Source organism: Pristiophorus japonicus, chromosome 15 (genome assembly GCF_044704955.1).
Source record: "Pristiophorus japonicus isolate sPriJap1 chromosome 15, sPriJap1.hap1, whole genome shotgun sequence".
Classification (NCBI taxonomy): Eukaryota; Metazoa; Chordata; class Chondrichthyes; family Pristiophoridae; genus Pristiophorus; species Pristiophorus japonicus.
This window is the reverse complement of record NC_091991.1, coordinates 89289071-89361159: the sequence shown is the minus strand read 5'-3', so window position 1 is coordinate 89361159 and position 72089 is coordinate 89289071. Positions and strand designations below refer to the sequence as shown.

Sequence of the window (72089 nt, the reverse complement as noted above, 5' to 3'; positions counted from 1 at the left end):
GGAATCATGCCGACCGTACGGAACCACATTGTTCGTATGGAACCACACTGACCGTACGGAACCATACACTGACCGTACGGAACCACACACTGACCGTATGGAACCATACTGACCGTACGGAACCACACACTGACTGTATGGAACCACGCCGACCGTACGGAATTACACACCGACTGTATGGAATCACACTGACCGTACGGAACCACACAGTGACCGTATGGAACCACACACTGACCGTACGGAACCACACCGACCGTACGGAACCACACTAACCGTACGGAATCATGCCGACCGTATGGAACCACATTGTTCGTATGGAACCACACTGACTGTACGGAACCATACACTGACCGTACGGTACCACACACTGACCGTATGGAACCATATCGACCGTACAGAACCATACTGACCGTACGGAACCACACCGACCGTACGGAACCACGCCAACCGTACGGAACCACATTGACCGTACGGAACCACACTGACCGTACGGAACCACACCGACCGTATGGAACCACACAGTGACCGTACAGAACCACACTGACCATACGGAACCACACTGACCGTACGGAACCACGCCGACTGTATGGAACCACATTGTCCGTACGGAACCACACTGACCGTACGGAACCACACACTGACCGTACGGAACCACACACTGACCATACAGAACGACGCCGACCGTACGGAACCACGCCGATCGTACGGAACCACACACTGACCGTACGGAACCACACACTGACCGTACGGAACCATGCGGACTGTATCGAACCACACACTGACCGTACGGAACCACACAGTGACTGTATGAAACCACACCGACCGTACAGAACCACAGTGACCGCACGGAACGACGCCGCCCATACGGAACCACGCTGACCGTACGGAACCACACACTGACCGTATGGAACCACACTGACCGTACGGAACCACACTGACCGTACGGAACCACACACTGACCGTACGGAACCACACACTGACCATACAGAACGACGCCGACCGTACGGAACCACGCCGATCGTACGGAACCACACACTGACCGTACGGAACCACACACTGACCGTACGGAACCATGCGGACTGTATCGAACCACACACTGACCGTACGGAACCACACAGTGACTGTATGAAACCACACCGACCGTACAGAACCACAGTGACCGCACGGAACGACGCCGCCCATACGGAACCACGCTGACCGTACGGAACCACACACTGACCGTATGGAACCACACTGACCGTATGGAACCGCACACTGACCGTATGGAACCACACTGACCGTACGGAACCACACACTGACCGTATGGAACCACACCGACCGTACGGAACCACACCGACCGTACGGAACCACACCGACTGTACAGCACCACACACCGACCGTACGGAACCACACAGACTGTACAGAACCACACACTGACCGTATGAAACCACACTGACCGTACGGAATCAGACCGACTGTATGGAACCACACAGTGACCGTGCGGAACCACACACTGACCGTACGGAACCACACACTGACCGTATGGAATCACACACCGACCGTACAGAACGACGCCGACCATACGAAACCACATTGTCCGTACGGAACCACATTGACCGTACGGAACCACACACTGACCGTATGGAATCACACACTGACCGTACGGAACCACACCGACTGTACGGAACCACGCCGACCGTACGGGACCACACACTGACCGTACGGAACCACACTAACCATACACACCGACCGTACAAAACGACGCCGATTGTACGGAACCACACCGACCGTACGGAACCACACCGACCGTACAGCACCACACACCGACCGTACGGAACCACACAGACCGTACAGGACCACACACTGACCGCACGGAACCACGCCGACCGTACGGAACCACACACTGACCGTAGGGAACCACACTAACCATACACACCGACCGTACAGAACGACGGCGATCGTACGGAACCACACCGACCGTAGGGAACCACACCGACCGTAGGGAACCACACCGACCGTACAGCACCACACACCGACCGTACGGAACCACACACTGACCGTATGGAACCACACCGACCATACAGCACCACACACCGACCGTACGGAACCACACAGACCGTACAGGACCACACACTGACTGTACAGAACCACACCGACCGTACGGAACCATACCGACCGTAGGGAACCACACCGACCGTAGGGAACCACACTGACCGTACGGAACCACACACTGACGTACGGAACCACGTCGACCGTACGGAACCACGCCGACTCTACGGAACCACACACTGACCATACGGACCCACACACTGACCGTACGGAACCACACACTGACCGTACGGAACCACACCGACCGTAAGGAACTACACACTGACCGTACAGCACCACACACTGAACACACGGAACCACACTGACCGTGCGGAACCACGCCGACCGTATCGAACGACACACTGACCGTATGGAACCATAGTGACCGTACGGAACCACGCACTGAACGTACGGAACCACACTGATCGTACGGAACCACACAGAATGTTCAGAACCACACACTGACCGTACGGAATCAGACCAACTGTATGGAACCACACAGTGACCGTACGGAACCACACACTGACCATATGGAACCACACACTGACCGTACGTAACCACTCACTGACCGTATGGAACCACACACCGACCGTACAGAACGACGCCGACCGTACGAAACCACATTGTCCGTACGGAACCACACTGACCGTACGGAACCACACACTGACCGTATGGAACCACACTGACCGTACGGAACCACACACTGACCGTACGGAACCACACCGACTGTACGGAACCACTCCGACCGTACGGAACCACACACTGACCGTACGGAACCACACACTGACCGTACGGAACCACACCGAACATACAGAAGCACACTGACCGTACGGAATCACACACTGACCGTACGGAACCACGCCGACCGTACGGAACCACGCCAACCGTACGGAACCACATTGTCCGTACGGAACCACACTGACCGTACGGAACCACACACTGACCGTATGGAACCACACCGACCGTACAGAACCCCACTGACCGTACGGAACCACACTGACCATACAGAACGACGCCGACCGTACGGAACCACACCGACCGTACGGAACCCGTACGGAACCAGACACTGACCGTACGGAACCATGCCGACCGTATCGAACCACACACTGACCGTACGGAACCACACAGTGACTGTATGAAACCACACCGACCGTACAGAACCACACACTGACCGTACGGAACCACAGTGACCGCACGGAACGACGCCGCCCATACGGAACCACGCTGACCGTACGGAACCACACACTGACCGTACGGAACCACACCGACCGTACGGAACCACACCGACCGTACGGAACCACTCACTGACCATACGGATCCACACACTGACCGTACGGAACCACACACTGACCGTACGGAACCACACCGACCGTACGGAACCACACACTGAACGTACGGAACCACACCGACCGTAGGGAACCACTCACTGACCATACGGATCCACACACTGACCGTACGGATCCACACACTGACCGTACGGAACCACACACTGACCGTACGGAACCACACCGACCGTAGGGAACCACACCGACCATACGGAACCACACAGAACGTTCAGAACCACACACTGACCGTACGGAATCAGGCCAACTGTATGGAACCACACAGTTACCGTACGGAACCACACACTGACCATATGGAACCACACACTGACCGTACGTAACCACTCACTGACCGTATGGAATCACACACCGACCGTACAGAACGACGCCGACCATACGAAACCACATTGTCCGTACGGAACCACACTGACCGTACGGAACCACACACTGACCGTATGGAACCACACTGACCGTACGGAACCACACACTGACCGTATGGAACCACACTGACCGTACGGAACCACACCGACTGTACGGAACCACTCCGACCGTACGGAACCACACACTGACCGTACGGAACCACACACTGACCGTACGGAACCACACCGAACATACAGAAGCACACTGACCGTACGGAATCACACACTGACCGTACGGAACCACGCCGACCGTACGGAACCACATTGTCCGTACGGAACCACACTGACCGTACAGCACCACACACTGACCGTATGGAACCACACCGACCGTACAGAACCACACTGACCGTACGGAACCACACTGACCATACAGAACGACGCCGACCGTACGGAACCACACCGACCGTACGGAACCCGTACGGAACCAGACACTGACCGTACGGAACCATGCCGACCGTATCGAACCACACACTGACCGTACGGAACCACACAGTGACTGTATGAAACCACACCGACCGTACAGAACCACACACTGACCGTACGGAACCACAGTGACCGCACGGAACGACGCCGCCCATACGGAACCACGCTGACCGTACGGAACCACACACTGACCGTACGGAACCACACCGACTATACGGAACCACACCGACCGTACGGAACCACTCACTGACCATACGGATCCACACACTGACCGTACGGAACCACACACTGACCGTACGGAACCACACCGACCGTACGGAACCACACACTGAACGTACGGAACCACACCGACCGTAGGGAACCACACCGACCGTACGGAACCACACACTGACCATATGGAACCACACACTGACCGTACGTAACCACTCACTGACCGTATGGAATCACACACCGACCGTACAGAACGACGCCGACCATACGAAACCACATTGTCCGTACGGAACCACACTGACCGTACGGAACCACACACTGACCGTATGGAACCACACTGACCGTACGGAACAACACACTGACCGTATGGAACCACACTGACCGTACGGAACCACACCGACTGTACGGAACCACACTGACCGTACGGAACCACACCGACTGTACGGAACCACATACTGACCGTACGGAACCACATACTGACCGTACGGAACCACGCCGACCGTAGGGAACCACGCCGACCGTACGGAACCACACACTGACCGTACGGAACCACACTAACCATACGCACCGACCGTACAGAACGACGCGGATCGTACGGAACCACACCGACCGTACGGAACCACACCGACCGTACGGAACCACACACTGACCGTACGGAACCACACCGACCGTAGGGAACCACACCGACTGTACAGCACCACACATCAACCGTACGGAACCACACAGACTGTACAGAACCACACACTGACCGTATGAAACCACACTGACCGTACGGAATCAGACCGACTGTATGGAACCACACAGTGACCGTGCGGAACCACACACTGACCGTACGGGACCACACACTGACCGTATGGAATCACACACCGACCGTACAGAACGACGCCGACCATACGAAACCACATTGTCCGTACGGAACCACATTGACCGTACGGAACCACACACTGACCGTATGGAACCACACACTGACCGTACAGAACCACACCGACTGTACGGAACCACGCCGACGGTACGGGACCACACACTGACCGTACGGAACCACACTAACCATACACACCGACCGTACAGAACGACGCCGATTGTACGGAACCACACCGACCGTACGGAACCACACCGACCGTACAGCACCACACACCGACCGTACGGAACCACACAGACCGTACAGGACCACACACTGACCGCACGGAACCACGCCGACCGTACGGAACCACACACTGACCGTACGGAACCACACTAACCATACACACCGACCGTACAGAACGACGGCGATCGTACGGAACCACACCGACCGTACGGAACCACACCAACCGTAGGGAACCACACCGACCGTACAGCACCACACACCGACCGTACGGAACCACACAGACCGTACAGGACCACACACTGACTGTACAGAACCACACCGACCGTACGGAACCATACCGACCGTAGGGAACCACACCGACCGTAGGGAACCACACTGACCGTACGGAACCACACACTGACCGTACGGAACCACGTCGACCGTACGGAACAACGCCGACTCTACGGAACCACACACTGACCATACAGACCCACACACTGACCGTACGGAACCACACACTGACCGTACGGAACCACACCGACCGTAAGGAACTACACACTGACCGTACAGCACCACACACTGAACACACGGAACCACACTGACCGTGCGGAACCACGCCGACCGTATCGAACGACACACTGACCATATGGAACCATAGTGACCGTACGGAACCACGCTGACCGTACGGAACCACAGTGACCGTACGGAATCAGGCCAACCGTACGGAACCACACACTGACCATACGGAACCACACCAACTATACGTAACCACACTGACCATACGGAACCACACACTGACCATACGGAACCACGTCGACCGTACGGAACCACACTGACCGTACGGAACCACACCGACCATACAGCACCACACACGGACCATACGGAACCACACAGACCGTACAGAACCACACACTGACCGTACGGAACCACACTGACCGTACGGAATCAGGCTGACTGTGTGGAACCACACACTGACTGTACGGAACCACACACTGACCGTATGGAGCCACACACCGACAGTACAGAACGATGCCGATCATACGAAACCACATTGTCTGTACGGAACCACACTGACCGTACAGAACCACACCGACCGTACGGAACCACACTGACCATACGGAACCACACTGACCGTACGGAACCACACACTGACCGTACGGAACCACACCGACCGTAGAGCACCACACACCGACCGTACGGAACCACACAGACTGTACGGAACCACGCCGATCGTACGGAACCACGCCGACCGTACGGAACCACGCCGATCGTACGGAACCACACCGACCGTACGGAACCACACCGACCGTATCAAACCACACACTGACCGTACGGAACCACACCGACCGTACGGAACTACGCCGACCGTACGGAAGCACACGTTGACCGTACATAACCACACTGACCTTATGGAACCACATCGACCATACGGAACCACACACCGACTGTACAGCACCACACACTGACCACACAGAACCACACCGACCGTACGGAACTATGCCGACCGTATCGAACCACACACTGACCGTTCAGAACCACATCGACCGTACGGAACCACACTGATCGTACGGAACCACACACAGACTGTATGGAACCACACCGACCATACAGAAGCACACTGACCGTACGGAAGCACGCTGACCGTACGGAATCAGGCCGACCGGACGGTACCACACACTGACCATATGGAACCACACCAACTGTACGGAACCACACCGACCGTAGGGAACCACACCGTCCGTACAGAACCACACACTGACCGTACGGAACCACACTGACCGTACAGAACCACACACTGACCGTACGGAACCACACCGACCGTACAGAACCACACTGACCGTACGGAACCACACTGACCATACAGAACGACGCCGACCGTACGGAACCACACCGACCGTACGGAACCACACACTGACCGTACGGAACCATGCCGACCGTATCGAACCACACACTGACCGTACGGAACCACACAGTGACTGTACGAAACCACACCGACCGTATCGAACCACACACTGACCGTACGGAACCACACTGACCGCACGGAACGACGCCGCCCATACGGAACCACGCTGACCGTACGGAACCACACACTGACCGTACGGAACCACACCGACCATACGGAACCACACCGACCATACGGAACTACTCACTGACCATACGGATCCACACACTGACCGCACGGAACCACACACTGACCGTACGGAACCACACCGACCGTACGGAACCACACACTGAACGTACGGAACCACACCGACCGTAGGGAACCACACCGACCATACGGAACCACATCGACCGTACGGAACCACTCACTGACCATACGGATCCACACACTGACCGTACGGAACCACACACTGACCGTACGGAACCACTCACTGACCATACGGATCCACACACTGACCGTACGGAACCACACACTGACCGTACGGAACCACACCGACCGTACGGAACCACACACTGAACGTACGGAACCACACCGACCGTACGGAACCACACAGTGACCATACGGAACCACACACTGACCATATGGAACCACACACTGACCGTACGTAACCACTCACTGACCGTATGGAACCACACACCGACCGTACAGAACGACGCCGACCATACGAAACCACATTGTCCGTACGGAACCACACTGACCGTACGGAACCACACACTGACCGTATGGAACCATACTGACCGTACGGAACCACACACTGACCGTATGGAACCACACTGACCGTACGGAACCACACCGACTGTACGGAACCACGCCGACCGTACGGAACCACACACTGACCGTACGGAACCACACCGACTGTACGGAACCACGCCGACCGTACGGAACCACACACCGACCGTACGGAACCACATACTGACCGTACGGAACCACATTGTCCGTACGGAACCACACCGACCGTACGGAACCACACACTGACCGTACGGAACCACACCAACCGTACAGAACCACACTGACCGTACGGAACCACACACTGACCGTACAGAACCACACACTGACCGTACGGAACCACACCGATCTTACGGAACCACGCCGATCATACAGAACCACACCGACAATACACACCGACCGTACGGAACGACGCCGACCGTACGGAACCACACTGACCGTACAGAACCAAACTGACCATACGGAACCACACACTGACCGTACGGAACCACACCAAACATACAGAAGCACACTGACCGTACGGAATCACACACTGACCGTACGGAACCACGCCGACCGTACGGAATTACACACCGACCGTACGGAACCACACCGACCGTACGGAATTACACACCGACTGTACGGAACAAAGCCGACCGTACGGAACCACGCCGACCGTACAGAACCACACACCGACCATACGGAACCACGCCGACCGTACGGAACCACACACCGACCATACGGAACCACACCGACCGTACGGAACCACACCGATCGTACGGAACCACACAGTGACCGTATGGAACCACACACTGACCGTACGGAACCACACCGACCGTACAGAACCACACCGACCATACGGAACGACGCCGACCGTACGGAACCACACCGATCGTACGGAACCACACAGTGACAGTATGGAACCACACACTGACCGTACGGAACCACACCGACCGTACAGAACCACACCGACCGTACGGAACCACACACTAACCGTACGGAACCACACCAACCGTACAGCACCACACACTGACCGTACAGAACCACACACTGACCGTACGGAACCACACTGACCGTACGGAAAGAGGCCGACTGTACGGAACCACACAGTGACCGTACGGAACCACACACTGACCGTATGGAACCACACTGACCATGTACACCGACCATACAGAACGACGCCGACCATACGGAACCACACTAACCGTACGGAATCATGCCGACCGTACGGAACCACATTGTTCGTATGGAACCACACTGACCGTACGGAACCATACACTGACCGTACGGAACCACACACTGACCGTATGGAACCACATCGACCGTATGGAACCATACTGACCGTACGGAACCACACACTGACTGTATGGAACCACGCCGACCGTACGAAATTACACACCGACTGTATGGAATCACACTGACCGTATGGAACCACACAGTGACCGTATGGAACCACACACTGACCGTACGGAACCACACCGACCGTACGGAACCACACACTGACCGTACGGAACCACACTGACCGTACGGAATGAGGCCGACTGTACGGAACCACACAGTGACCGTACGGAACCACACACTGACCGTATGGAACCACACTGACCATACACACCGACCATACAGAACGACGCCGACCATACGGAACCACACTAACCGTACGGAATCATGCCGACCGTACGGAACCACATTGTTCGTATGGAACCACACTGACTGTACGGAACCATACACTGACCGTACGGAACCACACACTGACCGTATGGAACCACATCGACCGTACAGAACCATACTGACCGTACGGAACCACACACTGACTGTATGGATCCACGCCGACCGTACGGAATTACACACCGACTGTATGGAATCACACTGACCGTACGGAACCACACAGTGACCGTATGGAACCACACACTGACCGTACGGAACCACACCGACCGTACGGAACCACGCCGACCGTATGGAACCACATTGACCGTACGGAACCACACCGACCGTACGGAACCACACCGACCGTACGGAACCACACAGTGACCGTACAGAACCACACTGACCATACGGAACCACACTCACCGTACGGAACCATGCCGACTGTATGGAACCACATTGTCCGTACGGAACCACACTGACCGTACGGAACCACACACTGACCGTATGGAACCACACTGACCGTACAGAACGACGCCGACCGTACGGAACCACACTGACCGTACGGAACCACACCGACCGTACGGAACCACACACTGACCGTACGGAACCATGCCGACCGTATCGAACAACACAGTGACTGTATGAAACCACACCGACCGTACAGAGCCACGCACTGACCGTACGGAACCACACTGACCGCACGGAACGACGCCGCCCATACGGAACCACGCTGACCGTACGGACCCACACACTGACCGTACGGAACCACACCGACCATACGGAACCACACCGACCGTACGGAACCACTCACTGACCATACGGATCCACACACTGACCGTACGGAACCACACACTGACCGTACGGAACCACACCGACCGTACGGAACCACACACTGAACGTACGGAACCACACCGACCGTAGGGAACCACACCGACCGTACGGAACCACACAGACCGTTCAGAACCACACACTGACCGTACGGAATCAGGCCGACTGTATGGAACCACACAGTGACCGTACGGAACCACACACTGACCATATGGAACCACATACTGACCGTACGTAACCACTCACTGACCGTATGGAATCACACACCGACCGTACAGAACGACGCCGACCATACGAAACCACATTGTCCGTACGGAACCACACTGACCGTACGGAACCACACACTGACCGTATGGAACCACACTGACCATACGGAACCACACACTGACCGTATGGAACCACACTGACCGTACGGAACCACACCGACTGTACGGAACCACGCCGACCGTACGGAACCACACACTGACCGTACGGAACCACATACTGACCGTACGGAACCACGCCGACCGTAGGGAACCACGCCGACCGTACGGAACCACACACTGACCGTACGGAACCACACTAACCATACGCACCGACCGTACAGAACGACGCGGATCGTACGGAACCACACCGACCGTACGGAACCACACCGACCGTACGGAACCACACACTGACCGTACGGAACCACACCGACCGTAGGGAACCACACCGACTGTACAGCACCACACACCGACCGTACGGAACCACACAGACTGTACAGAACCACACACTGACCGTATGAAACCACACTGACCGTACGGAATCAGACCGACTGTATGGAACCACACAGTGACCGTGTGGAACCACACACTGACCGTACGGAACCACACACTGACCGTACGGAACCATACACTGACCGTATGGAATCACACACCGACCGTACAGAACGACGCCGACCATACGAAACCACATTGTCCGTACGGAACCACATTGACCGTACGGAACCACACACTGACCGTACGGAACCACACACTGACCGTACGGAACCACACCGACTGTACGGAACCACGCCGACCGTACGGGACCACACACTGACCGTACGGAACCACACTAACCATACACACCGACCGTACAGAACGACGCCGATTGTACGGAACCACACCGACCGTACGGAACCACACCGACCGTACAGCACCACACACCGACCGTACGGAACGACGGCGATCGTACGGAACCACACCGACCGTACGGAACCACACCGATTGTACAGCACCACACACCGACCGTACGGAACCACACACTGACCGTATGGAACCACACCGACCGTACAGCACCACACACCGACCGTACGGAACCACACAGACCGTACAGGACCACACACTGACTGTACAGAACCACACCGACCGTACGGAACCATACCGACCGTAGGGAACAACACCGACCGTAGGGAACCACACTGACCGTACGGAACCACACACTGACCGTACGGAACCACGTCGACCATACGGAACCATGCCGACTCTACGGAACCACACACTGACCATACGGACCCACACACTGACCGTACGGAACCACACACTGACCGTACGGAACCACACCGACCGTAAGGAACTACACACTGACCGTACAGCACCACACACTGAACACACGGAACCACACTGACCGTGCGGAACCACGCCGACCGTATCGAACGACACACTGACCGTATGGAACCATAGTGACCGTACGGAACTACGCTGACCGTACGGAACCACAGTGACCGTACGGAATCAGGCCGACCGTACGGAACCACACACTGACCAAACGGAACCACACCAACTGTACGTAACCACACTGACCGTACGGAACCACACACTGACCATACGGAACCACGTCGACCGTACGGAACCACACTGACCGTACGGAACCACACCGACCATACAGCACGACACACGGACCATACGGAACCACACAGACCGTACAGAACCACACACTGACCGTACGGAACCACACTGACCGTACGGAATCAGGCCGACTGTGTGGAACCACACACTGACTGTACGAAACCACACACTGACCGTATGGAACCACACACCGACAGTACAGAACGATGCCGACCATACGAAACCACATTGTCCGTACGGAACCACACCGACCGTACGGAACCACACTGACCGTACGGAACCACACATTGACCGTACGGAACCACACCGACCGTACAGCACCACACACCGACCGTACGGAACCACACAGACCGTACGGAACCACACCGATCGTACGGAACCACGCCGACCGTACGGAACCACGCCGACCGTACGGAACCACGCCGACCGTACGGAACCACACACTGACCGTACGGAACCACACTAACCATACGCACCGACCGTACAGAACGACGCGGATCGTACGGAACCACACCGACCGTACGGAACCACACCGACCGTACGGAACCACACACTGACCGTACGGAACCACACCGACCGTAGGGAACCACACCGACTGTACAGCACCACACACCGACCGTACGGAACCACACAGACTGTACAGAACCACACACTGACCGTATGAAACCACACTGACCGTACGGAATCAGACCGACTGTATGGAACCACACAGTGACCGTGTGGAACCACACACTGACCGTACGGAACCACACACTGACCGTACGGAACCATACACTGACCGTATGGAATCACACACCGACCGTACAGAACGACGCCGACCATACGAAACCACATTGTCCGTACGGAACCACATTGACCGTACGGAACCACACACTGACCGTACGGAACCACACACTGACCGTACGGAACCACACCGACTGTACGGAACCACGCCGACCGTACGGGACCACACACTGACCGTACGGAACCACACTAACCATACACACCGACCGTACAGAACGACGCCGATTGTACGGAACCACACCGACCGTACGGAACCACACCGACCGTACAGCACCACACACCGACCGTACGGAACCACGCCGACCGTACGGAACCACACACTGACCGTACGGAACCACACTAACCATACACACCGACCGTACAGAACGACGGCGATCGTACGGAACCACACCGACCGTACGGAACCACACCGACCGTACGGAACCACACCGACCGTACGGAACCACACCGATTGTACAGCACCACACACCGACCGTACGGAACCACACACTGACCGTATGGAACCACACCGACCGTACAGCACCACACACCGACCGTACGGAACCACACAGACCATACAGGACCACACACTGACTGTACAGAACCACACCGACCGTACGGAACCATACCGACCGTAGGGAACAACACCGACCGTAGGGAACCACACTGACCGTACGGAACCACACACTGACCGTACGGAACCACGTCGACCATACGGAACCACGCCGACTCTACGGAACCACACACTGACCATACGGACCCACACACTGACCGTACGGAACCACACACTGACCGTACGGAACCACACCGACCGTAAGGAACTACACACTGACCGTACAGCACCACACACTGAACACACGGAACCACACTGACCGTGCGGAACCACGCCGACCGTATCGAACGACACACTGACCGTATGGAACCATAGTGACCGTACGGAACTACGCTGACCGTACGGAACCACAGTGACCGTACGGAATCAGGCCGACCGTACGGAACCACACACTGACCAAACGGAACCACACCAACTGTACGTAACCACACTGACCGTACGGAACCACACACTGACCATACGGAACCACGTCGACCGTACGGAACCACACTGACCGTACGGAACCACACCGACCATACAGCACGACACACGGACCATACGGAACCACACAGACCGTACAGAACCACACACTGACCGTACGGAACCACACTGACCGTACGGAATCAGGCCGACTGTGTGGAACCACACACTGACTGTACGAAACCACACACTGACCGTATGGAACCACACACCGACAGTACAGAACGATGCCGACCATACGAAACCACATTGTCCGTACGGAACCACACCGACCGTACGGAACCACACTGACCGTACGGAACCACACATTGACCGTACGGAACCACACCGACCGTACAGCACCACACACCGACCGTACGGAACCACACAGACCGTACGGAACCACACCGATCGTACGGAACCACGCCGACCGTACGGAACCACGCCGACCGTACGGAACCACGCCGACCGTACGGAACCACGCTGACCGTACGGAAGCACACGTTGACCGTACATAACCACACTGACCTTATGGAACCACATCGACCATACGGAACCACACACCGACTGTACAGCACCACACACTGACCACACGGAACCATACCGACCGTACGGAACTATGCCGACCGTATCGAACCACACACTGACCGTTCAGAACCACATCGACCGTACGGAACCACACTGATCGTACGGAACCACACACTGACTGTATGGAACCACACCGACCATACAGAAGCACACTGACCGTACGGAACCACGCTGACCGTACGGAATCAGGCCGACCGGACGGTACCACACACTGACCATATGGAACCACACCAACTGTACGGAACCACGCCGACCGTATGGAACCACATTGACCGTACGGAACCACACTGACCGTACGGAACCACACCGACCGTACGGAACCACACAGTGACCGTACAGAACCACACTGACCATACGGAACCACACTCACCGTACGGAACCACGCCGACTGTATGGAACCACATTTTCCGTACGGAACCACACTGACCGTACGGAACCACACACTGACCGTATGGAACCACACTGACCGTACAGAACGACGCCGACCGTACGGAACCACACTGACCGTACGGAACCACACCGACCGTACGGAACCACACACTGACCGTACGGAACCATGCCGACCGTATCGAACCACACAGTGACTGTATGAAACCACACCGACCGTACAGAGCCACACACTGACCGTACGGAACCACACTGACCGCACGGAACGACACCGCCCATACGGAACCACGCTGACCGTACGGAACCACACACTGACCGTACGGAACCACACCGACCATACGGAACCACACCGACCGTACGGAACCACTCACTGACCATACGGATCCACACACTGACCGTACGGAACCACACACTGACCGTACGGAACCACACCGACCGTACGGAACCACACACTGAACGTACGGAACCACACCGACCGTAGGGAACCACACAGAACGTTCAGAACCACACACTGACCGTACGGAATCAGGCCAACTGTATGGAACCACACAGTGACCGTACGGAACCACACACTGACCATATGGAACCACACACTGACCGTACGTAACCACTCACTGACCGTATGGAATCACACACCGACCGTACAGAACGACGCCGACCATACGAAACCACATTGTCCGTACGGAACCACACTGACCGTACGGAACCACACACTGACCGTATGGAACCACACTGACCATACGGAACCACACACTGACCGTATGGAACCACACTGACCGTACGGAACCACACCGACTGTACGGAACCACGCCGACCGTACGGAACCACACACTGACCGTACGGAACCGCATACTGACCGTACGGAACCACGCCGACTGTAGGGAACCACGCCGACCGTACGGAACCACACACTGACCGTACGGAACCACACTAACCATACGCACCGACCGTACAGAACGATGCGGATCGTACGGAACCACACCGACCGTACGGAACCACACCGACCGTACGGAACCACACCGACCGTAGGGAACCACACCGACTGTACAGCACCACACACCGACCGTACGGAACCACACTGACCGTACGGAACCACACCGACCGTAGGGAACCACACCGACTGTACAGCACCACACACCGACCGTACGGAACCACACACTGACCGTATGAAACCACACTGACCGTACGGAATCAGACCGACTGTATGGAACCACACAGTGACCGTGTGGAACCACACACTGACCGTACGGAACCACACACTGACCGTACGGAACCATACACTGACCGTATGGAATCACACACCGACCGTACAGAACGACGCCGACCATACGAAACCACATTGTCCGTACGGAACCACATTGACCGTACGGAACCACACACTGACCGTACGGAACCACACACTGACCGTACGGAACCACACCGACTGTACGGAACCACGCCGACCGTACGGGACCACACACTGACCGTACGGAACCACACTAACCATACACACCGACCGTACAGAACGACGCCGATTGTACGGAACCACACCGACCGTACGGAACCACACCGACCGTACATCACCACACACCGACCGTACGGAACCACACAGACCGTACAGGACCACACACTGACCGTACGGAACCACGCCGACCGTACGGAACCACACACTGACCGTACGGAACCACACTAACCATACACACCGACCGTACAGAACGACGGCGATCGTACGGAACCACACCGACCGTACGGAACCACACCGACCGTAGGGAACCACACCGATTGTACAGCACCACACACCGACCGTACGGAACCACACACTGACCGTATGGAACCACACCGACCGTACAGCACCACACACCGACCGTACGGAACCACACAGACCGTACAGGACCACACACTGACTGTACAGAACCACACCGACCGTACGGAACCATACCGACCGTAGGGAACAACACCGACCGTAGGGAACCACACTGACCGTACGGAACCACACACTGACCGTACGGAACCACGTCGACCATACGGAACCACGCCGACTCTACGGAACCACACACTGACCATACGGACTCACACACTGACCGTACGGAACCACACACTGACCGTACGGAACCACACCGACCGTAAGGAACTACACACTGACCGTACAGCACCACACACTGAACACACGGAACCACACTGACCGTGCGGAACCACGCCGACCATATCGAACGACACACTGACCGTATGGAACCATAGTGACCGTACGGAACTACGCTGACCGTACGGAACCACAGTGACCGTACGGAATCAGGCCGACCGTACGGAACCACACACTGACCAAACGGAACCACACCAACTGTACGTAACCACACTGACCGTACGGAACCACACACTGACCATACGGAACCACGTCGACCGTACGGAACCACACTGACCGTACGGAACCACACCGACCATACAGCACGACACACGGACCATACGGAACCACACAGACCGTACAGAACCACACACTGACCGTACGGAACCACACTGACCGTACGGAATCAGGCCGACTGTGTGGAACCACACACTGACTGTACGAAACCACACACTGACCGTATGGAACCACACACCGACAGTACAGAACGATGCCGACCATACGAAACCACATTGTCCGTACGGAACCACACCGACCGTACGGAACCACACTGACCGTACGGAACCACACATTGACCGTACGGAACCACACCGACCGTACAGCACCACACACCGACCGTACGGAACCACACAGACCGTACGGAACCACGCCGACCGTACGGAACCACGCCGATCGTACGGAACCACACCGACCGTACGGAACCACGCTGACCGTACGGAAGCACACGTTGACCGTACATAACCACACTGACCTTATGGAACCACATCGACCATACGGAACCACACACCGACTGTACAGCACCACACACTGACCACACGGAACCATACCGACCGTACGGAACTATGCCGACCGTATCGAACCACACACTGACCGTTCAGAACCACATCGACCGTACGGAACCACACTGATCGTACGGAACCACACACTGACTGTATGGAACCACACCGACCATACAGAAGCACACTGACCGTACGGAACCACGCTGACCGTACGGAATCAGGCCGACCGGACGGTACCACACACTGACCATATGGAACCACACCAACTGTACGGAACCACACCGACCGTAGGGAACCACACTGTCCGTACAGCACCACACACCGACCGTACGGAACCACACACTGACCGTACGGAACCACACCGACCGTACGGAACCACGCCGACCATACGGAACCACACTGACAGTACGGAACCACACCGACCGTACGGAACCACACAGTGACCGTACAGAACCACACTGACCATACGGAACCACACTGACCGTACGGAACCACGCCGACTGTATGGAACCACATTGTCCGTACGGAACCACACTGACCGTACGGAACCACACACTGACCGTAGGGAACCACACCGACCGTACAGAACTACACTGACCGTACGGAACCACACTGACCATACAGAACGACGCCGGCCGTACGGAACCACACCGACCGTACGGAACCATGCTGACCGTATCGAACCACACACTGACCGTATCGAACCACACACTGACCGTACGGAACCACACAGTGACTGTACGAAACCACACCGACCGTACAGAACCACACACTGACCGTACGGAACCACACCGACCATACGGAACCACACTGACCGTACGGAACCACTCACTGACCATACGGATCCACACACTGACCGTACGGAACCACACACTGACCGTACGGAACCACACCGACCGTACGGAACCACACACTGAACGTACGAACCACACCGACCGTAGGGAACCACACCGACCGTACGGAACCACACAGACCGTTCAGAACCACACACTGACCGTACGGAATCAGGCCAACTGTATGGAACCACACAGTGACCGTACGGAACCACACACTGACCATATGGAACCACACACTGACCGTACGTAACCACTCACTGACCGTATGGAACCACACACCGACCGTACAGAACGACGCCGACCATACGAAACCACATTGTCCGTACGGAACCACACTGACCGTATGGAACCACACCGACTGTACGGAACCACGCCGACCGTACGGAACCACACACTGACCGTACGGAACCACGCCGACCGTACGGAACCACACCGACCGTACGGAACCACGCCGACCGTACGGAACCACACACTGACCGTACGGAACCACATACTGACCGTACGGAACCACGCCGACCGTAGGGAACCACGCCGACCGTACGGAACCACACACTGACCGTACGGAACCACACTAACCATACGCACCGACCGTACAGAACGACGCGGATCGTACGGAACCACACCGACCGTACGGAACCACACCGACCGTACGGAACCACACACTGACCGTACGGAACCACACCGACCGTAGGGAACCACAACGACTGTACAGCACCACACACCGACCGTACGGAACCACACAGACTGTACAGAACCACACACTGACCGTACGAAACCACACTGACCGTACGGAATCAGACCGACTGTATGGAACCACACAGTGACCGTACGGAACCACACACTGACCGTATGGAATCACACACCGACCGTACAGAACGACGCCGACCATACGAAACCACATTGTCCGTACGGAACCACATTGACCGTACGGAACCACACACTGACCGTATGGAACCACACTAACCATACACACCGACCGTACAGAACGACGCCGATTGTACGGAACCACACCGACCGTACGGAACCACACCGACCGTACAGCACCACACACCGACCGTACGGTACCACACAGACCGTACAGGACCACACACTGACCGTACGGAACCACACTAACCATACACACCGACCGTACAGAACGACGGCGATCGTACGGAACCACACCGACCGTACGGAACCACACCGACCGTAGGGAAACACACCGACCGTACAGCACCACACACCGACCGTACGGAACCACACACTGACCGTATGGAGCCACACCGACCGTACAGCACCACACACCGACCGTACGGAACCACACACTGACCGTATGGAGCCACACCGACCGTACAGCACCACACACCGACCATACGGAACCACACAGACCGTACAGGACCACACACTGACTGTACAGAACCACACCGACCGTACGGAACCATACCGACCGTAGGGAACCACACCGACCGTAGGGAACCACACTGACCGTACGGAACCACACACTGACCGGACGGAACCACGTCGACCGTACGGAACCACGCCGACTCTACGGAACCACACACTGACCGTACGGAACCACACACTGACCGTACGGAACCACACCGACCGTACAGAACCCCATCGACCGTACGGAACCACGCCGACTCTACGGAACCACACACTGACCATACGGACCCACACACTGACCGTACGGAACCACACCGACCGTAAGGAACTACACACTGACCGTACAGCACCACACACTGAACACACGGAACCACACTGACCGTGCGGAACCACGCCGACCTTATCGAACGGCACACTGACCGTACGGAACCACACACTGACCGTACGGAACCACACCGACCGTACGGAACCACACCGACCGTAGGGAAACACACCGACCGTACAGCACCACACACCGACCGTACGGAACCACACACTGACCGTATGGAGCCACACCGACCGTACAGCACCACACACCGACCGTACGGAACCACACACTGACCGTATGGAGCCACACCGACCGTACAGCACCACACACCGACCATACGGAACCACACAGACCGTACAGGACCACACACTGACTGTACAGAACCACACCGACCGTACGGAACCATACCGACCGTAGGGAACCACACCGACCGTAGGGAACCACACTGACCGTACGGAACCACACACTGACCGGACGGAACCACGTCGACCGTACGGAACCACGCCGACTCTACGGAACCACACACTGACCGTACGGAACCACACACTGACCGTACGGAACCACACCGACCGTACAGAACCCCATCGACCGTACGGAACCACGCCGACTCTACGGAACCACACACTGACCATACGGACCCACACACTGACCGTACGGAACCACACCGACCGTAAGGAACTACACACTGACCGTACAGCACCACACACTGAACACACGGAACCACACTGACCGTGCGGAACCACGCCGACCTTATCGAACGGCACACTGACCGTACGGAACCACACACTGACCGTACGGAACCACACCGACTGTACGGAACCACGCTGACCGTACGGAACCACAGTGACCGTACGGAATCAGGCCGACCGTACGGAACCACACACTGACCATACGGAACCACACCAACTGTACGTAACCACACTGACCGTACGGAACCACGCACTGACCATACGGAACCACGTCGACCGTACGGAACCACACTGACCGTACGGAACCACACCGACCATACAGCACCACACACTGACCGTACGGAACCACACTGACCGTACGGAATCAGGGCGACTGTGTGGAACCACACACTGACTGTACGGAACCACACACTGACCGTATGGAACCACACACCGACAGTACAGAACGATGCCGACCATACGAAACCACATTGTCCATACGGAACCACACCGACCGTACGGAACCACACCGACCGTACGGAACCACACTGACCGTACGGAACCACACACTGACCGTACGGAACCACACTGACCGTACAGCACCACACACCGACCGTACGGAACCACACAGACCGTACGGAACCACACCGATCGTACGGAACCACGCCGACCGTACGGAACCACACCGATCGTACGGAACCACACCGACCGTACAGAACCACACCGACCGTATCGAACCACACACTGACCGTACGGAACCACACCGACCGTACGGAACCACGCCGACCGTACGGAAGCACACGTTGACCGTACATAACCACACTGACCTTACGGAACCACATCGACCATACGGAACCACACACCGACTGTACAGCACCACACACTGACCACACGGAACCACACCGACCGTACGGAACTATGCCGACCGTATCGAACCACACACTGACCGTTCAGAACCACATCGACCGTACGGAACCACACTGATCGTACGGAACCACACACTGACTGTATGGAACCACACTGACCATACAGAAGCACACTGACCGTACGGAACCACGCTGACCGTACGGAATCAGGCCGACCGGACGGTACCACACACTGACCATATGGAACCACACCAACTGTACGGAACCACACCGACCGTAGGGAACCACACCGTCCGTACAGCACCACACACCGACCGTACGGAACCACACTGACCGTACAGAACCACACACTGACCGTACGGAACCAGGCCGACTGTTTTTGGCTAAGATCAAGTGTAGTATCTGTTCTTGGCTAAGATCATGCGTAACTGACCTGACAGGGGAGTAACCATGACCCAAAAGTGGTTCTCCCTGGATCAGGAAGGTGGTTCTCCTATCCTTTTTGGAAATAGGAGGTGGGTGGGGTGGCTTGACCCATCCACCTCCACGGAGGTGTGTGGGGGGCCTGACCCATCCACCTCCATGGCACGAACCTGGTATTGCAGTATTTCCAGGAATGGGGCAGTGGCTCTAGGCCTTTTGGCTAAGAGCATTGGCGCAGAGTGATCCTTGATGTGTGCAAGGTGACCTCTGGCGTTTGTGATTTGACAAAGAATTGGAAAGATTGGCTACGAATTTAAAATTAAAAAAAAACCAGGCCGACTATATGCAACCACACACTGAATGTACGGAACCACACACTGACCGTATGGAACCACACACTGGTCGTACGGAACCACTCACTGACCGTATGGAACCACACACCGACCGTACAGAACGACGCCGACCATACAGAACCACATTGTCCGTACGGAACCACACCGAACGTACGGAACCACACCGACCATACAGCACCACAGACGGAACCACACAGATCGTACAGAACCACACACTGACTGTACGGAACCACACACTGACCGTATGGAAACACACCGACAGTACAGAACGATGCCGACCATACGAAACCACATTGTCCGTACGGAACCACACCGACCGTACGGAACCACACTGACCATACGGAACCACACCGACCGTACGGAGCCACACACTGACCGTACGGAACCACACCGACCGTACAGCACCACACACCGACCGTACGGAACCACACAGACCGTACGGAACCACACCGATCGTACGGAACCATGCCGATTGTACGGAACCACGCCGACCGTACGGAACCACACCGATCGTACGGAACCACACCGATCGTACGGAACCACACCGACCGTATGGAACCATGTCAACCGTATCGATCCACACACTGACCTTACGGAACCACATCGACCATACGGAACCACACACCGACTGTACAGCACCACACACTGACCACACGGAACCACACCGACCGTACGGAACTATGCCGACCGTATCGAACCACACACTGACCGTTCGGAACCACATCGACCGTACGGAACCACACTGATCGTACGGAACCACACACTGACTGTATGGAACCACACCGACCATACAGAAGCACACTAACCGTACGGAACCACGCTGACCGTACGGAATCAGGCCGACCGGACGGTACCACACACTGACCATATGGAACCACACCAACTGTACGGAACCACACCGACCGTAGGGAACCACACCGTCCGTACGGAACCATACTGACCGTACAGAACCACACACTGACCGTACGGAACCAGGCCGACTGTTTTTGGCTAAGATCAAGTGTAGTATCTGTTCTTGGCTAAGATCATGCGTAACTGACCTGACAGGGGAGTAACCATGACCCAAAAGTGGTTCTCCCTGGATCAGGAAGGTGGTTCCCCTATGCTTTTTGGAAATAGGAGGTGGGTGGGGTGGCTTGACCCATCCACCTCCACGGAGGAGTGTGGGGGGCCTGACCCATCCACCTCCATGGCACGAACCTGGTATTGCAGTACTTCCAGGAACGGGGCAGTGGCTCTAGGCCTTTTGGCTAAGAGCATTGGCACAGAGTGATCCTTGATGTGTGCAAGGTGACCTCTGGCGTTTGTGATTTGACAAAGAATTGGAAAGATTGGCTACGAATTTAAAATAAAAAAAAAACCAGGCCGACGAGATGTAACCACACACTGAACGTACGGAACCACACACTGACCGTATGGAACCACACACTGGTCGTACGGAACCACTCACTGACCGTATGGAACCACACACCGATCGTACAGAATGACGCCGACCATACAGAACCACATTGTCCGTACGGAACCACACTGACTGTACGGAACCACACACTGACCATACGGAACCACGTCGACCGTACGGAACCACACTGACCGTACGGAACCACACCGAACGTACGGAACCACACCGACCATACAGCACCACACACGGACCAGACAGAACCACACAGACCGTACAGAACCACACACTGACCGTACGGAACCACACTGACCGTACGGAATCAGGCCGACTGTGTGGAACTACACACTGACTGTACGGAACCACACACTGATCGTATGGAAACACACCGACAGTACAGAACGATGCCGACCATACGAAACCACATTGTCCGTACGGAACCACATCGACCATACGGAACCACACACCGACTGTACAGCACCACACACTGACCACACGGAACCATACCGACCGTACGGAACTATGCCGACCGTATCGAACCACACACTGACCGTTCAGAACCACATCGACCGTACGGAACCACACTGATCGTACGGAACCACACACTGACTGTATGGAACCACACCGACCATACAGAAGCACACTGACCGTACGGAACCACGCTGACCGTACGGAACCACACACTGACCGTATGGAACCACACTGACCATACGGAACCACACACTGACCGTATGGAACCACACTGACCGTACGGAACCACACCGACTGTACGGAACCACACACTGACCGTACGGAACCACATACTGACCGTACGGAACCACGCCGACCGTAGGGAACCACGCCGACCGTACGGAACCACACACTGACCGTACGGAACCACACCGACCATAGGGAACCACACCGACTGTACAGCACCACACACTGACCGTACGGAACCACACAGACTGTACAGAACCACACACTGACCGTATGAAACCACACTGACCGTACGGAATCAGACCGACTGTATGGAACCACACAGTGACCGTGTGGAACCACACACTGACCGTACGGAACCACACCGATTGTACAGCACCACACACCGACCGTACGGAACCACACACTGACCGTATGGAACCACACCGACCGTACAGCACCACACACCGACCGTACGGAACCACACAGACCGTACAGGACCACACACTGACTGTACAGAACCACACCGACCGTACGGAACCATACCGACCGTAGGGAACAACACCGACCGTAGGGAACCACACTGACCGTACGGAACCACACACTGACCGTACGGAACCACGTCGACCATACGGAACCACGCCGACTCTACGGAACCACACACTGACCATACGGACCCACACACTGACCGTACGGAACCACACACTGACCGTACGGAACCACACCGACCGTAAGGAACTACACACTGACCGTACAGCACCACACACTGAACACACGGAACCACACTGACCGTGCGGAACCACGCCGACCGTATCGAACGACACACTGACCGTATGGAACCATAGTGACCGTACGGAACTACGCTGACCGTACGGAACCACAGTGACCGTACGGAATCAGGCCGACCGTACGGAACCACACACTGACCAAACGGAACCACACCAACTGTACGTAACCACACTGACCGTACGGAACCACACACGGACCATACGGAACCACGTCGACCGTACGGAACCACACTGACCGTACGGAACCACACCGACCATACAGCACGACACACGGACCATACGGAACCACACAGACCGTACAGAACCACACACTGACCGTACGGAACCACACTGACCGTACGGAATCAGGCCGACTGTGTGGAACCACACACTGACTGTACGAAACCACACACTGACCGTATGGAACCACACACCGACAGTACAGAACGATGCCGACCATACGAAACCACATTGTCCGTACGGAACCACACCGACCGTACGGAACCACACTGACCGTACGGAACCACACACTGATCGTATGGAAACACACCGACAGTACAGAACGATGCCGACCATACGAAACCACATTGTCCGTACGGAACCACATCGACCATACGGAACCACACACCGACTGTACAGCACCACACACTGACCACACGGAACCATACCGACCGTACGGAACTATGCCGACCGTATCGAACCAGAAAACTGACCGTTCAGAACCACATCGACCGTACGGAACCACACTGATCGTACGGAACCACACACTGACTGTATGGAACCACACCGACCATACAGAAGCACACTGACCGTACGGAACCACGCTGACCGTACGGAACCACACACTGACCGTATGGAACCACACTGACCATACGGAACCACACACTGACCGTATGGAACCACACTGACCGTACGGAACCACACCGACTGTACGGAACCACACACTGACCGTACGGAACCACATACTGACCGTACGGAACCACGCCGACCGTAGGGAACCACGCCGACCGTACGGAACCACACACTGACCGTACGGAACCACACCGACCGTAGGGAACCACACCGACTGTACAGCACCACACACCGACCGTACGGAACCACACAGACTGTACAGAACCACACACTGACCGTATGAAACCACACTGACCGTACGGAATCAGACCGACTGTATGGAACCACACAGTGACCGTGTGGAACCACACACTGACCGTACGGAACCACACCGATTGTACAGCACCACACACCGACCGTACGGAACCACACACTGACCGTATGGAACCACACCGACCGTACAGCACCACACACCGACCGTACGGAACCACACAGACCGTACAGGACCACACACTGACTGTACAGAACCACACCGACCGTACGGAACCATACCGACCGTAGGGAACAACACCGACCGTAGGGAACCACACTGACCGTACGGAACCACACACTGACCGTACGGAACCACGTCGACCATACGGAACCACGCCGACTCTACGGAACCACACACTGACCATACGGACCCACACACTGACCGTACGGAACCACACACTGACCGTACGGAACCACACCGACCGTAAGGAACTACACACTGACCGTACAGCACCACACACTGAACACACGGAACCACACTGACCGTGCGGAACCACGCCGACCGTATCGAACGACACACTGACCGTATGGAACCATAGTGACCGTACGGAACTACGCTGACCGTACGGAACCACAGTGACCGTACGGAATCAGGCCGACCGTACGGAACCACACACTGACCAAACGGAACCACACCAACTGTACGTAACCACACTGACCGTACGGAACCACACACGGACCATACGGAACCACGTCGACCGTACGGAACCACACTGACCGTACGGAACCACACCGACCATACAGCACGACACACGGACCATACGGAACCACACAGACCGTACAGAACCACACACTGACCGTACGGAACCACACTGACCGTACGGAATCAGGCCGACTGTGTGGAACCACACACTGACTGTACGAAACCACACACTGACCGTATGGAACCACACACCGACAGTACAGAACGATGCCGACCATACGAAACCACATTGTCCGTACGGAACCACACCGACCGTACGGAACCACACTGACCGTACGGAACCACACATTGACCGTACGGAACCACACCGACCGTACAGCACCACACACCGACCGTACGGAACCACACAGACCGTACGGAACCACACCGATCGTACGGAACCATGCCGATCGTACGGAACCACGCCGACCGTACGGAACCACGCCGATCGTACGGAACCACACCGACCGTACGGAACCACGCTGACCGTACGGAAGCACACGTTGACCGTACATAACCACACTGACCTTATGGAACCACATCGACCATACGGAACCACACACCGACTGTACAGCACCACACACTGACCACACGGAACCATACCGACCGTACGGAACTATGCCGACCGTATCGAACCACACACTGACCGTTCAGAACCACATCGACCGTACGGAACCACACTGATCGTACGGAACCACACACTGACTGTATGGAACCACACCGACCATACAGAAGCACACTGACCGTACGGAACCACACTGACCGTACGGAATCAGGCCGACCGGACGGTACCACACACTGACCATATGGAACCACACCAACTGTACGGAACCACACCGACCGTAGGGAACCACACTGTCCGTACAGCACCACACACCGACCGTACGGAACCACACTGACCGTACAGAACCACACACTGACCGTACGGAACCACACCGACCGTACGGAACCACGCCGACCATACGGAACCACACTGACAGTACGGAACCACACCGACCGTACGGAACCACACAGTGACCGTACAGAACCACACTGACCATACGGAACCACACTGACCGTACGGAACCACGCCGACTGTATGGAACCACATTGTCCGTACGGAACCACACTGACCGTACGGAACCACACACTGACCGTAGGGAACCACACCGACCGTACAGAACTACACTGACCGTACGGAACCACACTGACCATACAGAACGACGCCGGCCGTACGGAACCACACCGACCGTACGGAACCATGCTGACCGTATCGAACCACACACTGACCGTATCGAACCACACACTGACCGTACGGAACCACACAGTGACTGTACGAAACCACACCGACCGTACAGAACCACACACTGACCGTACGGAACCACACCGACCATACGGAACCACACTGACCGTACGGAACCACTCACTGACCATACGGATCCACACACTGACCGTACGGAACCACACACTGACCGTACGGAACCACACCGACCGTACGGAACCACACACTGAACGTACGAACCACACCGACCGTAGGGAACCACACCGACCGTACGGAACCACACAGACCGTTCAGAACCACACACTGACCGTACGGAATCAGGCCAACTGTATGGAACCACACACTGACCATATGGAACCACACACTGACCGTACGTAACCACTCACTGACCGTATGGAACCACACACCGACCGTACAGAACGACGCCGACCATACGAAACCACATTGTCCGTACGGAACCACACTGACCGTATGGAACCACACCGACTGTACGGAACCACGCCGACCGTACGGAACCACACACTGACCGTACGGAACCACGCCGACCGTACGGAACCACACCGACCGTACGGAACCACGCCGACCGTACGGAACCACACACTGACCGTACGGAACCACATACTGACCGTACGGAACCACGCCGACCGTAGGGAACCACGCCGACCGTACGGAACCACACACTGACCGTACGGAACCACACTAACCATACGCACCGACCGTACAGAACGACGCGGATCGTACGGAACCACACCGACCGTACGGAACCACACCGACCGTACGGAACCACACACTGACCGTACGGAACCACACCGACCGTAGGGAACCACAACGACTGTACAGCACCACACACCGACCGTACGGAACCACACAGACTGTACAGAACCACACACTGACCGTACGAAACCACACTGACCGTACGGAATCAGACCGACTGTATGGAACCACACAGTGACCGTACGGAACCACACACTGACCGTATGGAATCACACACCGACCGTACAGAACGACGCCGACCATACGAAACCACATTGTCCGTACGGAACCACATTGACCGTACGGAACCACACACTGACCGTATGGAACCACACACTGACCGTACCGAACCACACCGACTGTACGGAACCACGCCGACCGTACAGGAACACACTGACCGTACGGAACCACACTAACCATACACACCGACCGTACAGAACGACGCCGATTGTACGGAACCACACCGACCGTACGGAACCACACCGACCGTACAGCACCACACACCGACCGTACGGTACCACACAGACCGTACAGGACCACACACTGACCGTACGGAACCACACTAACCATACACACCGACCGTACAGAACGACGGCGATCGTACGGAACCACACCGACCGTACGGAACCACACCGACCGTAGGGAAACACACCGACCGTACAGCACCACACACCGACCGTACGGAACCACACACTGACCGTATGGAGCCACACCGACCGTACAGCACCACACACCGACCGTACGGAACCACACACTGACCGTATGGAGCCACACCGACCGTACAGCACCACACACCGACCATACGGAACCACACAGACCGTACAGGACCACACACTGACTGTACAGAACCACACCGACCGTACGGAACCATACCGACCGTAGGGAACCACACCGACCGTAGGGAACCACACTGACCGTACGGAACCACACACTGACCGGACGGAACCACGTCGACCGTACGGAACCACGCCGACTCTACGGAACCACACACTGACCGTACGGAACCACACACTGACCGTACGGAACCACACCGACCGTACAGAACCCCATCGACCGTACGGAACCACGCCGACTCTACGGAACCACACACTGACCATACGGACCCACACACTGACCGTACGGAACCACACCGACCGTAAGGAACTACACACTGACCGTACAGCACCACACACTGAACACACGGAACCACACTGACCGTGCGGAACCACGCCGACCTTATCGAACGGCACACTGACCGTACGGAACCACACACTGACCGTACGGAACCACACCGACTGTACGGAACCACGCTGACCGTACGGAACCACAGTGACCGTACGGAATCAGGCCGACCGTACGGAACCACACACTGACCATACGGAACCACACCAACTGTACGTAACCACACTGACCGTACGGAACCACGCACTGACCATACGGAACCACGTCGACCGTACGGAACCACACTGACCGTACGGAACCACACCGACCATACAGCACCACACACTGACCGTACGGAACCACACTGACCGTACGGAATCAGGGCGACTGTGTGGAACCACACACTGACTGTACGGAACCACACACTGACCGTATGGAACCACACACCGACAGTACAGAACGATGCCGACCATACGAAACCACATTGTCCATACGGAACCACACCGACCGTACGGAACCACACCGACCGTACGGAACCACACTGACCGTACGGAACCACACACTGACCGTACGGAACCACACTGACCGTACAGCACCACACACCGACCGTACGGAACCACACAGACCGTACGGAACCACACCGATCGTACGGAACCACGCCGACCGTACGGAACCACACCGATCGTACGGAACCACACCGACCGTACAGAACCACACCGACCGTATCGAACCACACACTGACCGTACGGAACCACACCGACCGTACGGAACCACGCCGACCGTACGGAAGCACACGTTGACCGTACATAACCACACTGACCTTACGGAACCACATCGACCATACGGAACCACACACCGACTGTACAGCACCACACACTGACCACACGGAACCACACCGACCGTACGGAACTATGCCGACCGTATCGAACCACACACTGACCGTTCAGAACCACATCGACCGTACGGAACCACACTGATCGTACGGAACCACACACTGACTGTATGGAACCACACTGACCATACAGAAGCACACTGACCGTACGGAACCACGCTGACCGTACGGAATCAGGCCGACCGGACGGTACCACACACTGACCATATGGAACCACACCAACTGTACGGAACCACACCGACCGTAGGGAACCACACCGTCCGTACAGCACCACACACCGACCGTACGGAACCACACTGACCGTACAGAACCACACACTGACCGTACGGAACCAGGCCGACTGTTTTTGGCTAAGATCAAGTGTAGTATCTGTTCTTGGCTAAGATCATGCGTAACTGACCTGACAGGGGAGTAACCATGACCCAAAAGTGGTTCTCCCTGGATCAGGAAGGTGGTTCTCCTATCCTTTTTGGAAATAGGAGGTGGGTGGGGTGGCTTGACCCATCCACCTCCACGGAGGTGTGTGGGGGGCCTGACCCATCCACCTCCATGGCACGAACCTGGTATTGCAGTATTTCCAGGAATGGGGCAGTGGCTCTAGGCCTTTTGGCTAAGAGCATTGGCGCAGAGTGATCCTTGATGTGTGCAAGGTGACCTCTGGCGTTTGTGATTTGACAAAGAATTGGAAAGATTGGCTACGAATTTAAAATTAAAAAAAAACCAGGCCGACTATATGCAACCACACACTGAATGTACGGAACCACACACTGACCGTATGGAACCACACACTGGTCGTACGGAACCACTCACTGACCGTATGGAACCACACACCGACCGTACAGAACGACGCCGACCATACAGAACCACATTGTCCGTACGGAACCACACCGAACGTACGGAACCACACCGACCATACAGCACCACAGACGGAACCACACAGATCGTACAGAACCACACACTGACTGTACGGAACCACACACTGACCGTATGGAAACACACCGACAGTACAGAACGATGCCGACCATACGAAACCACATTGTCCGTACGGAACCACACCGACCGTACGGAACCACACTGACCATACGGAACCACACCGACCGTACGGAGCCACACACTGACCGTACGGAACCACACCGACCGTACAGCACCACACACCGACCGTACGGAACCACACAGACCGTACGGAACCACACCGATCGTACGGAACCATGCCGATCGTACGGAACCACGCCGACCGTACGGAACCACACCGATCGTACGGAACCACACCGATCGTACGGAACCACACCGACCGTATGGAACCATGTCAACCGTATCGATCCACACACTGACCTTACGGAACCACATCGACCATACGGAACCACACACCGACTGTACAGCACCACACACTGACCACACGGAACCACACCGACCGTACGGAACTATGCCGACCGTATCGAACCACACACTGACCGTTCGGAACCACATCGACCGTACGGAACCACACTGATCGTACGGAACCACACACTGACTGTATGGAACCACACCGACCATACAGAAGCACACTAACCGTACGGAACCACGCTGACCGTACGGAATCAGGCCGACCGGATGGTACCACACACTGACCATATGGAACCACACCAACTGTACGGAACCACACCGACCGTAGGGAACCACACCGTCCGTACGGAACCATACTGACCGTACAGAACCACACACTGACCGTACGGAACCAGGCCGACTGTTTTTGGCTAAGATCAAGTGTAGTATCTGTTCTTGGCTAAGATCATGCGTAACTGACCTGACAGGGGAGTAACCATGACCCAAAAGTGGTTCTCCCTGGATCAGGAAGGTGGTTCCCCTATGCTTTTTGGAAATAGGAGGTGGGTGGGGTGGCTTGACCCATCCACCTCCACGGAGGAGTGTGGGGGGCCTGACCCATCCACCTCCATGGCACGAACCTGGTATTGCAGTACTTCCAGGAACGGGGCAGTGGCTCTAGGCCTTTTGGCTAAGAGCATTGGCACAGAGTGATCCTTGATGTGTGCAAGGTGACCTCTGGCGTTTGTGATTTGACAAAGAATTGGAAAGATTGGCTACGAATTTAAAATAAAAAAAAAACCAGGCCGACGAGATGTAACCACACACTGAACGTACGGAACCACACACTGACCGTATGGAACCACACACTGGTCGTACGGAACCACTCACTGACCGTATGGAACCACACACCGATCGTACAGAATGACGCCGACCATACAGAACCACATTGTCCGTACGGAACCACACTGACTGTACGGAACCACACACTGACCATACGGAACCACGTCGACCGTACGGAACCACACTGACCGTACGGAACCACACCGAACGTACGGAACCACACCGACCATACAGCACCACACACGGACCAGACAGAACCACACAGACCGTACAGAACCACACACTGACCGTACGGAACCACACTGACCGTACGGAATCAGGCCGACTGTGTGGAACTACACACTGACTGTACGGAACCACACACTGATCGTATGGAAACACACCGACAGTACAGAACGATGCCGACCATACGAAACCACATTGTCCGTACGGAACCACATCGACCATACGGAACCACACACCGACTGTACAGCACCACACACTGACCACACGGAACCATACCGACCGTACGGAACTATGCCGACCGTATCGAACCACACACTGACCGTTCAGAACCACATCGACCGTACGGAACCACACTGATCGTACGGAACCACACACTGACTGTATGGAACCACACCGACCATACAGAAGCACACTGACCGTACGGAACCACGCTGACCGTACGGAACCACACACTGACCGTATGGAACCACACTGACCATACGGAACCACACACTGACCGTATGGAACCACACTGACCGTACGGAACCACACCGACTGTACGGAACCACACACTGACCGTACGGAACCACATACTGACCGTACGGAACCACGCCGACCGTAGGGAACCACGCCGACCGTACGGAACCACACACTGACCGTACGGAACCACACCGACCATAGGGAACCACACCGACTGTACAGCACCACACACTGACCGTACGGAACCACACAGACTGTACAGAACCACACACTGACCGTATGAAACCACACTGACCGTACGGAATCAGACCGACTGTATGGAACCACACAGTGACCGTGTGGAACCACACACTGACCGTACGGAACCACACCGATTGTACAGCACCACACACCGACCGTACGGAACCACACACTGACCGTATGGAACCACACCGACCGTACAGCACCACACACCGACCGTACGGAACCACACAGACCGTACAGGACCACACACTGACTGTACAGAACCACACCGACCGTACGGAACCATACCGACCGTAGGGAACAACACCGACCGTAGGGAACCACACTGACCGTACGGAACCACACACTGACCGTACGGAACCACGTCGACCATACGGAACCACGCCGACTCTACGGAACCACACACTGACCATACGGACCCACACACTGACCGTACGGAACCACACACTGACCGTACGGAACCACACCGACCGTAAGGAACTACACACTGACCGTACAGCACCACACACTGAACACACGGAACCACACTGACCGTGCGGAACCACGCCGACCGTATCGAACGACACACTGACCGTATGGAACCATAGTGACCGTACGGAACTACGCTGACCGTACGGAACCACAGTGACCGTACGGAATCAGGCCGACCGTACGGAACCACACACTGACCAAACGGAACCACACCAACTGTACGTAACCACACTGACCGTACGGAACCACACACGGACCATACGGAACCACGTCGACCGTACGGAACCACACTGACCGTACGGAACCACACCGACCATACAGCACGACACACGGACCATACGGAACCACACAGACCGTACAGAACCACACACTGACCGTACGGAACCACACTGACCGTACGGAATCAGGCCGACTGTGTGGAACCACACACTGACTGTACGAAACCACACACTGACCGTATGGAACCACACACCGACAGTACAGAACGATGCCGACCATACGAAACCACATTGTCCGTACGGAACCACACCGACCGTACGGAACCACACTGACCGTACGGAACCACACACTGATCGTATGGAAACACACCGACAGTACAGAACGATGCCGACCATACGAAACCACATTGTCCGTACGGAACCACATCGACCATACGGAACCACACACCGACTGTACAGCACCACACACTGACCACACGGAACCATACCGACCGTACGGAACTATGCCGACCGTATCGAACCAGAAAACTGACCGTTCAGAACCACATCGACCGTACGGAACCACACTGATCGTACGGAACCACACACTGACTGTATGGAACCACACCGACCATACAGAAGCACACTGACCGTACGGAACCACGCTGACCGTACGGAACCACACACTGACCGTATGGAACCACACTGACCATACGGAACCACACACTGACCGTATGGAACCACACTGACCGTACGGAACCACACCGACTGTACGGAACCACACACTGACCGTACGGAACCACATACTGACCGTACGGAACCACGCCGACCGTAGGGAACCACGCCGACCGTACGGAACCACACACTGACCGTACGGAACCACACCGACCGTAGGGAACCACACCGACTGTACAGCACCACACACCGACCGTACGGAACCACACAGACTGTACAGAACCACACACTGACCGTATGAAACCACACTGACCGTACGGAATCAGACCGACTGTATGGAACCACACAGTGACCGTGTGGAACCACACACTGACCGTACGGAACCACACCGATTGTACAGCACCACACACCGACCGTACGGAACCACACACTGACCGTATGGAACCACACCGACCGTACAGCACCACACACCGACCGTACGGAACCACACAGACCGTACAGGACCACACACTGACTGTACAGAACCACACCGACCGTACGGAACCATACCGACCGTAGGGAACAACACCGACCGTAGGGAACCACACTGACCGTACGGAACCACACACTGACCGTACGGAACCACGTCGACCATACGGAACCACGCCGACTCTACGGAACCACACACTGACCATACGGACCCACACACTGACCGTACGGAACCACACACTGACCGTACGGAACCACACCGACCGTAAGGAACTACACACTGACCGTACAGCACCACACACTGAACACACGGAACCACACTGACCGTGCGGAACCACGCCGACCGTATCGAACGACACACTGACCGTATGGAACCATAGTGACCGTACGGAACTACGCTGACCGTACGGAACCACAGTGACCGTACGGAATCAGGCCGACCGTACGGAACCACACACTGACCAAACGGAACCACACCAACTGTACGTAACCACACTGACCGTACGGAACCACACACGGACCATACGGAACCACGTCGACCGTACGGAACCACACTGACCGTACGGAACCACACCGACCATACAGCACGACACACGGACCATACGGAACCACACAGACCGTACAGAACCACACACTGACCGTACGGAACCACACTGACCGTACGGAATCAGGCCGACTGTGTGGAACCACACACTGACTGTACGAAACCACACACTGACCGTATGGAACCACACACCGACAGTACAGAACGATGCCGACCATACGAAACCACATTGTCCGTACGGAACCACACCGACCGTACGGAACCACACTGACCGTACGGAACCACACATTGACCGTACGGAACCACACCGACCGTACAGCACCACACACCGACCGTACGGAACCACACAGACCGTACGGAACCACACCGATCGTACGGAACCATGCCGATCGTACGGAACCACGCCGACCGTACGGAACCACGCCGATCGTACGGAACCACACCGACCGTACGGAACCACGCCGATCGTACGGAACCACGCCGACCGTACGGAACCACGCTGACCGTACGGAAGCACACGTTGACCGTACATAACCACACTGACCTTATGGAACCACATCGACCATACGGAACCACACACCGACTGTACAGCACCACACACTGACCACACGGAACCATACCGACCGTACGGAACTATGCCGACCGTATCGAACCACACACTGACCGTTCAGAACCACATCGACCGTACGGAACCACACTGATCGTACGGAACCACACCGACCATACAGAAGCACACTGACCGTACGGAACCACGCTGACCGTACGGAATCAGGCCGACCGGACGGTACCACACACTGACCATATGGAACCACACCAACTGTACGGAACCACACCGACCGTAGGGAACCACACTGTCCGTACAGCACCACACACCGACCGTACGGAACCACACTGACCGTACAGAACCACACACTGACCGTACGGAACCACACCGACCGTACGGAACCACGCCGACCATACGGAACCACACTGACAGTACGGAACCACACCGACCGTACGGAACCACACAGTGACCGTACAGAACCACACTGACCATACGGAACCACACTGACCGTACGGAACCACCCCGACTGTATGGAACCACATTGTCCGTACGGAACCACACTGACCGTACGGAACCACACACTGACCGTAGGGAACCACACACTGACCGTAGGGAACCACACCGACCGTACAGAACTACACTGACTGTACGGAACCACACTGACCATACAGAACGACGCCGGCGGTACGGAACCACACCGACCGTACGGAACCATGCTGACCGTATCGAACCACACACCGACTGTACGAAACCACACCGACCGTACAGAACCACACACTGACCGTACGGAACCACACCGACCATACGGAACCACACTGACCGTACGGAACCACTCACTGACCATACGGATCCAAACACTGACCGTACGGAACCACACACTGACCGTACGGAACCACACCGACCGTACGGAACCACACACTGAACGTACGAACCACACCGACCGTAGGGAACCACACCGACCGTACGGAACCACACAGACCGTTCAGAACCACACACTGACCGTACGGAATCAGGCCAACTGTATGGAACCACACAGTGACCGTACGGAACCACACACTGACCATATGGAACCACACACTGACCGTACGTAACCACTCACTGACCGTATGGAACCACACACCGACCGTACAGAACGACGCCGACCATACGAAACCACATTATCCGTACGGAACCACACTGACCGTATGGAACCACACCGACTGTACGGAACCACGCCGACCGTACGGAACCACACACTGACCGTACGGAACCACGCCGACCGTACGGAACCACACCGACTGTTACGGAACCACGCCGACCGTACGGAACCACACACTGACCGTACGGAACCACATACTGACCATACGGAACCACGCCGACCGTAGGGAACCACGCCGACCGTACGGAACCACACTAACCATACGCACCGACCGTACAGAACGACGCGGATCGTGCGGAACCACACCGACCGTACGGAACCACACCGACCGTACGGAACCACACACTGACCGTACGGAACCACACCGACCGTAGGGAACCACACCGACTGTACAGCACCACACACCGACCGTACGGAACCACACAGACTGTACAGAACCACACACTGACCGTACGAAACCACACTGACCGTACGGAATCAGACCGACTGTATGGAACCACACAGTGACCGTACGGAACCACACACTGACTGTACGGAACCACACACTGACCGTATGGAATCACACACCGACCGTACAGAACGACGCCGACCATACGAAACCACATTGTCCGTACGGAACCACATTGACCGTACGGAACCACACACTGACCGTATGGAACCACACACTGACCGTACCGAACCACACCGACTGTACGGAACCACGCCGACCATACAGGAACACACTGACCGTACGGAACCACACTAACCATACACACCGACCGTACAGAACGACGCCGATTGTACGGAACCACACCGACCGTACGGAACCACACCGACCGTACAGCACCACACACCGACCGTACGGAACCACACTAACCATACACACCGACCGTACAGAACGACGCCGATTGTACGGAACCACACTGACCGTACGGAACCACGCCGACCGTACAGGACAACACACTGACCGTACGGAACCACACTAACCATACACACCGACCGTACAGAACGACGGCGATCGTACGGAACCACACCGACCGTACGGAACCACACCGACCGCAGGGAACCACACCGACCGTACGGAACCACACACTGACCGTATGGAGCCACACCGACCGTACAGCACCACACACCGACCGTACGGAACCACACACTGACCGTATGGAGCCACACCGACCGTACAGCACCACACACCGACCATACGGAACCACACAGACCGTACAGGACCACACACTGACTGTACAGAACCACACCGACCGTACGGAACCATACCGACCGTAGGGAACCACACCGACCGTAGGGAACCACACTGACCGTACGGAACCACACACTGACCGGACGGAACCACGTCGACCGTACGGAACCACGCCGACTCTACGGAACCACACACTGACCATACGGACCCACACACTGACCGTACGGAACCACACACTGACCGTACGGAACCACACCGACCGTACGGAACCACGCCGACTCTACGGAACCACACACTGACCATACGGACCCACACACTGACCGTACGGAACCACACCGACCGTAAGGAACTACACACTGACCGTACAGCACCACACACTGAACACACGGAACCACACTGACCGTGCGGAACCACGCCGACCTTATCGAACGGCACACTGACCGTACGGAACCACACACTGACCGTACGGAACCACACCGACTGTACGGAACCACGCTGACCGTACGGAACCACAGTGACCGTACGGAATCAGGCCGACCGTACGGAACCACACACTGACCATACGGAACCACACCAACTGTACGTAACCACACTGAGCGTACGGAACCACGCACTGACGATACGGAACCACGTCGACCGTACGGAACCACACTGACCGTACGGAACCACACCGACCATACAGCACCACACACGGACCATATGGAACCACACAGACCGTACAGAACCACACACTGACCGTACGGAACCACACTGACCGTACGGAATCAGGGCGACTGTGTGGAACCACACACTGACTGTACGGAACCACACACTGACCGCATGGAACCACACACCGACAGTACAGAACGATGCCGACCATACGAAACCACATTGTCCATACGGAACCACACCGACCGTACGGAACCACACCGACCGTACGGAACCACACTGACCGTACGGAACCACACACTGACCGTACGGAACCACACTGACCGTACAGCACCACACACCGACCGTACGGAACCACACAGACCGTACGGAACCACACCGATCGTACGGAACCATGCCGATCGTACGGAACCACGCCGACCGTACGGAACCACACCGATCGTACGGAACCACACCGACCGTATCGAACCACACACTGACCGTACGGAACCACACCGACCGTACGGAACCACGCCGACCGTACGGAAGCACACGTTGACCGTACATAACCACACTGACCTTACGGAACCACATCGACCATACGGAACCACACACCGACTGTACAGCACCACACACGGAACCACACCGACCGTACGGAACTATGCCGACCGTATCGAACCACACACTGACCGTTCAGAACCACATCGACCGTACGGAACCACACTGATCGTACGGAACCACACACTGACTGTATGGAACCACACTGACCATACAGAAGCACACTGACCGTACGGAACCACGCTGACCGTACGGAATCAGGCCGACCGGACGGTACCACACACTGACCATATGGAACCACACCAACTGTACGGAACCACACCGACCGTAGGGAACCACACCGTCCATACAGCACCACACACCGACCGTACGGAACCACACTGACCGTACAGAACCACACACTGACCATACGGAACCAGGCCGACTGTTTTTGGCTAAGATCAAGTGTAGTATCTGTTCTTGGCTAAGAGCATGCGTAACTGACCTGACAGGGGAGTAACCATGACCCAAAAGTGGTTCTCCCTGGATCAGGAAGGTGGTTCTCCTATCCTTTTTGGAAATAGGAGGTGGGTGGGGTGGCTTGACCCATCCACCTCCATGGCACGAACCTGGTATTGCAGTATTTCCTGGAATGGGGCAGTGGCTCTAGGCCTTTTGGCTAAGAGCATTGGCGCAGAGTGATCCTTGATGTGTGCAAGGTGACCTCTGGCGTTTGTGATTTGACAAAGAATTGGAAAGATTGGCTACGAATTTAAAATAAAAAAAAAACCAGGCCGACTATATGCAACCACACACTGAATGTACGGAACCACACACTGACCGTATGGAACCACACACTGGTCGTACGGAACCACTCACTGACCGTATGGAACCACACACCGACCGTACAGAACCACATTGTCCGTACGGAACCACACCGACCATACAGCACCACAGAGGGAACCACACAGACCGTACAGAACCACACACTGACTGTACGGAACCACACACTGACCGTATGGAAACACACCGACAGTACAGAACGATGCCGACCATACGAAACCACATTGTCCGTACGGAACCACACCGACCGTACGGAACCACACTGACCATACGGAACCACACCGACCGTACGGAACCACACACTGACCGTACGGAACCACACCGACCGTACAGCACCACACACCGACCGTACGGAACCACGCCGACCGTACGGAACCACGCCGACCGTACGGAACCACGCCGACCGTATCGATCCACACACTGACCTTACGGAACCACATCGACCATACGGAACCACACACCGACTGTACAGCACCACACACTGACCACACGGAACCACACCGACCGTACGGAACTATGCCGACCGTATCGAACCACACACTGACCGTTCGGAACCACATCGACCGTACGGAACCACACTGATCGTACGGAACCACACACTGACTGTATGGAACCACACCGACCATACAGAAGCACACTAACCGTACGGAACCACGCTGACCGTACGGAATCAGGCCGACCGGACGGTACCACACACTGACCATATGGAACCACACCAACTGTACGGAACCACACCGACCGTAGGGAACCACACCGTCCGTACGGAACCATACTGACCGTACAGAACCGCACACTGACCGTACGGAACCAGGCCGACTGTTTTTGGCTAAGATCAAGTGTAGTATCTGTTCTTGGCTAAGATCATGCGTAACTGACCTGACAGGGGAGTAACCATGACCCAAAAGTGGTTCTCCCTGGATCAGGAAGGTGGTTCCCCTATGCTTTTTGGAAATAGGAGGTGGGTGGGGTGGCTTGACCCATCCACCTCCACGGAGGAGTGTGGGGGGCCTGACCCATCCACCTCCATGGCACGAACCTGGTATTGCAGTACTTCCAGGAACGGGGCAGTGGCTCTAGGCCTTTTGGCTAAGAGCATTGGCACAGAGTGATCCTTGATGTGTGCAAGGTGACCTCTGGCTTTTGTGATTTGACAAAGAATTGGAAAGATTGGCTACGAATTTTAAATAAAAAAAAAACCAGGCCGACGAGATGTAACCACACACTGAACGTACGGAACCACACACTGACCGTATGGAACCACACACTGGTCGTACGGAACCACTCACTGACCGTATGGAACCACACACCGATCGTACAGAATGACGCCGACCATACAGAACCACATTGTCCGTACGGAACCACACTGACCATACGGAACCACGTCGACCGTACGGAACCACACTGACCGTACGGAACCACACCGAACGTACGGAACCACACCGACCATACAGCACCACACACGGACCAGACAGAACCACACAGACCGTACAGAACCACACACTGACCGTACGGAACCACACTGACCGTACGGAATCAGGCCGACTGTGTGGAACTACACACTGACTGTACGGAACCACACACTGATCGTATGGAAACACACCGACAGTACAGAACGATGCCGACCATACGAAACCACATTGTCCGTACGGAACCACATCGACCATACGGAACCACACACCGACTGTACAGCACCACACACTGACCACACGGAACCATACCGACCGTACGGAACTATGCCGACCGTATCGAACCACACACTGACCGTTCAGAACCACATCGACCGTACGGAACCACACTGATCGTACGGAACCACACACTGACTGTATGGAACCACACCGACCATACAGAAGCACACTGACCGTACGGAACCACGCTGACCGTACGGAATCAGGCCGACCGGACGGTACCACACACTGACCATATGGAACCACACCAACTGTACGGAACCACACCGACCGTAGGGAACCACACTGTCCGTACAGCACCACACACCGACCGTACGGAACCACACTGACCGTACAGAACCACACACTGACCGTACAGAACCACACACTGACCGTACGGAACCACGCCGACCGTACGGAACCACGCTGACCGTACGGAACCACGCCGACTGTATGGAACCACATTGTCCGTACGGAACCACACTGACCGTACGGAACCACACACTGACCGTAGGGAACCACACCGACCGTACAGAACCACACTGACCGTACGGAACCACACTGACCATACAGAACGACGCCGACCGTACGGAACCACACCGACCGTACGGAACCAGACACTGACCGTACGGAACCATGCCGACCGTATCGAACCACACACTGACCGTACGGAACCACACAGTGACTGTACGAAACCACACCGACCGTACAGAACCACACACTGACCGTACGGAACCACACTGACCGCACGGAACGACGCCGCCCATACGGAACCACGCTGACCGTACGGAACCACACACTGACCGTACGGAACCACACCGACCATGCGGAACCACACCGACCGTACGGAACCACTCACTGACCATACGGATCCACACACTGACCGTACGGAACCACACCGACCGTACGGAACCACACACTGAACGTACGGAACCACACCGACCGTAGGGAACCACACCGACCGTACGGAACCACACAGACCGTTCAGAACCACACACTGACCGTACGGAATCAGGCCAACTGTATGGAACCACACAGTGACCGTACGGAACCACACACTGACCATATGGAACCACACACTGACCGTACGTAACCACTCACTGACCGTATGGAACCACACACCGACCGTACAGAACGACGCCGACCATACGAAACCACATTGTCCGTACGGAACCACACTGACCGTACGGAACCACACCGACTGTACGGAACCACGCCGACCGTACGGAACCACACACTGACCGTACGGAACCACGCCGACCGTACGGAACCACACCGACTGTACGGAACCACGCCGACCGTACGAAACCACACACTGACCGTACGGAACCACATACTGACCGTACGGAACCACGCCGACCGTAGGGAACCACGCCGACCGTACGGAACCACACACTGACCGTACGGAACCACACTAACCATATGCACCGACCGTACAGAACGACGCGGATCGTACGGAACCACACCGACCGTACGGAACCACACCGACCGTACGGAACCACACACTGACCGTACGGAACCACACCGACCGTAGGGAACCACACCGACCGTACGGAACCACACAGACTGTACAGAACCACACACTGACCGTACGAAACCACACTGACCGTACGGAATCAGACCGACTGTATGGAACCACACAGTGACCGTACGGAACCACACACTGACCGTACGGAACCACACACTGACCGTACGGAACCATACACTGACCGTATGGAATCACACACCGACCGTACAGAACGACGCCGACCATACGAAACCACATTGTCCGTACGGAACCACATTGACCGTACGGAACCACACACTGACCGTATGGAACCACACACTGACCGTACGGAACCACACCGACTGTACGGAACCACGCCGACCGTACGGGACCACACACTGACCGTACGGAACCACACTAACCATACACACCGACCGTACAGAACGACGCCGATTGTACGGAACCACACCGACCGTACGGAACCACACCGACCGTACAGCACCACACACCGACCGTACGGAAACACACAGACCGTACAGGACCACACACTGACCGTACGGAACCACACTAACCATACACACCGACCGTACAGAACGACGGCGATCGTACGGAACCACACCGACCGTACAGAACCACACCGACCGTAGGGAACCACACCGACCGTACAGCACCACACACCGACCGTACGGAACCACACACTGACCGTATGGAACCACACCGACCGTACAGCACCACACACCGACCATACGGAACCACACAGACCGTACAGGACCACACACTGACTGTACAGAACCACACCGACCGTACGGAACCATACCGACCGTAGGGAACCACACCGACCGTAGGGAACCACACACTGACCGTACGGAACCACGTCGACCGTACGGAACCACGCCGACTCTACGGAACCACACACTGACCATACGGACCCACACACTGACCGTACAGCACCACACGCTGAACACACGGAACCACACTGACCGTGCGGAACCACGCCGACCGTATCGAACGGCACACTGACCGTATGGAACCATAGTGACCGTACGGAACCACGCTGACCGTACGGAACCACAGTGACCGTACGGAATCAGGCCGACCGTACGGAACCACACACTGACCATACGGAACCACACCAACTGTACGTAACCACACTGACCGTACGGAACCACACACTGACCATACGGAACCACGTCGACCGTACGGAACCACACTGACCGTACGGAACCGCACCGACCATATGGAACCACACAGACCGTACAGAACCACACACTGACCGTACGGAATCAGGCCGACTGTGTGGAACCACACACTGACCGTATGGAACCACACACCGACAGTACAGAACGATGCCGACCATACAAACCACATTGTCCGTACGGAACCACACCGACCGTACGGAACCACACCGACCGTATGGAACCACACTGACCGTACGGAACCACACACTGACCGTACGGAACCACACCGACCGTACAGCACCACACACCGATCGTACGGAACCACGCCGACCGTACGGAACCACACCGATCGTACGGAACCACACCGACCGTACGGAAGCACACGTTGACCGTACATAACCACACTGACCTTACGGAACCACATCGACCATACGGAACCACACACCGACTGTACAGCACCACATACTGACCACACGGAACCACACCGACCGTACGGAACTATGCCGACCGTATCGAACCACACACTGACCGTTCAGAACCACATCGACCGTACGGAACCACACTGATCGTACGGAACCACACACTGACTGTATGGAACCACACCGACCATACAGAAGCACACTGACCGTACGGAACCACGCTGACCGTACGGAATCAGGCCGACCGGACGGTACCACACACTGACCATATGGAACCACACCAACTGTACGGAACCACACCGACCGTAGGGAACCACACTGTCCGTACAGCACCACACACCGACCGTACGGAACCACACTGACCGTACGGAACCAGGTCGACTGTTTTTGGCTAAGATCAAGTGTAGTATCTGTTCTTGGCTAAGATCATGCGTAACTGACCTGACAGGGGAGTAACCATGACCCAAAAGTGGTTCTCCCTGGATCAGGAATGTGGTTCTCCTATCCTTTTTGGAAATAGGAGGTGGGTGGGGTGGCTTGACCCATCCACCTCCACGGAGGAGTGTGGGGGGCCTGACCCATCCATCTCCATGGCACGAACCTGGTATTGCAGTACTTCCAGGAACGGGGCAGTGGCTCTAGGCCTTTTGGCTAAGAGCATTGGCGCAGAGTGATCCTTGATGTGTGCAAGGTGACCTCTGGCTTTTGTGATTTGACAAAGAATTGGAACGATTGGCTACGAATTTTAAATTTAAAAAAAACCAGGCCGACTATATGCAACCACACACTGAACGTACGGAACCACACACTGACCGTATGGAACCACACACCGACCGTACAGAACGACGCCGACCATACAGAACCACATTGTCGGTACGGAACCACACTGACCATACGGAACCACGTCGACCGTACGGAACCACACTGACCGTACGGAACCACACCGAACGTACGGAACCACACCGACCATACAGCACCACACACGGACCAGACGGAACCACACAGACCGTACAGAACCACACACTGACCGTACGGAACCACGCCGACCGTACGGAACCACGCCGACCGTACGGAACCACGCCGACCGTACGGAACCATGCCGACCGTATCGAACCACACACTGATCGTACGGAACCACACCGACCGTACGGAACCATGCCGACCGTATCGAACCACACACTGACCGTACGGAACCACACCGACCGTACGGAACTATGCCGACCGTATCGAACCACACACTGACCGTTCGGAACCACACCGACCGTAGGGAACCACACCGTCCGTACAGCAGCACACACCGACCGTACGGAACCACACTGACCGTACAGAACCACACACTGACCGTACGGAACCAGGCCGACTGTTTTTGGCTAAGATCAAGTGTAGTATCTGTTCTTGGCTAAGATCATGCGTAACTGACCTGACAGGGGAGTAACCATGACCCAAAAGTGGTTCTCCCTGGATCAGGAAGGTGGTTCCCCTATGCTTTTTGGAAACAGGAGGTGGCTGGGGTGGCTTGACCCATCCACCTCCACGGAGGAGTATGGGGGGCCTGACCCATCCACCTCCATGGCACGACCCTGGTATTGCAGTACTTCCAGGAACGGGGCAGTGGCTCTAGGCCTTTTGGCTAAGAGCATTGGCGCAGAGTGATCCTTGATGTGTGCAAGGTGACCTCTGGCGTTTGTGATTTGACAAAGAATTGGAAAGATTGGCTACGAATTTTAAATTAAAAAAAAAACCACGCCGACTATATGCAACCACACACTGAACGTACGGAACCACACACTGGTCGTACGGAACCACTCACTGACCGTATGGAACCACACACCGACCGTACAGAACGACGCCGACCATACAGAACCACATTGTCCGTACGGAACCACACTGACCGTACGGAACCACACACTGACTGTATGGAACCACACCGACCATACAGAAGCACACTGACCGTACGGAACCACGCTGACCGTACAGAATCAGGCCGACCGGGCGGTACCACACACTGACCATACGGAACCACACCAACCGTACGGAACCACACTGACCGTACAGAACCAGGCCGACTGTATGGAACCACATTGTCCGTACGGAACCTCACTGACCATATGGAACCACACTGACCATACGGAATCAGGCCGACTGTATGGAACCACACACTGACCGTACGGAACCACACATTGACCGTACGGAACCTTATCACTGACCGTACAGAACGTCGCCGACCATACGGAACCACATTGTCTGTAGGAAACCACACTGACCGTACGGAACCACACCGACCATACGGAACCTTATCACTGACCGTACAGAACGTCGCCGACCATACGGAACCACATTGTCCGTAGGGAACTACACTGACCGTACGGAACCACACCGACCGTACGGAAACACACATTGACCGTACGGAACCACACCGACCGTACAAAACCACACTGACCGTACGGAACCACACCGAACGGACAGAACCACGCCGACCGTACGGAGCCACACCAACCGTACGGAACCACGCCGACTGTACGGAATTACACACCGACTGTACAGAACCACACTGACCGTACGGAACCACACACTGACAGTACGGAACCACACTGACCGTACGGAACCACACACTGACAGTACGGAACCACACTGACCGTACGGAACCACACACTGACCGTACGGAACCACACACTGACAGTGCGGAACCACACTGACCGTACGGAACCACACACTGACAGTACGGAACCACACTGACCGTACGGAACCACGCCGACTGTACGGAACCACGCCGACCGTACGGAACCACAAACTGACGATACGGAACCACACTGACCGTACGGAACCACGCCGACTGTACGGAACCACGCCGACCGTACGGAACCACACACTGACAGTACGGAACCACACTGACCGTACGGAACCACACTGACCGTACGGAACCACGCCGACCGTACGGAACCACAAACTGACGATACGGAACCACACACTGACCGTACGGAATCAGGCCGACCGGACGGTACCACACACTGACCATACGGAACCACATCAACCGTACGGAACCACACCGTCCGTACAGCACCACACACCGACTAAGATCAAGTGGAGTACCTGTTGATTGGGCATTCATATGCAAATCGCCCATTCCGGGCTCTGTAATGTAACACATGAAATGTAATTTGTGTAAATGTACCACAATGTACCCTGTTTATTGTACTGAATCGCAGTTGAACAGAAAAACGAGAAATGTAACGAACGAAACTGCCGTCGGCACCCAGATGTATTGTATGGGATTGCTGACCGCAGCGAAATGCAATGAAATGCCATCGAATGTACTGTACAGATTCTTTTTATGAATAAAGTATATTTTGAAATTTAAAAAAAAATTCATATGCAAATCGACTGACTGCAGAAACTCGTTTTTCCAGTTTTGCTGGCTCTGGCCTTTGGCTTGAGCCAGGCGCCAATTGGAGAGAGGAGACAAAATTTGCATGTCGACTGACGATTCGACGGGCCTTTGGGCCTGTCAAGGGGCGGGCCTGGAGGACCGCCCGTGCCCCGGACTGGGGCAATGCCAGGTTGAAGGCTTCGGCCAAAACTCACAGCGAAAGGAGGAATCTGCAACCCGGATGGCGGCCAACCGAGCGGCGAACCAGGGCGTCCGAAACACCATCCGAGTGACGGTAAAGAAAGTGGAAGGACAGACAATGATCAACCGGGAACTTTTCGTGAAGAAAATCCTGCTGGGAACATGTGGCATGAAAGTCGCCGACGTCTTCGCCTTGCAGGACCTCCCGAAGAGAGGTTACTTCGATGTGACCTTCAGAACCGTCACCCTCTGCCTGAAGTTCCTGAAAGGTTTGAAGGAGGCGAGTGAACCCGTGCGCTCAGTGCTAACTTGGGAGCCGCTGTTCACCCTCCCGTCGCAGAGAAGACGCACTATCACAGTGCAAATGTACGACCCCCACATCCCCATCATCGATGTGCTGACTTTCCTCAACAGGTTTGTCGATGGGGCAGGAAGCAACAGTGACGTGAAAGACGGGCACGGAATATGGACCAGCAAGCGCCAGATCCAGGTCACCATGAAGGTGGACGCCAGCGGAACCATCCTGCACCCACCCTCCAGCTTTTCCATCGGAGGAAGCCGGGGCTACATGGTGTACGCTGGCCAACCCAACGTGTGCCGCACCTGCGGGAAGGCAGGCCATGTGGCGGCAAGCTGCAAGACTGTCATCTGCCGAAACTGCAAGAACGAGGGCCACCAGACAAAAGACTGTAAGGAGACCAAGTGCTGCAACCTCTGTGGTCTGGCTGGGCACCTTTACAAAAGCTGCCCCAAACGCAATCTCAGCTATGCGCAGGCAGCAAAGAACTTTGCACCAGAGGAGGAGGAAGCTGACGAACACAACGCTCCAGAGGAGAGCCACACCCTCCCCCCGACCATGAACTCGGGACAAGGCGGCGAGGAAGAGAACACTGCTACCGCGAGCTGCGAGCCACCAGCAGCCAGCAGCGAACCTCGCCCCCAGAGCACCGAACCCAGAGACGAGCAGACATCAGACGAGGAAGCGGAATGGCAGACAGTAAGGAAAAGGCGCAAGGGCAAGAGGCGACCACCAAGCTCGGCAGAAACCAGCGACGGCAGCTTGTCTGATGAGGAAAAGAGCCACCGCCTGAAGAAGAGGCAATGCGCCATCCCACGGCCACAGGAAACCGGGAGCAGGGAAGCGACCAACACAGCCCTGCCCCAGGAACCTGAGAGCAACGAAGGGCCCAGCGCACACGAGCTCCGGGACACCGGGAGTGAAGGAGTAACCAACGCAGACCAGCCCCAGGATAACGGGAGCAGCGAAGACCTAGCACACCCCACCTCCGGAACACCGGGAGCGACGCAGCGATCGACGCACACCAGCTCGACACCGCCGCGACTGAGGCAAAGAGGGAACCACCACCACCAGGCGAGGACACTGCAGAGAACATTGAGGACTTAATCACAGAACTGCAGCAGTCCCCTGGTCAAAACATCCCCACAGCAGAGGACGACGATGACGATGACGATGACCACGCCACCCCAGGTGCAGTAAATGTAGATTTTGATGTGGATAGTAATAACTTACACATGCTGGAAATCGCCATTGTGGAATATGGGGGAATTGAAAACGATGTATCTGAACTGCAATGTATGTAAATGTAAAACATAGCTTTAAAATGGATTTAAAAATTGCTAGTATTAACGTGCGTAGCGTGAAATCGACTACGCGATGTGTTTCCACCTTGGGGTACCTCGCCAAGGTCAAAGCGGACCTGCTGTTCTTGCAGGAGTGCGGTCTGCCGCACTTCAGCAGTTACCGGCAGTGGTCACGATGGTGGGCCCATGGACCATCCATTTGGTCAGGGGGCAACGACAGCCGAGCTTCCGGCTTGGGCATTCTGCTGCGGGGAGGCCACTTCACCATCACCGAAGTTAAGGAGGTGATGGGCGGCCGCCTCCTCGTAGCAGATGTAATGTACAAAAACTCCCCTCTCAGGTTAATTACTGTTTACGCTCCAGCTGTGAAGAACGAGAGGCTGGCCCTCCTCCAGCAGCTCCCACTGTTACTGGCAACGTCCAGGCCGGTCATTCTGGGTGGTGACTTCAACTGCATCATCGATGCGGCTGGACGATCCAGCAGAGCCGATGGCAAACTGGACGCCACGTCCAAACTCCTGATGGATGCGGTAAAAGATGCCAAGCTGTGTGACGTCTTCAGCAACCCTGCAGACGGAGCACCGCGCAGATACACCTGGTCGAGACCAGACGGGTCCGTCCGTTCCAGAATAGACTTCCTGTTTGTGTCCCACACGCTCAAGGTCAGATCCACCGACGTCACGCCGGTGTTCTTCTCTGACCACTGCCTCCTACTGGCCGACTGTCGCCCACAGGAAAACCAGAAAGTTGGCAGAGGGATATGGAAGGTCAACGTGAAACTGTTGACTCCGGAAAACATTGAGGAACTCAAGAGGGATTACAACGGTTGGAGAACCGTAAAACCCCTCTGCGATTCCCCGATGCACTGGTGGGAAACAATCAAGACGAACATCAAGAGGTTCTTCATCCTCAAAGGTGTTCAGGAGGCGAGAGGGAGACAGAGGGAATTGTCCCAACTCCAGACGAATATGCAAAACCTGCTCCTGTTGCAGTCGATGGGGGTCGATGTCGCGGAGGAACTTGAAGAGGTGAAGGGCCAGCAAGCCTCGCTCTTTGCCTCGGATTCCTCCAAGATCATCTTCCGATCCAGAGTCCGCTCCGTAGAGCAGGATGAGACGTGTTCGCGTTTCTTCTTCCAAAAGGTACTCAGGGGCAGCTCTGTGATCACCAGCCTAAAGGAAGAAGACGGTTCTGTGACGTCTTCGCAGCCTGACATGCAGAGGATCAGCGAATCCTTCTATGCCAGGCTGTACGACGTCAAGCCCACAGACCGCGTGGCCTCCCAGTCTTTCCTGTCGTCTATTTCGGAGGTCTTAGACGACGGCAAGCGAGAGAGTCTGGACCACCCGCTAACTCTGGACGAGCTGACAAAGACCGTCCGGTCCTTCGAGACGAATAAAACTCCCGGAAGCTCTGTGGGACTGGATAGGCCCGGACCTGCTGGAAGTGTACGGAGGTATGCTTCTGGCTGGCAGCATGTCAGAATCGATGAGGAAAGGCATCATCACCCTCATCTACAAGCAGAAGGGGGAGAGGAAGGAAATCAAAAACTGGCGGCCCATTTCGCTGCTCAATGTGGACTACAAGATCCTGTCAAAGGTCATCGCCAACAGGGTCAAGTCTGCTCTTGAGCTGGTGATTCACCCGGACCAGACCTGCGCTGTCCCCGGCAGGAAGATCTCTGATAGCCTCGCGCTACTCAGAGATACGATCGCCTACGTGCGGGACAGGAGGGTGAACACCTGTTTAATCAGCTTAGACCAGGAGAAAGCCTTTGACAGGATATTGCACACGTACCTGATCGACGTGCTCTCCAAAATGGGGTTCGGGGAGGGCATCCGAAATTGGGTCAAACTGCTCTACACAGACATCAGTAGTGCAGTTCTAATCAACGGGTGGGAAACTCAAAGCTTTCCAATCAGATCTGGAATCAGGCAAGGCTGTCCTCTCTCGTCTGTCTTGTTTGTGTGTTGTATTGAGCCCTTTGCCGGGTCCATCAGGAAGGATGCGGGCATTAGAGTGGTGACGATCCCAGGCAGCGGAGGCGCTCAGGTCAAGACCTCCCTGTACATGGACGACGTAGCCATCTTTTGCTCGGATCCGCAGTCGGTCCACAGATTGCTCACAATCTGCGACCAGTTTGAACTGGCCTCGGGAGCAAAGGTCAACCGCACCAAAAGCGAGGCCATTCCCTTCACCGTCAAGCCAGATTTCCTGAAGGTGCTGGGAATATGGTTCGGAGCGGACGGGACGTGCGCCAAAAACTGGGACGAGCGCATTGCCAAGGTCAGACAGAAACTGGCATTTTGGGAGCAGCGCTCCCTTTCCATCACAGGCAAGAACTTGGTCATCAGGAGTGAGGTGCTCTCGGTGTTGCTGTACGTGGCACAGGTCTGGCCCATCTCACGCTCCTGTGCCGCGGCAGTCACCCAGGCCGTCTTCCACATTGTCTGGAGGTCCAAAATGGACCGTGTCCGCAGAGACACAATGTACAAATCTCTGGACAGTGGAGGAAAGGACGTTCCGAACGTGGCCCTCATCCTGATGGCCACCTTTGTGTGCGGCTGAATCAAGCTGTGCACAGACCCCCGGTACGCAAACACCAAGTGTCACTACGTGCTGAGGTTCTACCTGTCCCCATTGTTGAGAAGGATGGGTCTGGCCACGCTGCCGCGAAACACCCCCACCAGTTGGACCATGCCTGTCCACCTGTCCTTCGTGGAAAAGTTCTTCAAAAGAAGCCCCTTTGACCACAAGGCCATCAAACAGTGGTCAGCACGTAAGGTCCTGGATGCCCTACGAAAGAAGCAGAGGGTGGACCCTGTCGGGTGGTTCCCTGAGCGGAGTGTCGAACTCGTTTGGCAGAACGTCTCATCGCCAGAGCTTTCACACAAGCACCAAGATGTAGCTTGGTTGGCGGTGAGGAGGGCCCTACCCGTCAGAGCGTTCATGCACAGCCGGCGTCTCAGCAGCACGGCACGGTGCCCCCGAGTCAGCTGCAGGGCGGACGAGATTGTCACCCACCTCCTTCTAGATTGCGCCTTTGCAAGGCAGGTCTGGAAAGAGATGCAGTGGTTGCTGTCGAGGTTCATCCCGAGCAGCTCCGTAACACAGGACTCTGTGCTCTACGGGCTGTTCCCAGGGACACACACCGAGACAGACATCACCTGCTGCTGGAGGGCCATCAACTCGGTCAAAGACGCTCTTTGGTCTTGCCGAAACTTGCTGGTCTTCCAGAACAAGGAGATGACCACGTCTGCGTGTTGCAGACTGGCGCAATCCAAGATCCAGGATTACGTGCTGAGGGACGCACTAAAATTTGGTGCAGTCGCCGCAAAGGCACGGTGGGGAAGAGCCACAGTTTAAAGCCCTTCCGTCATGGTAAACCCAGGGGCAGAAATCAGTACCAAACTCCCTCGGGCTGTATTTGTAATCTACTCTTTGTGTACATAGAGCACCAAATCTGTAAATACCAATGTCGTGCCATGTACAATGCAAGGTGTGCTACGAAATGCATGTTTGAAAAGAAAAAATGTAAATGTACCGTCACCCATTCCGGGCACTGTATTGTAACACATGAAATGTAATTTGTGTAGATGTACCACAATGTACCCTGGTTATTGTACTGAATCGCAGTTGAACAGAAAAACGAGAAATGTAACGAACGGTACTGCCGTCAGCACCCAGATGTATTGTATGGGATTGCTGACCGCAGCGAAATGTAATGAAATGCCATTGAATGTACTGTACAGATTCTTTTTATGAATAAAGTATATTTTGAAATAAAAAAAAACACACAGTGACAGTACGGAACCACACCGACCGTACGGAACCACACACTGACCGTACGGAACCACAGTGACCGTACGGAATCAGGCCGACAGTACGGAACCACACACTGACCGTACGGAACCACACTGACCGTAAGGAAACACAGACTGACCGTACAGCACCACACACTGACCGTACGGAACCACACCAACCATATGGAACCACGCTGACCGTACGCAACCACAGTGACCGTACGGAATCAGGCCGACCATGGGGAACCACACACTGACCGTACGGAACCACACCAACCATATGGAACCACGCTGACTGTACGCAACCACAGTGACCGTACGGAATCAGGCCGACCATGGGGAACCACACACTGACCGTACGGAACCACACCGACCGTACGGAATTACACACTGACCGTACGGAACCACACCGACTGTATGGAACCACACACTGACCGTACGGAACCACACACTGACCGTACGGAACCACACTGACCGTATGGAACCACACCGACCGTACAGCACCACACACTGACCGTACGGAACCACACACTGACTGTACGGAACCACACTGACCATACCGCACCACACACTGACCGTACAGAACCACACACTGACCGTACGGAACCACACTGACCGTACAGCACCACACACTGAACGTACAGAACCACACCGACCGTAGAGGACAACACACTGACCGTACGGAACCACACACTGACCGGACGGAACCACACCGACTGTACGGAACCACGCCGACTGTACGGAACCACGCCGACCGTACGGAATTACACACCGACTGTACGGAACCACACCGACCGTACGGAACCACACACTGACCGTACAGAACGACGCCGATCGTACGGAACACACCGACCGTACGGAACCACGCCGATCGTACGGAACGACGCCGACCATACGGAACCACACCGATCATATGGAACCATGCCGATCGTACGGAACCACACAGACCATACGGAACCACACCGATCGTACGGAACCACACCGACCGTAAGGAACCACGCCGACTGTATCGAACCACATACTGACCGAATGGAACCACACTGACCGTACGGAACCACACTGACCGTACGGAACCACGCCGACCGTGCGGAACCACGCCGACTGTACGGAAGCACACACTAACTGTACATAACCACAGTGACCGTACGGAATCAGGCAGACCGTACGAAACCACACACTGACCGTACGGAACCACACCGACCGTATGGAACCACACACTGACCGTACAACACCACACACTGACCACACAGAACCACACCGACCGTATGGAACAACGCCGACCGTATCGAACCACACACTGACCGTATGGAACCATAGTGACCGTACGGAACCACGCTGACCGTACAGAACCACAGTGACCGTACGGAATCAGGCCAACCGTACGGAACCACACACTGACCATACGGAACCACACCAACCATACGGAACCACACTGACCGTACGGAACCACACACTGACCGTACGGAACCACACCGACCGTACGGAACCAAACTGACCGTACGGAACCACACCGAACGTACGGAACCACCCCGACTGTACGGAACCACACCGACCGTACAGCACCACACACCGACTGTACGGAACCACACAGACCGTACAGAACCACACACTGACCGTACGGAACCACACTGACCGTACGGAATCAGGCCGACTGTATGGAACCACACACTGACCGGACGGAACCACTCACTGACCATACGGAACCACACACTGACCGTACGGAACCACACTGACCGTACGGAACCACACCGACCGTACAGAACCACACCGATCGTACGGAACCACACACTGACCGTACGGAACCACACCGACCGTACGGAACCACACACCGACCGTACGGAACCACACACTGACCGTACGGAACCACACACTGACCGTACGGAACCACACCCACCGTAGGGAACCACACCGTCCGTACAGCACCACACACCGACCGTACGGAACCACACTGACCGTACAGAACCACACACTGACCGTACGGAACCAGGCCGACTGTATGGAACCACACAGTGACCGTATGGAACCACACACTGAACGTACGGAACCAAACACTGACCGTATGGAACCACACACTGGTCGTATGGAACCACTCACTGACCGTACGGAACCACACACTGACTGTACGGAACCACACCGACCGTATGTAACCACACACTGACCGTACGGAACCACAGTGACCGTACGGAATCAGGCCGACCGTACGGAACCACACACTGACCATACGGAACCACACCAACCGTACGGAACCACACACTGACCGTACGGGACCACAGTGACCGTACGGAATCAGGCCGACCATACGGAACCACACACTCAACATACGGAACCACACCAACCATACGGAACCACACACCGACCGTACGGAACCACACCGACCATACGGAACCACACTGACCGTACGGAACCACACCCACCGTACGGAACCACACTGACCGTACGGAACCACACCGACCGTAGGGAACCACACCGAATGTACAGCACCACACACCGACCGTACGGAACCACACTGACCGTACAGAACCACACACTGACCGTACGGAACCACACCGACCGTAGGGAACCACACCGACCGTACAGCAACACACACCGACCGTACAGAACCACACACCTACCGTACAGAACCACACACTGACCGTACGGAACCACACTGACCGTACAGAACCACACACTGACCGTACGGAACCACACCGACCGTAGGGAACCACACCGACCGTACAGCAACACACACCGACCGTACAGAACCACACACTGACCGTACGGAACCACACTGACCGTACAGAACCACACACTGACCGTACGGAACCACACCGACCGTAGGGAACCACACCGACCGTACAGCAACACACACCGACCGTACAGAACCACACACCTACCGTACGGAACCACACTGACCGTAAGGAATCAGGCCGACTGTATGGAACCACACAGTGACCGTACGGAACCACACACTGAACGTACGGAACCAAACACTGACCGTATGGAACCACACACTGGTCGTATGGAACCACTCACTGACCGTACGGAACCACACACTGACTGTACGGAACCACACCGACCGTATGTAACCACACACTGACCGTACGGAACCACAGTGACCGTACGGAATCAGGCCGACCGTACGGAACCACACACTGACCATACGGAACCACACCAACCGTACGGAACCACACACTGACCGTACGGGACCACAGTGACCGTACGGAATCAGGCCGACCATACGGAACCACACACTCAACATACGGAACCACACCAACCATACGGAACCACACACCGACCGTACGGAACCACACCGACCATACGGAACCACACTGACCGTACGGAACCACACCCACCGTACGGAACCACACTGACCGTACGGAACCACACCGACCGTAGGGAACCACACCGAATGTACAGCACCACACACCGACCGTACGGAACCACACTGACCGTACAGAACCACACACTGACCGTACGGAACCACACCGACCGTAGGGAACCACACCGACCGTACAGCAACACACACCGACCGTACAGAACCACACACCTACCGTACAGAACCACACACTGACCGTACGGAACCACACTGACCGTACAGAACCACACACTGACCGTACGGAACCACACCGACCGTAGGGAACCACACCGACCGTACAGCAACACACACCGACCGTACAGAACCACACACTGACCGTACGGAACCACACTGACCGTACAGAACCACACACTGACCGTACGGAACCACACCGACCGTAGGGAACCACACCGACCGTACAGCAACACACACCGACCGTACAGAACCACACACCTACCGTACGGAACCACACTGACCGTAAGGAATCAGGCCGACTGTATGGAACCACACAGTGACCGTACGGAACCACACACTGACCGTACGGAACCACTCACTGACCGTATGGAACCTCACACCGACCGTACAGAACGTTGTCCGTACGGAACCACACTGACCATACAGAACCACACACTGACCGTAAGGAATCAGGCCGACTGTATGGAACCACACAGTGACCGTACAGAACCACACACTGACCGTACGGAATCAGGCCGACTGTATGGAACCACACAGTGGCCGTACGGAACAACACACTGACCGCACGGAACCACACACTGACCGTCCGGAACCACTCACTGACCGTATGCAATCACACACCGACCGTACAGAACGACGCCGACCATACGGAACCACATTGTCCGTACGGAACCACACTGACCGTACGGAACCACACACTGACTGTACGGAACCACACTGACCGTATGGAATCAGGCCGACTGTATGGAACCACACAGTGACCGTACGGAACCACACACTGACCGTACGGAAGCACACACTGACCATACGGAACCACACCGACCGTACGGAACCACACACTGACTGTACGGAACCACACTGACCGTACGGAATCAGGCCGACTGTGTGGAACCACACAGTGACCGTACGGAACCACACACTGACCGTCCGGAACCACTCACTGACCGTATGGAATCACACACCGACCGTACAGAACGACGCCGACCATACGGAACCACATTGTCCGTACGGAACCACACACTGACCGTACGGAATCACACCGACCGTACGGAACCACACACTGACCGTACGGAACCACACCGACCGTACAGAAGCACACTGACCGTACGGAACCACACACTGACCGTATGGAACCACACCGACCATACAGAACCACGCCGACCGTACGGTGCCATACCAACCGTACAGAACCACGGCGACCGTACGGAACCACGCCGACCGTACGGAACCACACACTGACCATACAGAACCACACACTGACCGTACGGAACCACACAGTGACCGTACGGAACCACAGTGACCATACAGAATCAAGCCGACCGTATCGAACCACACACTGACCGTACGGAACCACACTGACCGTACGGAACCACGCCGACCGTACGGAATCACACCGACCGTACGGAACCACACACTGACCATACAGAACCACACACTGACCGTATGGAACCACACAGTGACCGTACGGAACCACACCGACCGTACGGAACCACACACTGACCGTACGGAACGACACTGACCGTAAGGAACGACACACTGACCGTACAGCACCACACACTGACCGTACGGAACCACACCGACCATACGGAACCACGATGACCGTATCTAACCACACACCGACCGTATGGAACCACACTGACCGTACCGAACCACACTGACCGTATAGCACCACACCGACCGTAGCGAACCACACTGACCATACGGAACCACACACTGACCGTACGGAACCACACTGACCGTACAGCACCACACACTGACCGTACAGAACCACACACTGACCGTACGGAACCACACACTGACCGTATGGAACCACACTGGCTGTACAGAACCACACACTGACCGTACGGAACTACACTGACCGTATGGAATCAGGCCGACTGTACGGAACCACACAGTGACCGTATGGAACCACACACTGACCGTACGTAACCACACTGACCATACACACCGACCGTACAGAATGACGCCGACCATACGGAACCACACTAACTGTACGGAACCACGCCGACCGTACGGAACCACATTGTCCGTACGGAACCACACTGACCGTACAGCACCACACACTGACCGTATGGAACCACACACTGACCGTACGGAACCACACTGACCATACACACAGACCGTACGGAACCACGCCGACCGTATGGAACCACACTGACCATACACACCGACCGTACAGAGTGACGCTGACCTTACGGAACCACGCTGACCGTATGGAACCACACTGACCATACGGAACTACACATTGACCATATCGAACCACACACTGACCGTACAGAACCACACTGACCGTACAGAACCATACACTGACCGTATGGAACCACACCGACCGTATGGAATCACACCGACCGTATCGAACCACACACTGACCGTACGGAACAACACACCTACCGTACGGAACCACACCGACCGTACGGAACCACACCGACCGTATCGAACCACACACTGACCGTACGGAACAACACACCTACCGTACGGAACCACACCGACCGTATCGAACCACACACTGACCGTACGGAACAACACACCTACCGTACGGAACCACACCGACCGTACGGAACCACACCGACCGTATCGAACCACACACTGACCGTACGGAACAACACACCTACCGTACGGAACCACACCGACCGTACGGAACCACACCGACCGTATCGATCCACACACTGACCGTACGGAACCACACTGACCGTACGGAACCACACCGACCGTACAAAACCACACTGACCGTACGGAACCACACACTGACCGTATGGAACCACACCGACCGTACAGAAGCACACTGACCGTACGGAACCACACACTGACCGTACGGAATCACACACTGACCGTATGGAACCACACCGACCATACAGAACCACGGCGACCGTACGGAATAACACACCGACTGTACGGAACCACACACTGACCTTACGGAACTACACTGACCATACACACCGACTGTACGGAACCACACCGACCTTACGGAACCACACCGACCGTATCGATCCACACACTGACCGTACGGAACCACACTGACCATACGGAACCACATACTGACTGTACAGAACCACAGTGACCGTGCGGAATCAGGCCGACCGTACGGAACCACGGCGATCATACGTAACCACGCCGACCGTATCGAACCACACACTGACCGTATGGAACCACAGTGACCGTACGGAACTACGCTGACCGTACGGAACCACAGTGACTGTACGGTAACACACACTGACCATACGGAACCACAGTGACCGTACGGAACCACACACTGACCGTACGGAACCACAACGACCGTACGGAACCACACACTGACCGTACGGAACCACACTGACCGTATGGAACCACGCCGACCATACGGAACCACACACTGACCATACAGAACCACACACTGACCGTACGGAACCACAGTGACCGTACAGAATCAAGCCGACCGTATCGAACCACACACTGACCGTACGGAACCACGCCGACCGTACGGAACCACGCCGACCGTACGGAACCACACACTGACCATACAGAACCACACACTGACCGTATGGAACCACACAGTGACCGTACGGAACTACACTGACCGTAAGGAACGACACACTGACCGTACAGCACCACACACTGACCGTACGGAACCACACCGACCATACGGAACCACGCTGACCGTATCGAACCACACACCGACCGTATGGAACCACACTGACCGTACCGAACCACACTGACCGTACAGCACCACACCGACCGTAGGGAATCACACTGACCATACGGAACCACACAGTGACCGTACGGAACCACACTGACCGTACAGCACCACACACTGACCGTACAGAACCACACACTGACCGTACGGAACCACACACTGACCGTATGGAACCACACTGGCCGTACAGAACCACACACTGACCGTACAGAACCACACCGACCGTACAGGACAACACACTGACCGTACAGAACCACACACTGACCGTACGGAACTACACTGACCGTATGGAATCAGGCCGACTGTACGGAACCACACAGTGACCGTATGGAACCACACACTGACCGTACGTAACCACACTGACCATACACACCGACCGTACAGAATGACGCCGACCATACGGAACCACACTAACTGTACGGAACCACGCCGACCGTACGGAACCACATTGTCCGTACGGAACCACACTGACCGTACAGCACCACACACTGACCGTAAGGAACCACACACTGACCGTACGGAACCACACTGACCATACACACAGACCGTACGGAACCAGGCCGACCGTACGGAATTACACACCGACTGTACGGAATTACACACTGACCGTACGGAACCACACTGACCATACACACAGACCGTACGGAACCAGGCCGACCGTACGGAATTACACACCGACTGTACGGAATTACACACTGACCGTATGGAACCACACCGACCATACACACCGACCGTACGGAGTGACGCTGACCTTACGGAACCACGCTGACCGTATGGAACCACACTGACCATACGGAACTACACATTGACCATATCGAACCACACACTGACCGTACAGAACCACACTGACCGTACAGAACCATACACTGATCGTATGGAACCACACCGACCGTATGGAATCACTCCGACCGTATCGAACCACACACTGACCGTACGGAACCACACCGACCGTATCGAACCACATCGACCGTACGGAACCACACCGACCGTACGGAACCACGCCGATCGTACGGAACCACACCGACCGTACAAAACCACACTGACCGTACGGAATCAGGCCGACCGTACGGAACCACGCCGATCGTACGGAACCACGCCGACCGTATCGAACCACACGCTGACCGTATGGAACCACAGTGACTGTACGGTACTACGCTGACCGTACGGAACCACAGTGACTGTACGGAATCAGGCTGACTGTACGGTAACACACACTGACCATACGGAACCACAGTGACCGTACGGAACCACACACTGACCGTACGGAACCACGCCGACCGTACGGAACCACAACGACCATACGGAACCACACACTGACCGTACGGAACCACACTGACCGTACGGAACCACACTGACCGCACGGAACCACACACTGACCATACAGAACCACACACTGACTGTACGGAACCACACAGTGACCGTACGGAACCACAGTGACCGTACAGAATCAAGCCAACCGTACGGAACCACATGCCAACTGTATCGAACCACACACTGACCGTACGGAACCACACTGACCGTACGGAACCACGCCGACCATACGGAACCACACCGACCGTACAGAACCACACACTGACCATACAGAACCACACACTGACCGTATGGAACCACACAGTGACCGTACGGAACCACACCGACCATACGGAACCACACACTGACCGTAAGGAACGACACACTGACCGTACAGCACCACATACTGACCGTACGGAACCACACCGACCATACGGAAGCACGCTGACCGTATTGAACCACACACTGACCGTATGGAACCACAGTGACCGTACTGAACCACGCTGATCATACGGAACCACACCGACCGTAGGGAACCACACTGACCGTACGGAACCACACAGTGACCGTACGGAACCACACTGACCGTACAGAACCACACACTGACCGTATGGAACCACACTGGCCGTACAGAACCACACACTGACCGTACAGAACCACACCGACCGTACAGGACAACACACTGACCGTACAGAACCATACACTGACCGTATGGAACCACACCGACCGTATGGAATCACACCGACCGTACCGAACCAAACACTGACCATACAGAACCACACTGACCGTACGGAACCACACCGACCGTATTGAACCACATCGACCATACGGAACCACACCGACTGTACGGAACAACACACCGACCGTACGGAACCACACTGACCATACACACTGACCGTACGGAACCACGCCGACCATACGGAACCACACCGACCGTACGGAACTACACACTGACCGTACGGAACCACACTGACCGTACGGAACTACACACCGGCCGTATAGAACCACACTGACCGTACGGAACCACACCGACCGTACGGAACCACATTGACTGTACTTCAAATGTAATTAATTGGCTGAGAAGCACTTTGGAAGGCCCTGATGGGATGCCTTGAAAGGCATTATGTAAATGCTAGTTCATTATAGAATCATAGAATCTTACAGCACAGAAGGAGGCCATTCAGCCCATTGTGCCTGCTCCATTGTTCCATTAGTCCGACTGCCCCAGAGCTCTGCACATTTTTCCTTTTCAAGTATAATCCAATTCTCCTTTGAAAGTTATTACTGAATCTGATTTCACCATTCCTTGTTTTATTTCATTAGGCAGCTCATAACCACTTGCTGTGTAAAAATACGTTCTCCTCCTCTCCCCCCTGGTCCTTTTGCCAATGACCTTAAATCTGTGCCCTGAGGTTACCGACCCTCCCATCAGTGGGAACAGTTCCTCCGAATTTACTCCATCAATACCCCTCATCATTTTGAACACCTCTCTTAAATCTCCCCTTAACCTTCTCTGCTCTCAGGAGAAGAACACCAGTTTCTCTCACACTACTGCTTTCGTCTGACGGGGAAAGCTTATTATGGGATGTCTAGTTTGGCTCTCCATTCCATGGCCTCCTGAGATGCCGAGTGGAGAAATGAGGAGTCTCCCACTACAGATCTCAGTGGGCAGGTTGATGTGAGGTGTTCCAGGATCTGGGACTCAGGGCCACAGTCACACTTTGGGTGGTCCCTCACCTTCCACGTGTGGAGCAGGTGGTCACAGAGTCCGTGCCCTGTACGGATTGGGTCGAGTATGTCCACTGTCTCCGAGGGAGGTGGAGGGCAGGGACCTCTGCTGTGGGTCAGTGATGGGCTGTTGGTTCTTTATCTTGCCTGCGTTCCACAATTCCCTCCATCTTGAAGAGATTAGCTTTGGGCTAGATATTTTGTGCAGAGGTACTTGTCGGTTATCTGAAGGGAGAGTCACTGGTCTATGCAGAGCGCGTAATTTTCCAGGCTACCTCAGTAGACTTCTGCCAGCCTAACGGGAGGCATTCCTCAATGGTCTTCTCCCTGTGGCCGAGGAGCTCCTCCTGGAGTCACAGTGCGGATTTCATCCCCTACAAGGCACAATGGACATGATTTTTACAGCGCGACAGCTACAAGAAAAATGCAGGGAACAGCATCAATCCTTGTACGTGGCCTTCTTTGACCTTTCAAAGAAAGGCCTTTGACACTGTCAACCGCGAGGGTCTATGGAGCCTCCTCCTCCATTTTGGCTGTCCCCAAAAGTTCATCACCAAGTGGGTCGATACCAACTGCGTGAACATTGGCTGCCGCTTGGCAGAAGGGCCTGCGCCATTTTCAGCGCTTTCGTGGTGGGATTTTCAAGTCTTTGTAAATGGGAAGGTCGATGTTGCTGATGAATTTTTCCATCTCACGGAGCACGGTGGCGTTGTGGCAAATGGCAGGTGGAGGAGGGGCAATGTGGGACAGCACCGAGAGCCACTCAGCTGGAGTGGACTTTAGCGTCTCTGACACCGTCTCTCCACATTACTGAAAAACCTCTCCAAGGCCTTTGACAGCCTTCCGAAGGTGTGGTGCCAGAATTGGATATGCTTGGTTCCTTGAATTCTTTTAATCCAGGCCTCTCTGCCTCTGCCATGAATACTAGGAAAGCTGCGCTTATACACTCTGTATCAATTTAACAAATCTGCACTGTAGGTTAGCAACCAAGCTTCACACACAACTTCTCCTGCTTGTGGCGTTCCAATGCAGAGAATATAGTTGTCTCGAACTCTTGTCTCTTGTACACACAGTTGCTAAAGCAAGATTTAGTGATAGAACGTTTGCTGCTTGTTAATACTGCGGTACAATTTTTCTAAACGTTCTATGCTTCCTGCAAGCACCATGGTCTAATTCACAGTGCATCTGTTTCTTGCCATTGTGTCTTTTGGTGCACCATGTTGTCATCCTCACCTCCATCATCTGTCTATTTATTAAATATTAATATTGATCCAAGAGCAATATGGCTGAAGCAGACTTGCTGCCTCACACTTCTCTAGCACACCTTGGGGACATATATCCCTTCTATACAAATTGTTCAAAGTTCTTGTATCCCTATTTCTGGCTGTTAATATGCAAATATTTCCAGCTAAATGCAAATTTCTTCTAACTGATTGGCTGATACGCAAATTTATTCATTGTGATTCAAATCTGGGCATGCATTACCGTCGGCAGGACTGATGTGATTGTAATATGGTCAAGTACCTTCCAATATTTCTCAGAAAGGAGATGGTAAACCAATCAAATTGCTCAAACCACTTTATGCAAAGATTTGCCTTCATTTCTTTTCTTCAGCCAACCGAGTAAAATTTAACACATGACAAATTAAACATTTCAGTATGAATAATTAGGCTTAACTATAAAGATGCCTTTCGTACGGTGTTGTTGCATTGTTTCTGCATGAAGCGCTTTAGCCATTCTAAAGAGCTTAGCTTTGGGCTTGATATTTTGTGGAGAGGGACTTGTCAGTTATCGGAAGGGAGAGTCTGTGATCCATGCAGGGTGCACAATTTTCCAGGATACCTCAGTAGGCTTCTGCCAGCCTAATGGGAGCGACATTTTCCTTCAATCCCGCAGGAGCATTTATTTGGTTGTTTTTGCAAATTGTCTGAAGAAAAGCTTGAGGTTAAAATTTCCAAATCTTTATCCGGGTAAAGTTAACACTAGCATTTAAAAAATATATATATGAAGCAGTAAACTGATGTTTTACTCTGTCCAACAAAATAGAGGCAGAGAGTTGATTTGTGATGAGAGCTTTCTGAACTACAGTTAAGCTATCTGACAGAGAGGGAATAAAGTGCAGACAGAGAGCAGTTCAAAGATGACAGGTAGTACTGATTCCAGGCAAGTGCTTGCTTTTCTGTTTGCCAAAACAATGGCCTGGAAAGTTTCGGCATAACTGCGGCCTTGCACAATATTTTTGTCAGGAAAGTCGCGCATAATTAATTTATGCCAGTTTTACACTGAAACATCGCTATGCGCAAATTTTCTCAATGGTTTGCACCAGTTCTGATACACGGTCACCAAAACCCTCTGCTACTTCTTTACAAAGCTCCGCCTCCAAGCAAAAGACCAGCTCATGTGAGCTGTTACCTGATATCCGTTCGAACTGAGATTTCTGGAGTTTGATCGGATTTTCCTCACGATTTTTAAAATTTTTCTTACTGACACCTGCATCACCCATATATTTTTAAATGTTGCGTTCACAAGGATTAAGCAACTTGGATGGCCTTCCCAATGGCATTACCCCCGTGCTGCACACTATTGCACAGAATTTACAGCAGAGAAACAGGCCATTCAGCCCAACGCTGCCAGTGTTTATGCTCCACACCAGCACTCTTCCCACTTTACTTCATCTCACAAATAAAGGACAAGGGGATCGAGAGAGACACGGGACAGAGAGAGGAAGGGGAGCATGAGAGGCGAGAGGCTCCGAGAGTGAGATGCCATGGCAGAAGACAACCATCCACTCGCTGTTACCCCTATTGGTGACGCTGCCTTTGGGCTTGTTTTCCGACGCTGTTTTCATTCCCGCAAATGAGTTTCGCAGGAAATTTGGTTCGTAGGTTCACAATTCGCAAAATTGGCACAGAAACTGGCGTAGATTCCGGCACCAGTTCCCTGCGCCCCCCCCCCCCCCCCCCCCCAACATTGGCAAAAGTCTGTAATGTGGGCTTGTAAATCGCCAGAACTGCATTCCCACCAGTGCTCTGAATTCAAATTCCAAAAGCCAGGAGCCAAGGCAGATTGTGAAACTGCTGATGGTAGAGTCAGTTCAGCAATATAAGTGGGGTATGCAGTCAGTGCGTTGGCCTCCAATGATCTTACAATAATGGGCTGAAGTAATGTAGGGGAATAGTTATTGTTAGATGTACGAAGAGTGGCCATTACTGTAATTGCCCACATAGATAAAATAACTTTGTCCTTTTCTGTAATCGGCTTCATCCTTTTTTAATTCATGCATGTACTTATGTCAGTTTAATCAGATATGGTAAACTCTAAATACACCATCCTACACTCTCCTTCTCCCTCTATCCTCATTGTACTGAAATTAACGGTCAGTACAAGGTCTCCTGCTCAAACTCGGGGGGTAATTTCCCCCTTTTATAGCCCCGTTAGCGCCTCCGGGGGGCCAGGCAGTTTGCACCTGAGGGAGGGGGGCTCTCCCGCCTCCCCACAACTTGTCTTGGCAGCGCTGATAGTTAGCGCAATGGGTCGCCGGGCATGGCTATGATGTCATCACCCTGCGCGGCGACCCCTCACCGCCCCGTGTTGACCCCTCAAGGCCCAGTGGGGGAACTTGTTCCACGGGCCGCAAGGTTAGCGTGGGTGGATGTCAAGGCGAAGCAGGCGGAAATCCACTCTCGGGGTGCTCCTTAAAGGGGAGGGGCACCAGCAGACTGGGCCGCCATCTTTTTTGGTTGGCTCGACAATGGCGGCCCGAGCGTGGAACCCGGCACCCGGTCTTGGGTGGCGGTCGACAGGCTCGGTCGCACACTGGTGGCCGAGTGGTGGCCATCGGAGGCCATGCAGAGTGAGCAGCAGCCCTCCCCTTTAATTAAAGGGGAGGGGTGTTGAAGCACAACGCGGAGCATCTGTGCAGCGCTTGACTTACCGCCCTGGTGTCATCCTGGGACCCGCCCCCAAAGGGAGTGGAGCGCAGGAGATTGGGCTCCGCTTCCTTTGAGGATCAGGAAGCCCAATTCAGCGTCGGGGGCGGGACCTCTGCACCAGGCACTAAATGTCCTGGCCCCGGAAGGCCACTGCCCCCAATCGGGCAAGGGGTAATTTCACCCCATGCTTTCTGAGACTTCAAAACTCCACAAGCCCTCAAACCCTCTTTTGCGTCTTTACTACCCTTCTCTACTTTAGATTTTGCAGCTCAAGTGTCTATGATTGGTCTTACTGGCGAGTCCTTTGCCTTGGTGAACTTTACTATCCAGGCAAATGTTTAGTTACTTGCCCAGAAAAGAGTGTCTGTAAATGTTGTTTAAGATATTGGAATTATTCTTACATCTCCACAAATCTCGACCTCTCCGCTCATCAATTTTATTGAACAAACAATGAACAAGTACATTTTGAAGAATTTAATTCTCGGGCTATGAGTGTTGCTGGCGAGGTCAGCATTTATTGCCCATCACTAATTGCCCTTGAGAAGGTGGTGGTGAGCCACCTTCTTGAACCGCTGCAGTCCGTGTGGTGAAGATACTCCCACAGTGCTGTTAGGGAGGGAGATCCAGGATTTTGACCCAGTGACGATGAAGGAATGGCGATACATGCACAAGTCTGGATGGTGTTTGACTTGGAGGGGAAACTGCAGGTGATGCACATGCTGCCCTTATCCTTTCAGGTGACAGAGGTTGTGGGTTTGGGAGGTACTGTCGTAGAAGCCTCAGTATGTTGCTGCAGTGTATCCTGTAAATAGTACACACTGCAGGATGTCTCCGCAAGATCTTACAAATCCCCTGGGAGGACAGACGCACCAACGTTAGCGTCTTCGACCAGGCCAACATCCCCAGCATTGAAGTACTGACCACACTTGATCAGCTCCGCTGGGCAGGCCACATTGTTCGCATGCCAGACACGTGACTCCCAAAACAAGCGCTCTACTCGGAACTCCCTCATGGCAAACGAGCCAAAGGTGGGCAGAGGAAACGTTACAAGGACATCTTCAAAGCCTCCCTGATAAAGTGCAACATCCCCACTGATACCTGGGAGTCCCTGGCCAAAGACCGCCCTAAGTAGAGGAAGTGCATCCGGGAGGGCGCTGAGCACCTCGAGTCTCATCGCCGAGAGCATGCAGAAACCAAGCGCAGGCAGCGGAAAGCATGTGCGGCAAACCAGTCCCACCCACCCTTTCCCACAACGAATATCTGTCCCACCTGTGACAGGGACTGTGGTTCTCATATTGGACTGTTCAGCCACTTAAGGACTCATTTTAAGAGTGGAAGCAAGTCTTCCTCGATTCCGAGGGACTGCCTATGATGATGACACACTACAGCCACAGTGCTCCGGTGGTGGATGGGATGCCAATCAAGCAGCTTGTTTTGTCCTGGATGGTGTCGAGCTTCTTGAGTGTTGTTGCAGCTGCACTCATCCAGACAAGTGGAGATTATTCCATCACACTCCTGACTTGTGCCTTGCAGGTGGTGAGAAGACAGGGGAGTCAGGAGGTCAGTCAGTCAGCGCACAATATCCAGCCTCTGACCTGTTCTACAAGCAATGGCATTTATGTGGTTGAGTTTCTGGCCAATGGTGACACCCAGGATGTTGATGGTGGGGGATTTGGCGATGGTAATGCTATTAAATGTCAAGGGGCGCTTGTTGGAGATGGTCATTGCCTGACACTTGCGTGGCACAATCGTTACTTGTCACTTTTCACCCTATGCCTGGATGTTGTCCAATTTTTGTTGCATGTAGGCACGGACTGCTTCATTCTCTGAGGAATTGCAAATGGAGCTGAATACTGTGCAACCATCAACGAACAGCCCCAACTCTGACCTTCTAATGGAGGGAAGGTCATTGATGAAGCAGCTGAAGATGGTTGGGCCTAGGACACTGCCCTGAGGAACTCCTGCAGCGATGTCCTGGGGCTGAGGTGAGTGGCCTCCAACCACCACAACCATCTTCCTTTGTGCTAGGTATGACTCCAGCCAGTGGGGAGTTTTCCACCTGATTCCCATTGACTAGTTTTACTGGGGCTCCTTGATGCCACACTCGGTCAAATGCTGCCTTGAAGTCAAGGGCAGTCACCAAATACTCTGCAATTCAGGCCTTGTGTCCATGTTTGGACCAAGGCTGTAATAAGATCGAGAGCCGAGTGGTCCTGGCAGAATCCAAACTGGGCAACGGTGAGCAGGTTATTGGTGCGTAGGTGCCATTTGATA

The 72089-nt window shown here is 55.3% G+C and overlaps 8 pseudogenes; all 8 read left to right on the top strand.

Annotated features, from left to right (window-relative positions):
* The first annotated feature begins 22543 nt into the window (after positions 1-22543).
* On the top strand, positions 22544-22801 carry LOC139226066 (U2 spliceosomal RNA; annotated as a pseudogene).
* Positions 22802-23926: 1125 nt separating this feature from the next.
* On the top strand, positions 23927-24184 carry LOC139226076 (U2 spliceosomal RNA; annotated as a pseudogene).
* Positions 24185-31995: 7811 nt separating this feature from the next.
* LOC139226065 (U2 spliceosomal RNA) lies at positions 31996-32253 on the top strand (annotated as a pseudogene).
* A 1125-nt stretch (positions 32254-33378) lies between these two features.
* Positions 33379-33636, top strand: LOC139226075 (U2 spliceosomal RNA; annotated as a pseudogene).
* A 7911-nt stretch (positions 33637-41547) lies between these two features.
* On the top strand, positions 41548-41769 carry LOC139226018 (U2 spliceosomal RNA; annotated as a pseudogene).
* Positions 41770-42761: 992 nt separating this feature from the next.
* On the top strand, positions 42762-43019 carry LOC139226077 (U2 spliceosomal RNA; annotated as a pseudogene).
* Positions 43020-47064: 4045 nt separating this feature from the next.
* Positions 47065-47331, top strand: LOC139226080 (U2 spliceosomal RNA; annotated as a pseudogene).
* A 721-nt stretch (positions 47332-48052) lies between these two features.
* Positions 48053-48310, top strand: LOC139226081 (U2 spliceosomal RNA; annotated as a pseudogene).
* Positions 48311-72089: the final 23779 nt, after the last annotated feature.